Source organism: Oryctolagus cuniculus, chromosome 3 (assembly GCF_051225735.1).
Source record: "Oryctolagus cuniculus isolate XC-2025 breed Fujian yellow rabbit chromosome 3, ASM5122573v1, whole genome shotgun sequence".
Taxonomy (NCBI): domain Eukaryota; kingdom Metazoa; phylum Chordata; class Mammalia; order Lagomorpha; family Leporidae; genus Oryctolagus; species Oryctolagus cuniculus.
The window spans coordinates 120,633,313-120,702,014 of NC_142869.1; the positions used below are offsets into that span (position 1 = coordinate 120,633,313).

At 55.0% G+C, this 68,702-nt stretch overlaps 3 protein-coding genes and 1 non-coding gene across 8 annotated transcripts; 2 read left to right on the plus strand and 2 right to left on the minus strand.

Moving 5' to 3' along the window:
- Positions 1 to 4,159: 4,159 nt before the first annotated feature.
- PTPN18 (protein tyrosine phosphatase non-receptor type 18) lies at positions 4,160 to 18,376 on the minus strand. Of its 4 annotated transcripts, none has more exons than XM_089329357.1 (15): positions 18,180 to 18,355; positions 16,781 to 16,889; positions 16,535 to 16,611; positions 16,356 to 16,451; positions 16,237 to 16,275; positions 8,729 to 8,794; positions 8,242 to 8,304; positions 7,556 to 7,698; positions 6,796 to 6,862; positions 6,641 to 6,718; positions 6,472 to 6,561; positions 6,265 to 6,356; positions 5,393 to 5,595; positions 4,933 to 5,007; positions 4,160 to 4,752 (listed from the first exon to the last, which is right to left on the minus strand). In XM_089329357.1, the coding sequence occupies exons 1-15, from the start codon at positions 18,270 to 18,272 to the stop codon at positions 4,685 to 4,687; spliced, it is 1,359 nt and encodes a 452-aa protein (XP_089185483.1). In that variant the 5' UTR covers positions 18,273 to 18,355; the 3' UTR covers positions 4,160 to 4,684. The 4 variants fall into 4 exon arrangements, 3 of the variants coding, with proteins under 3 accessions (XP_089185483.1, XP_002712329.1, XP_089185484.1); XM_002712283.6 differs by having other exon boundaries at positions 8,729 to 8,797; XM_089329358.1 differs by having other exon boundaries at positions 8,729 to 8,797; positions 16,535 to 16,576; positions 18,180 to 18,331.
- Positions 18,377 to 28,175: 9,799 nt separating this feature from the next.
- Positions 28,176 to 33,205, minus strand: IMP4 (IMP U3 small nucleolar ribonucleoprotein 4). The gene is given in 9 exon segments (XM_089329359.1): positions 28,176 to 29,422; positions 29,508 to 29,581; positions 29,665 to 29,813; positions 29,816 to 29,997; positions 30,086 to 30,218; positions 30,318 to 30,427; positions 30,978 to 31,061; positions 32,607 to 32,715; positions 32,824 to 33,205. Coding segments are annotated over 9 exon segments (957 nt in total). The 5' UTR covers positions 32,827 to 33,205; the 3' UTR covers positions 28,176 to 29,309.
- Positions 33,206 to 33,562: 357 nt separating this feature from the next.
- On the plus strand, positions 33,563 to 36,804 carry VMA22 (vacuolar ATPase assembly factor VMA22). Of its 2 annotated transcripts, none has more exons than XR_016231671.1 (5): positions 33,563 to 33,703; positions 33,780 to 33,883; positions 33,962 to 34,044; positions 34,507 to 34,663; positions 35,937 to 36,804. XR_016231671.1 is itself a non-coding variant. In XM_002712274.5 (5 exons), exons 1-5 carry the CDS (start codon positions 33,593 to 33,595, stop codon positions 36,047 to 36,049), a joined length of 543 nt encoding a protein of 180 aa, XP_002712320.1. In that variant the 5' UTR covers positions 33,563 to 33,592; the 3' UTR covers positions 36,050 to 36,804. The 2 variants fall into 2 exon arrangements, 1 of the variants encoding a protein (XP_002712320.1); XM_002712274.5 differs by having other exon boundaries at positions 34,532 to 34,663.
- Positions 36,805 to 37,418: 614 nt separating this feature from the next.
- TRNAE-UUC (transfer RNA glutamic acid (anticodon UUC)) lies at positions 37,419 to 37,490 on the plus strand. The gene has a single exon. It is a non-coding gene; the product is annotated as a tRNA-Glu (tRNA).
- Positions 37,491 to 68,702: the final 31,212 nt, after the last annotated feature.

The window sequence follows — 68,702 nt, forward strand, 5'->3', positions numbered from 1 at the left end:
AAGCAGCTTGGTGTAACGTGGCTTAGCCACATCTCCCCTTCTCCCACCAGAAGCCACGCAAGCACCCCTGTAGGTAAACACACTGGGTTTGTTCCTCCCTGCAGAGAGGGAGACTCCATCCCATGGGGAGCCAGGAGCTCTTGCTGCGTGAGGCTGTGTGGGAACAAGCCCGTGCTGGGATGAGGGTTTGCAGTGGGTTGGGGGACCTGGGGAGCATCTGAGGGTCTCAGTGTGACCCTGGATTGAATGCTGGTGGGGAGCAGGGGCGCACCTGTGGGGGGGGCATGGTGTAGGTGGTGGGAGGAGGTGAGGCAGCTGTCACCCCCCCAGAGCAGTCCACACGGGCACGTTGGGTCCACTTGCTCTGTCCATGCTCAGATGCGAGCACCAAATCTTGTCTTGGTCTGTCAGGTCGGAGCAGGGCTGTGACACACGCGATACCACGGCACTGCACCTGCACATCACAGACTGTTCTCATTCTTGTTGACTTTTGCCCCAGACAGCTTCCTTTTGCAGACCAATCGTATTAGATACCCGCACAAATGAAAATGGGTCAGCGCACTTCAAAACAGGCATGGAAAAAAATTAAATGAAGATACGTTTATTATGATGCAAAAAAACTTCAAGATCCATGCATTGGTTTTCAATAATACATATTTTCTGTGAATTGTTTGAACCTCACCTATGCATGGATTGCAACATTTTTTGCACTGTGATACACTTACTTTTTTTTTTTTTTTTGACAGGCAGAGTAGACAGTGAGAGAGAGAGACAGAGAGAAAGGTCTTCCTTCCGTTGGTTCACCCCCGAAATGACTACTATGGCAGGTGCGCTGCTCCAAAGGCAGGAGTCAGGTGCCTCTCCTGGTCTCCCGTGTGGGTGCAAGGCCCAAACACTTGGGCCATCCTCCACTGCACTCCCGGGCCACAGCAGAGAGCTGGACAGGAAGAGGAGTGACCAGGACAGAATCCGGTGCCTCAACCAGGACTAGAACCCGGGGAGCCGGCGCCACAGGCGGAGGATTAGCCTAGTGAGCTGCAGTGCTGGCTTGAAATCTTTTTTTTAAAGATTCATTTATTTTACTTGAAAGTCAGAGTTACAGAGAGAGAGGAGAGGTGGGGGGGGGGGAGAGATTTTCCATCCGCTGGTTCACTCTCCAAATGGCCACATAGGCTAGGGCTGAGCCAGGCCAAAGCCAGAGCCTATAGCTTCTTCTGGGTCCACCATGTGGGTGGCAGGAGCCCAAGCACTTGGGCCACCTTCTGCTGCTTGTCCCAGGTGCATTAGCAGGGAGCTGAATTGGAAGTGGAACATCCAGAACTCAAACTGGCGCCCATATGGGATGCCAGCACTGCAGGCAGCGGCTTTACTGGCTATACCACAGCGGTGGCTTTACTGGGTACACCACAGCATTGGCTCCTATTTATTAGTTTGAAAGGCAGAGTTACAGAGACAGGGAGAGACAGAGAGATCTTCCAACCACTGGCTCACTTCCCAGATAGCCGCAATGGCCAGGGCTGAGCCAGGCTGGAGCCAGGAGCTTCTTCCGGGTCTCCTATGTGGCTGGCAGTGTCCATGCACTTGGGCCGTCTTCCGTTGCTTTGCCAGGGGAATTAGCAGGGAACTGGAACAGAAGTGGAGCAGCCAGACTCCAACTGCACCCATATGTGGGTGTTGTAGGCGACAGCTAAACCTGCTCCGCCATGAGGCCAGCCCCTCTACGCACTGTTTGAAGTACCCTTGCAAGTACATCTCTGCATTATTATTAATAGAGAAAATGCCCCCCCAAGTGCAGGTGCAAGGAGGAAGTTCTGTAAGCAGGGCAGAGTGGGGACAAGGCCAAGGAGCACCGGAACACGCGTGACTGCCAGCACATGGTGCACCATACAACTCTGGTGCCGATGTCTCTGAAGACTCCTGGCTCTCTTGGAGTCCTTTCAGGGATCATACCAGAGACGTGAGGTGTGGGACCATAAATGTGGCATACTAGCAACAGCACAAAAGAAATCATTTATTCATTCAACACACACTTCTTGAGGACTGTCTTCCTAGGGAAGGACCCTGTTCCATCTCTTCTGTCTGTGATTCATGGCCATGTTGAAGGGAAAGGATACAGCATGTCCCAGGGGGAGCCTGGCAAAGCCCCTGGACTAGGCTCTGGGAGATCTCTCCACCAGGGCTGATCAGGTCTAGAAATTCAATTTTTTTTCTTTACTCCCAGATACCCAAAACTGATGGTGTTTCTCAGGACCAAACAATAGCACAATGCATAACTCATAACACAATTCATAACTTGCCAACATGCCTTGTGCACAGTTCTAACCCTGCTGTGTCATGTGCCAGCTGGGACAAACCTCTCAGGTGGGAAGACACCACGGTGAGCCTCAGCAGCTTTTGGGTACCAGAGAGACCTGGTTTGGCCTCAGAAGGGATCTGGCTGACCCTAGAGCTGGAGCTAGGTGCAAATGCGCCATCTTGGGGGAGTCACCCAGGTCCCCAGAGGGATCAAAACCCCTCTGCAAAAGGATGCACTTTGGGGATGGTCCCAACAGGCCTTTGCTTTTGATGTATACTGTGTAAAAAAGACTATTCTAGAGCTTAGAAGCGGGGTCATGTCTATGGACTTTCGTCTCTTCTGGGCTATGCTGAGAAGCTCATGCCAAGAATCTGGCCCTCGTGCTGAATGCAAACAAAATCCCTCTTCACTCCAGTACGTGCTGACCAGGTGACCCAGCCCCTTGCAGCTGCGCCAGCCACGGTCGGTGTCTGAGGCACCGTGCAGTGAATCAGTGCAAGCTGTCGGAGCCTGCTCCCAGCACACCCTGCGCAGCAGCCCCTCCTGCTGCTCACAGGCACCCAGAACCCTGTAGGAGACGCACAGATCCAAACTCTCTTCCAATGTGCACGGCTGCTCTCCTCCCTATCAGATAGGGCAGCCAAGGACTGCAAACAGTTCAGCCCCAGCCTTAAACCCTAGACGGTAGCTCTGCGGGTCCTGATCTCAGGCGACAGAGGAAACTGGCATGGGTTTGGGAGTGTTGCCTCCTATTTCTGCTTTAGCGTCTCCCCTCCTGGATTGCAGAGGCAATTCTGTGTAAGCAGCTAGGGATTGGTCTGATTGGGGATCCTTCCATCTGGCTGGGGTTTGCACGGCCAGAAGTCTGTCTGTCCACCTGGCTTGGTACCTAACTGGCCACTCAGCTAGACAGTGGTCCCCCTGACTCTGGTTGAGGGTGGTTATGCCACTGGCTGGCTGGGAGCCACCTGTCCAATAAGGGTCCACCTATCCAAAAGGATGCCTACCTCCCTGAAGGGCTGGGGACTTGTCTTTCTGCTTGTGTCTGTCTGTCTGACCGTGTGAAGGATCCGCTGATCTATTTCATCTGTTCAGCTAGGAGAGCGTAAGATCTGCCCAACTGGAGATGCTGATGGGAGGGTCTGTCCATCTATCTGCCCAGCAGCATCGGCATCAACGTATCTGCCCCATTGTGGGTTCTGTGTAGTTGCAGGGGTGTGTCTGCCTCCTGAGGGATGCACCTGTCTCGCTGGTGGGGAATCTGGAAGGCTGGCTGGTTGTGCAGTCAGGGTTCTATCAGTGTGGCTGGTGTCTGTCCGTCTGGGAGTGGCAGCCTGGTTACGCGGAAGGTACTGCAGGCCTCAGGTGGAGGGTTAGGGCCTGTGCAGCTGTGATGTCTATGTGACCAGCTGGGAATGTTTACATTTGTCTGAGAGTTGCTCAGCTAGGTGCCCCACCTGACAGTGGGGTCTGTCTTCTGGGGGCTCTGTCTGTCCAGTGGTCTCTCTGGCTGATCTGTGTGGGACTGGTGTGTGTGGCTGCTTGCTAGTCTGTCTCTCTGGCTGAGCAGCCATCTGCCCAGCCATGGACTGGCCCTCTGATGGTCTGTGTGGGGTTCTGTGTGGCTGCTTCTCTGTGGTCTGTTTATCTGGGGCCGATCTGCCTGGCTGTGGCTCTCCTGACTGGGATGTCAGTGGCTAAGGGTCCCTGAGGGTCCATCCCTTTCTCTATGGGGTTCCTTGGGTGCTCGGGAGGCTCAGATACTGAGGAACAGCCCATTATGTGAGGCAGGAACAGTCTTGGGAGGTCCACCTGTCCATCCTTCCCTTCACAACCCAGGGACTGTGCCCACTCCCCACATTCTTTCTTTTTAAAAATACTTTATTTTTATTTATTTGAAAGGCAGTGTTACAGAGGAGTAGGGGGAGAGACAGAGGTCTTCCATCCACTGCATCCCTCCCCAAATGGCTGCAACGGCCAGGGCTGGGCCAGATGGAAGCCAAGAGCCAAGAGCTTCATCTGGATCACCCACAGAGGTGGCAGGAGCCCAAGCACCTGGGCCATCTTCCGTTCCTATATCCAGGTCATCAGCAGGGAGCTGGACCGGGAGTGGAGTGGTGGGGACCCGAACCTGCGCCCAAATGGGATGCCGATGTCCAACGAGGGAGCCCCATCACATTCTTTCTTGAATCGGCTGAGAGCAGCCCCACCTGCCCTTAGCCTCAAGCTTTGAATGCTATCATCATGGGGGCTTAGCCCCCACATTTCCCACCCTGAGAAGTTCTTATTGTGATCCAGACCCAGCGTCCCCATTCCCAACCTGTGCCACTTCAGAGGCACCAGTAGAATCCAAGGCACACATGGGACAACAGGCCGGTGGGGGCGCGCTCACACCTGGGTCCAGTGGGCAGGCGGGTCTCGCGGCCCTTTTGGCTTTCCAATGCGCTGGTTGAAGCCTGGGGGAAGAAGGGTAGGGTGCAGAGGAGCTGTGGACGGCTTGCATGCCACTGCACCCCAAGCCTCGAGGGGCTCCCGGTTCATTACAGCCACATCCACAGGCCTCTAAGGGCCTGGGCCCCCCCAGCCCTGAACCCCAAACTCCTGTCCTGGGGTCGGTGTCTCAGGCTCTGACTTACCTAGCCTACTGGTCTGCGCCCCATCGGCAACATCCTCATAAGCATCAGGTCCCTCAGGGCTTTGGTTAGCAGGAGCTGTGGGCAGGAGACCCCCACTCGCAGGTCAGCTCAGTTGGCCCCCACCCCCGGCAGGGACCGGGCCTCAGAGACCCAGGGAGGCAGACTGGGGGTGGCGCCCGGCGGGAGTGGGAGTGACCAAGTCTGGAACATCCGCCCATGGCGCACAAACCAAACAAGCTGACACTGCTGGGAACCGAGCTTGGGCTGGCCTGGGGACGTGTTTCACGGGCAGGGAGGTGCTCAGGGGGCGTGGCTAGGGGGAACCCCAAGCTCAGCCTCGGGGAGGGGGTGGGAATGGGCAGGAGCCCAGCAAGTTGGGAGACCCAAGAAGGAGCAGGTGGGTGGCGGCCCGCCCCAGCCCCATCCCCGCGCCCAGCGCCCCGGACGGGACTCGACTCACCCTGCGCAGGCATTGGCCGCCTCGCGTCCTCGGAGTGCGCCCCCGACCGCAGGGCGCGCGGTGTCACCTGACTGTAGAGCTTCTCCCCCTCGGGGTCTCCGGTCCGCGCCCCGGGGCCCGCGCCCGCCGGGGCCCCGCGCTTCTGCACCACCGCGTACGTGTGGGCCATGGCAAGGGTCGGCGCCCCGGGCACCGAGATGCTTCTGCGGGTGGGGAGCGCGCAGAGGAAGTGAAACGGCGGCTCCCGTGGCCCGCGGGGGCGGGGAGCGTGAGCCGAGCAAACCGCAGGCTTCCTGCTCGCCCAGACAGCGCGCAGGGAAGGAGGGCGACGGCGGCAAGGTTCGGAGGGCAGAGGGTGGGGTCTCCTGAGCACGTTCTCAGCGACCCGCCAGTTAAGTGGGTGACAGAGCGGGCGGGGCCGGCGTGGCAGGTGGACGGGGCAGGGCCCTGGAAAGCAGTGTGGTCCTGTCTGTGAACGTGTATATGAAACAAAAGATTGAGGAAGTGGCGCCTAAGGGGGGTTAGAGGCTAGCCCCAGGATGGAGGGCTCGCCCCAGGGCCGATGGGGGCTGAGAGAGGGTGAAATCTGCGTTGAAGGAGGGTCAGCCCCATACTTGCACCACCCAACATGAGGCCTGGCAAGTAGCGGAAGTCGTGACTGGCTGGAAGAGCGAAAGAAGGGCTAGCCTCGGAACATGGGCCAGCCTTAGCGGCAGGGAGGCCGTGGGGGCGCCAGCATCGAAGAGCCACCCTGGGGGCAGTTTGCAGAGCTCAGACTGTGAGGGGAGCAGCATGGGAGGGCTGGCCCGGCAAGGGCCAGAAGAGGCAGCAGCGCCTGAGCGAGGAGGGAGAGGCAGGGGTGCGGCCGGTACCTGAGGACCTCGCCTGCCGGCCGGGGTGCTGTACCCAAAAGGGCTGGGGACTTCCGGAGGGAGTCGACCTCGGCGTAGACGGGGGAGCAATTCTAGGGAAGACAAGAGGGGAGGGTGCTGAGCTTGGCGGGGTGGGCTCCCCGGGGACTCGGAGGCCAGAGGAGGAGGGCCTCGAGGGCAGACGGGAATGGGAGGGGGCGGCAGTACCTCCTTGAGGTCCTGGTGGCGGGGGCTGGCCCTCTGCAGCGCGGAGCGGAACATCTGCGCCACCGTGTGGTACAGGAACCGATACTGCTCCTGTTGGGGTGACGGCCCGTCAGGAGGGGAAGCCGGGAAGGGCTGGGCTGCTAACCCCGCCTGGGTCCCCGGGGCGCACCTCCGTCTGCACCGCGGAGGGCCGCTGTTTCCGCAGCTCCAGCACCACGTTCGAGAGGCTGAAGTTCGGTGGGATCATCTGGGCCAGAGAGACGTGTGAGCAGACCCCGCGGAGGTGCGGGGCACCCACCGGGCGCGCCGAGGCCCGCGGGGTACCTTGGTCAGCAGCAACTGCCTCACGTAATCCACCGTGCACAGGACACCGGTTCGCCCGCAGCCCGCACTGGCGAGGGAGAATCAGGGTGCGGTTGGTCAGGGGGTCTGCCCGCAATCACTTTTAAGTGGTCCATTTGGGGGGCAGTGTCTTGGCGTGACAGATTAAGCCACCGCCTGTAAGGCTGACATCCCATATAAGCATGATTGGAGTCCCAGCTGCCCCACTTCTGATCCAGCCCCTGCTAAGGCGCCTGGGAAAGCAGGGGAGGATGGCTCAAGTCCTTGGGGTCCTGCACACATGTGGGAGACCTGGAAGAAGCTCCTGGCTCCTGGCTTCAGCCTGGCCCAGCCCCCAGCCATAGCAGCCATCCAGAAAGTGAACCAGCAGATGGAAGATCTTTCTCTCTGTCTCTCTCTCTGTAACTCTGTAAATCTATTTTTTTAAAAATAGTGCATTTGGGGCTGGGAATGAAGTCCCTAATTTGAGGACCTCCATAAGACCTCTTGATTCTCAGAATCCTCCAATTACAATTTCTAAGGAAAAACTTCATAATTGCTTGCCTATTTGGGGTATTAACTGTGTGCTGCAGATAGCCTGTGCTCAACAAAAGCTAACTCCAATCCATGCAGCAAACAAGTGTCTGGTGTCTCAAAACCCACACACAGAAGGGCAAGGCTGGCCCTAAACCTTGCATCCCCTCCCACCTCCCTCCCCTCCCGCATCTCCTCACCAGACCCCCATAAAGTCCAGTCCCCGAACCTGCAGTGGATGCAGAGGGGTCCAGGGCCTGGTCCATGGAGGCGCCGGGCTTCTTCCACCATGGTGAGCACATTGTCAGAACTGCTGGGGACCCCGCGGTCTGGCCAGGAAGTATACTGCAACTGGTGCACGGAACGGGATTCCTGAAACAGAAAAAAAGGGAGCAAAGAAGAGAGAGAGAGAGAGAGAGAGAGAGAGAGAGAGGATGTTTCTCAAGCACCTACTAAATGCCAGGCCTGGCTTTAAGCACCTTCCATTTAAATCTCCTTGATAACAGTTGAGGACAGGGACTGGCATTGGTCTTGTGGCACAGTGGGTTAAGCTGCCACTTGTGATGCCTACGTCCCATCTCAGAGTGCTGGTTCGAGTCCTGTTTTAATTCAGCACCTTGTTAATGAGCTTGGGAAGGCAGCAGAGATGGACTAAGTAGTTGGGGCCCTGCCATTCACATGGGAGACCACAATGGATTTCCTGTCTCCTGGCTTCAGCCTGGCCCAGCCCAGCTGTTTTGGGCATTTGGGGAATGAACCAATGGATGAAGAAGATCTGTGTGTGTCCTCCTTTCTGATGCTCTGTGTTTCAAATTAATTTGAAAAAAAAAAAAATGGTTTGAGGAGGTGGTGCTGTTGTGAACGCCCATTTTACAGAGAAGGAAACAGAGAACAACTCTCCCCCTCTGTTGGTACCTTCTTGAATGTGACCTGGAGGGTCCTGTGCACAATGTCCGAGTTCAGCCGTGCCTCCTTGGCCTGAGAATATGGGGTAAGAGGAAAGACACAGGAGAACCAAAATGGAGGGTGCCAAAGACACACATTTGTAGAAAGCAAAGCAAAAGCCTGTTTAGAAACTTCATGTAGCCCAAACATTCCCCAGATCTAACATGTTTCCCTGAGTTCTTTCAGAATGCTAAGAGAGAGAAAGATTTCAAGAACCCAACCTGGCACGTTTACATGACAGATGGAACTGTGATCATAGCCACAGTAAAAACACAGTCAACCCATATATCAAGTCAAGGGTATTTGCACATCGGCATCAGAGAGCTCCATGAATCTCCCATAGTTGTGAGGTTTTGGGGGGAAAGGAGCCATCCACCCTGGATATCATCCTTGAAGTGTCCCCATCATCCATCGTCCAAGGCTGCACACCCCTGCTCCCACCTCAGTCCCAGCTCACCAGGGTAATGCAGAAAGGCCCAATCTGCAGTGGCTCTTGCTCTTGGGCCCAGTAACGCTCACACTTCTTCTGTGAAAAGTAAAGAGAAAGCACAGAATGAGGAGGGTGGAGTCACTTTCAGAGCTGCAACTCAACAGTCCATGCCCTCACAGGACAGCCCGGGCTTCTGGTGGGACCACAGGCAGCTGCAGCTGTGATGGAGGCTGGTGGCAGAGTGGTCAGATCACACATATGCACACCCAAGGCAGGTGAGCTGCTGGCCTGGCGGGAGGAAGACGGTCCAGGGAACCCCACACTGTTAGCAGCCAAATCACCAGACATGAAACCTGAACCCTACTCTCTGGCACGAGAAAATAGGCATTTAGGGAGGTGGTGCCTGAGCAGACTGCCCCAGCTCACAGCTTGGAGTGAATCCCCAGGCTGGAGGATGTGAGCAATCTAGTGACCTCACTGAGCTGACAGCTGGGGCAGCCAGAAGTGGCAGGACAGAGTCCCAGCGAGAACAGACAAAAGCAAAACACAGCACAACACAAAACAAAAACCCACTACCACCTGAAAACCTTCCAAAAATCTGCACAGGGGTCCCTGTTCCTCGAGTCTGGCTGAATAATAATCTGAGAATATACCAGGAGCCTTCATGGAAAGTATGTATTACGATAAACAAGGCATGGGTTTTTGTTGCACTAAATTAAACTTCTCTTTTAATTCTACTTCCTATGAATTTGTTTTGATGAACAGTGATATTGTCTTCTTTAAAAAAGATTTGTTTATTTATTTGAAAGAATTACAGAGAGAGAAAGAGAGAGAATCTTCCATCTGCTGATTAACTCCCCCAGATGACCACAACAAGCCAGGAGCCAGGAGATTCTACTGGGTCTCCCACTTGGGTGGCAGGGGCCTGAGTACTTGCTGCCAAATATCCTTGGCTGCCTCTCTAAGCCATTAGCAGGGAGCTGGAATGGAAGGGAAGCAGCCAGAACACTAACTGTCTCCCACAAGGGATGCCAGTGTCACAAGTGGTGGCTTCACCTGCTATGCCACAATAGTGACCCATCCATGATTTATTTTATTTATTCAAAGTCAGAGAGGGAGAGAGAGAGAGGAGGGGAGATCGTCCATCCCCAGGTTCATTCTCCAGATGGCTGCAATGACTGGGACTGGGCCAGGCTGCAGCCAAGGAGCCAGGAACTTCATCCTGGTCTCCCATGTGGATGGCAGGGGCCCAAGGACTTGTGCCACCCTCCATTGCTTTCCTAGGTGCATTAACAGGGAACAGAAGGGAAAGTAGAGCAGCCAGGACTTGAACTGTGCTTTGATGTGGAATGCTGGAGTCACAACTGGTGGCTTAGCCTGCTGCACCAAAATGCCAGCCTCTTTCCCTGAACTTTTTGAAGGATAGGGTGAAATCCCATGAGGCCAGGCAAGAATAACATTCCGTGAGAGCATGAGAACTAGGGATCCACAGGATGAATGTCCCTTTGAGTTCAAAGAGGGCAGAGATGCGATACCTTCGCTCCAGCCAGAGAGGAAAGGCCTCACTGATGGTGAGGAGCAGTCAGTAGAGGGAGCCCGAGGGACCTCTCATTGCAAGTAGAGCTAAGTTGGCTCTGGAATAAAGACCACTGCGGACCCGCCCTGAAAGAGCTGGAAAACAGACTTCAAAACGATCCGGTACCCACAAGTAACTGAACTGTCTTCCTCAAAGAGTGAAACACCCTTCAAAGGGAGACAACAGAACCTAACACTTAACCTGTATAAAAACCCAAAATGTTGACCACCCAATAAAAATTTACTAGACATATCAAGAAACAGGAAAATTCAACCCACAAACAGGAGAAAAGTCAGTTGGCAGAAAAAGGCTGCCAATGTTTTGGCCTACAAATCAGGAACAAGGCAAGAAAGTTCACACTTCCATGTGTACTGGAAATTCTAGCCAGTGCAAATAGGGGGAAAAAAGACACAGAGATAGATAGACAAACCGACAGATTGAGGGAGATGGATAGATAGAGAAAAGGGAGATGGATAGATAGAGAAAAAGGAGGTGAGAAGAAAGGGAGAATGTGAGGATGACAGGATGGGCACCCAGACTGGAAAGGAAGAGACAAAACTGTCATGATTTACAGATGACATGATCTTATGTGTAGAAAACCCTAAAGAATACACACACACAAACACACACACACACACACACACTCACATTATTAAAGCTAATGAATGAGTTCAGCAAGATTATGAGCTATGAGATCAGTAGGGGAAAAGCAACTGTGTTTCTACAATTGTATTCAGTTTACAATAACCCAATGAAGAAGACAAGTCATTGACAACAACCTCAAAAAGCACTGTTCACTTCCTAGGAAGAAATTTAATAAAGGTGCAAAATTTGTGAACGAAACACCAACAAAGCACTGGTGAAAGAAATCTAAGAGGATCCAGACAGACGGACAGATACCTGTGGTGACAGCCTGGCAAACAATAGCCAAAGCTCCCCCATTCGACCTCCCCGGTCAAAGCGGCCCCTGTGAAATCCCAGCTGGAGTGTTGATGACACTGACAAGCTGAGCTTAAGACTCCTATGGAAATGCAAGTGTGTCATGTGCACGGGAGGTCACGCCCAGGTTCAGTGACTCACTGTGTGACACACACAGCACTCAGCATAGAGTCATACGCACAGACATGACTTGTTACACTGACAGGGCACAGAATAAAGCCAGCAAGGGGCAAGAGTGTGAAGAAAAGAAGGCAGCAGTTCCCTAAGGTCCTCTCCCATGGAGCCACACAGCAACAAGCAGTGGCAACACACGTGGAAGGTTGGCCACTGGGAGCTCATTAGGGCTCAGTGCCCAGAATTTTTACCAGGGGGCATATTCTGCACAGCGTGTAGGCACCTCCTGCTCAGCAGGTACCCTAATATCAGGTTTCCAGAAGGAAAGAAGGTCTTTGGCATCAACCACCATAGAAACAGTTGGGGCACCAAGAGCCACTCTAACTAGCAGTGCAAGTTGTCAGAGCCAGCCAAGAGCCAAACTTACAGGAAAGCCTTTTTAAGCATAAGCAGTTATGCCTGCAGCATCAGCTCTTTTCTACACAGCAAGGGATCCACCCAGAAGAGCCAAAACAATGAAAATTTAAAAAAACAAAAACAAAAACAAAAAAAAAACGGAGGACTCACACTTTCTGATTTCAAAACTTACTGCAAAGGTGCCAGAATCGAAAGTGTGTTTTACTGGCACAAGGATGAACATATTGGTCAAGAGAATAAAACAAAGTTCAGAAATAAGCTCTCCTATTCATGATCAACTAATTTTCAAGAGTGCCAAGTCCATTGCATGGAAGAAAGTATTGTTTCATTTTACAACCAATAGTGCTGGAATAATTGGATAGTCACATGCAAAAGAATGAATTTCGATTTCCTATAACATAGTCTATACAAAAATTCAGATGAATCAGAGACTTACAACTACAAAACAATGGGGCTGCCAGCATCCCATATGGATGCAGGTTTGAGTCTCAGCTGCTCTACTTCTAATCTAGCTCCCTGCTATATGGCCTGGGAAAGCAGTGGAATTGGCCCAAGTGCTTGGGCCCCTGCACTCGCCTGGGAGACCCGAAAGAAGCTCCTGGCTCCTGGCTCCTGGCTTTGGATTGGCCCAGCTCCGGCCATTGCAGCCATGTGGGGAGTGAACAAGCAGATGGAAGATCTCTCTCTTTCTGCCTCTGCCTCTGCCTCTGCCTTTGCCTCTCTCTCTCTCTAACTCTGACTTTCAAATGAATAAATAAATCTTTTTCAAAAATCAATCTTAAAAAACCAACAACTCCAAAACACTTGGAAGAAAACACAGGAGTAAATATTTATGACCTTTAATGAGCTGGTAACTTCTTAAATGCCAAATCAAAAACATAAGGAAAAAAATCCAATCCGTTAAATGTATCAAAATTTAAAATTTTTTGTAACTTAATTTTTTGAGGTAATATATTTGTTAATTATGTTATAGTCAAAAGCTCAATGGCCCTACTAAATAAACAGTTCAACAAATAAAAAGCAAAAAGACCTATGTCAGCAGGAAAATAAGCAATAAACAATAATCAGGTGAAAAAACTTTTCAACTTCACTCATATAAAGGAAATTTAAAACAGCAGCAAAATCCTTAAAACTGTGATGCTACATAATTCCTATCAATCTGTTTGGCAATGACCTAAGACAAAGTTTGAGCAAAAATACTGTACAAAATGTTTAATGTTTATGCTTCAATGGACACTGACAGGAAAGCTAAATGAAAACTCACAGAACACACAGGAGAGATTTGTAAATGAAGACTTGCTCCATCATAAAAAGACAAATAACCCCAAATAGCCCAATTTAAAAATGGGCAAACGATGTGAACAGATAGGTATCCAGAGGAGAAAGAAAAACAAGGAAATAAGCACAGAAAAATAAAACCTCAATGGAGACCACTTCCCACTCCTTAGGATGCCACCTGCCCACACCCCCCCCCACACACACACACAGCTGTTGGTGAGTATGTGGAGAAATTGGAAGCCCTGGTGGGAATGTAGAATAGTGCAGCCACTGTGGAAAAGAAATTAAAAGAGAGAGAGAGAGAGAGAGAGAGAGAGAGAGAGAGAGAGAGAAGGAAACAAGAAAGAAAGATGGAATTGTCAGATACTCAGCAATTCCACCCCAGGTGCCTACACAGTGAATTGAAAAGAGACTCGGATTCTTGACACCACTGCTCATGGCAACACTATTCACAATAGCCAACAGATAGAAACAACCCCAACATCCATCCACAAAGAAGGGGTAAACAAAATGGGACATGCACATACAAAGACAAAGGATTTCAATACAATGGAATAAGATATGGCACAACCTGGATGAGCCTTAAAAACATGCTCAGTGAAATCACACAGAGACAGCAGGGTAAGTGCTGTACAATTCCGTTTATGTGCAGTACCTACAATAGGTAGATATGCAGAGACAGAGGGTAGAACAGAGGGGAAGGGGACTGGGGAGGTGATGTTTAATGAGTCAAGTTTTCCATTTGGGATGATGAACAAGTTGTAGAAATGGATGGTGGCCATAATGAGTGTCCTTCCTTCATGCCACTTGAAATGAATAAAATGCGGAATTTTATGGGATGTGTGTATTGCCACAACCAAAAAAGAAAAAAATACAACCAAAAAAAAAAAGGACACCCTCTATAAAAAAGACAACCAAAAAAAAAAAAAACAGCAAAAAAGTACTGGTGAGTATGTGACGAAATGGAAGTCCTCATAGATTGTTAGCGTGAATGCAATATGGTGCATTGACACCCTGTGAAGAATGGTTTACCAGTTCCTCAAAATGTGAACATAGCATTTCCATATGAACCAATCAGTCATGGCTAGGTGGAGAGAAATGAAAACACGCCTCTACACAAAGACTTGGACGTGAATGTTCACAGCAAGGTTATTCATAACCATCAAAAAATGGAAGTCCCTCCAATTCTATAAACTGAATGCGTAGTTGTGGCAGGTGCTTTGTGGAAGGTGATGTGTTGATCCATGCTGCAGTATGCATGAAACTCAAAAACATGCTAACTGAAAGAGGCCCTTCACCAAGATTGCATATTGTGATTCCATTTACATGAAATGTTCAGAACAGGCAAAGCAGTAGAGAACCAGAGTGGGTTAGGGGTTGCCCAAGGCTGTAGAGGTTGGTGGGAAATGGGGAGAAACCATTCGAGGGTATAGGATTTCTTTTTTTTTTTTAAGATTTATTTATTTTATTTATTTGAAAGGCAGAGGCAGAGAGAGAGAGAGAGGAGAGAGGAGAGAGAGAGAGAGAGAGAGAGAGAGAGAGAGAGAACCATTCACTGGTTCACTCCCCAAATAGCCACAATGGCTGGAGCTGTGCCAATCCAAAGCCAGGAACCAGGAGCCTCTTCCAGGTCTCCCACTCAGGTGCAGAGGCCCAAGCACTTGGGCCATCTCCCGTTGCTTTTCCAGGCCATTAACAGGGAACTGGATTGGAAGCAGAGCAGCCAGGACTTGAACCGGCACCCATATGGCATGCCAGCATGGCAGGCGGTAGCTTTACACACTATACCACAGAGCCAGCCCCCAAAATTTCCTTACGGGGTGATGCTAACCTCCAGGCATATGCTAAAAGCAGCTGGGTTGTACATGTTAAGTGGGTGATGGCATCTCAGTGATCCAGAGAAGAAATAATAGCATATGGTGGCTGACGCCATGGCACACTGGGTTCTAATCCCAGTCAGGGCGCCAGATTCTGTCCCAGTTGCTCCTCTTCCTGTCCAGCTCTCTGCTGTGGCCAGGGAGTGCAGTGGAGGATGGCTCAGGTCCTTGGGCCCTGCACCTGCATGGGAGACCAGGAGAAGCACCTGGCTCCTGGCTTTGGATCAGCGCGGTGTGCCAGCCGCAGCACACTGGCCACAGCGGCCATTGGAGGGTGAACCAATGGAAAAGGCAGACCTTTCTCTCTGTCTCTTTCTCTCAGTGCCCACTCTGCCTGTCCAAAAAAAAAAAAAAAATAGCATATGGTGAAGTATATTTTATGTATTTAGGACTATGTACTCTGTTAGAAGTACTATGTACTATGTACTGTATTAGAAGTATTGGTGGGGCCAGAGCTGTGGCATTGTAGGCTAAGCCTCTGCCTCGCCCTGGCATCCCATATGGGCACCAGTTTGGGTCCCAGCTGCTCCTCTTCTGATCCAGCTCTCTGCTGATGGCCTGGGAAAGCAGTAGAAGATGGCCCAAGTGCTTGGGCTCCTGCACCTGCGTGGGAGACCCGCAAGAAGCTCCTGGCTCCTGGCTTTGGATCAGTCTATCTCTGAGCATTGTGGCCTTTTGGGGAGTGAACCAGCAGATGGAAGATCTCTCTCTGTCTCTCCCTCTCTGTGCTGTAACTCTGCCTTTAAAATAAATAAATAAATAAATAAATAAATAAATAAATAAAATCTAGAAGAAGAAGAAGAGGAGGAGGAGGAGGAGGAGGAGGAGGAAGGAGAAGAAGAAATTGGTAAGAACAAAAAGTAGGACAAGGGAAAGATCCAGGAGTTGTGGGAGGATCCAGGATGGTCTCCTTGAGGTCTGAGCATCTGCACCAACACCTGGAAGAGGTTTACAGAGCCAGCCAGGGTAGGGGAAGGGCTTAGGAAGAGGGGACAGCCACGCTCAGGTCTAGAGGCAGGAATAGCAGAGCCCAGAGAGTTCCAGCTGAATGAGAGAGAGAGAGAGAGAGAGAGAGAGAGAGAGAGGTGTAGAGAAATCCGGGCAGTACAGGGGCACTGGTCAGTACAGGGGGCTGTCCTATGGTATGGAGTGGCCCAGCAGGTGAGCCCCATGAGGAAAAGCAAAAAGACTAATCCACAAAACTACAGAGAGGCGTAGTGAGCCTCCCGCGGAGCAGTGAGGACAGTCTAGAAACCCGTCCTGGGCCACGGACGGGGCTTCCTCCTCCCTCCCCCCGGCACAGGGACAGCACGCTGGGGCCTGAGGACACCTACCCGCCCGTTCTCCGTCTCCCGACACGCCATCAGGATCACCTAGACGCGGAGGGACACGCAGCTGATGCGGGCCAGGGAGCCGGGGAACCAGAACGCCGCCCGCCCTCCCGGGCGCTGACCTTCACCCTGAACTCCCACACCAGGCGCCAGAAGTCCTGCAGCGTGTGAGGCAGCGGTCCTTGCGTGGCGATGTAGGCCCGGCTCCCATCTGCGCCCTGCGGGAGGCGCGGTCAGCGTGGGGACGCCCCGGTCCGCCCCGCCGCCCCCAGGGCGCCCTCGCCCCGATCCCGGGCCTGACCCTGATAAAGTTGCCGTTGATGTAGTCGCCGTGTCCCTCCTCCTGCAGCAGGGAGAGGATCACTCGCGTGCGATCATCTGCCAGCCGGCGAGGCGAGAAACGAGGGGTTTGGCGGTGCTGGGGCGTCCGCGCACCTGCCGGGCTCCCCTCCCGTTCCAGGCACCCGCGGGAGCGCAACGGGTGACACCTGCACGGCTGCGGGGCGGGGCGCGCGCACCTGGCTCCCCGCCAGAGCCCCCCACTCACAGGGCAGCACGTCTTTGTAGCGGTTCTTCTTCGCATTCCCCGGCAGGCTGCCGGCCTCGGCGGTGCACACTCTGTCCCTCTTCCAGGCAGCAGAGCGGGCCTGGATATCCTGGTGGCGGCAGTGGCGGGGGACAGGGCAGCGCAGTCATGAGGTCCCGGGTGAGAGGGGGGGTGCAAGGAAGCCCCCAGCGGCGCAGGCCTGGCTGCTCGTAGCGACAGTGAAGCCATGAATGGCAGCATTGACCCGTGCAGGTGAGCGAGCTGACGCACAGGTGGGCGAGTGACTTTGCCAAAGGTGCCTGTGCGGTGAGGGCGAAACCCAGACGCTTCGGCACGCACCCCCGCCCCGCACCCTCTGTCGGCTGTTGTGTGGCTGAAGGCAGCAGATGTGAAGAAGCTTGCGTTCCCGGACCCCAAGAAGGATAAGAAACAAGCGATGGGATGCAAGATGCGCTGTAGGTGACGTCATACACCAAATGTGTACACGCGGGTCACCTGCATTTCCATTCTATCTGAATTGTATTTTACGTTTAGCAGGCACATCTTCATTTTCTCTACAACACTTTTACATGCGCGTAGACAAATGTATATTAATCTGGGAGGAAGTCTTCCAAAAGTTCGCAAGAGAGAAAATCGCATGACCTCCGAGTTTTTCCGCATCCAAAATACCCTTATGTTCTAATAAGGGTTTTCCAGGAGCCCTTTGATTGCATAACGTCGGTTGTGAGTTGCAACCGTCACAGGCTGTGCCTGTCGTATGGTTTTTATGGAGTTATATTCATGGTACACATTGCCATTGAAAAGCAAGGCTTTTTTAAATATTTAGAACATGACGCCTATTTCTGCCTAGATTGCGTCTGCCTCTGTGTTTGCACGTGCGTGTTCGCGCTTGAAGCCTCGCGTTTGCCAGCCCTGCTGCAATACCCAGCGTCCCACTCCGGAAAGTGAGCGTCCAGCGCGAGTGCCTTGGCCATCGGCATCCCGGGTCCGCGGAGGGAGATGCTGAGGTCACCGGGCCCAGTGGGTCGCCCGGCAAAAGGCCGGGGGCGTGTACACGCCCGCCTCGGCACCCCGCTGCCCTGGCACGTCTCTTAACACCCCGAGCTCCCGTGCAGGTGTGCAGCGCGCTCGCCGGGAGCGCTGGAGGACACCCGGACCTGAGCGCGTGTGCGGCCCCTCCCAGCTTCGCGCGGACTTTGTCCGCTGGGGCCCTGCTGGCTGCGGGTGAAAGAGCCACAGAGGAGCGGGGTAAAGAAAACAAGGGATTGAGGGAGAAAGCGAAAGCGAGAGCGAGAGAAAGAGGGAGAGAGAGAGGCAGAGGCAGCGGGGCGCGCCAGGAAGGCGGCCGTCAGGCCGGTGGGGCCAGGGGCCGCAAGGCTGTCCACACTCGCTCACTCACGCTGAACTCGCCGGCCAGGACCGCCCCTTCCCAGCCGCCCCTCTCCTCCAGCTGCTCCAGGAAGTTCCGCGCCGCGTCCAGGCTGCGGCTCATGGCGCTGTCCGCCTACGAGGTGTAGTCCAGTCGCTTCGCCGGGCGCTCGCCGCGAGTGTAGACACCGCGGGAAGCGCTGGCCCAGCTAAGGGGGCCCCGCCCCGCCCCCGCCAGCCAATGGAAGCGCGCAGCGGCTGGCGGGGTGCGCCCCACGGCCAATGGCGTTCGGCGCTCGCCTCGCCCACGGCCCCAGAGCAGGGGCCAAGCTGGAGCCCCGCATTCTCGCTGGCTGGGCCTGGGAAGTGAGTCGCACGCGGGCGCTACCCTTTCTTTGTGGCTGCAGCGCCCGCAGATTGATCCCCACAGTCCCATGCAGACTTCCTCCCTTTTGGACACACCCGTACCTCAGGGAACTCGACCTCCCGGGGCGGGCTCTGGGTGGGTGGATGGCGTTGTGCTCCGCTCTCCTAAGAGCCATGACCCCGGTTCACAAGGAGTGGATGCAGTCAGCGAGATCAGGCTGTGGGGAAGAGGTCCCCGGCCACTAGTGCAGTGGGGAGGGCCCAGGGAGGCGGGAGGATCTGTCCCCTGAGGTTCCTTCTGCTCCCTGGTCTGCTAGGAGGGCTGCGGGCCCCACGATCCAGCCTGATTGTCGGATCTCAACCCGCCTGTACCAGTAGGGAAACAGAGGACTGCACCGGAGTTGGGCTGAGGGACACAGGTGTCCTCAGCGCTTCCAATGAGCTTCTCTGGCTTCAGTCCCCACATCCCCAGCTTCAGGAGGTGTGCAGGGGACGGGAGAGCTCCGAGGATCACCCAGGCTCTCCTGCGGGAACTTCCAGGGGTGTCACTGCAGGCTGCGTCAGTGGAGACAATTGAGGTGGCCGAGGACTGGCAGTGTGCTAAGTCACTGAAGGGTCCTCAGGGCCAGGGGCAACAGGAGATTCATTAGGGACGATCACCGGGCAGACTCTGAGGGCCAGACAGGACAAGCTTTGGCTTTGGGACACCTGTGTCACAGGTGGCAGTAAGCAGTGACTGGTCACTCAACCTGGCTACCCAAGGATCCTCTGTCCAGCGAGGGACTGAGGATCTATCTGTCCCATGGGAGGTGCGGGGGTGGGGTCCCTGCCCAGCAAGTGGAACCCTGCCTCAGGCCTGTCCAAATCTAGGCTGGGATGGATGGTATGTCTGTCCAGTAGACAGTCTTGCTGGCTGGTGAACTGGGAGGGCGGGGTGTTCCTCCACTGGGGTAACATCTCTTTGCCTTTTTGAGGCAGCTCTGTCTCCTGCTTGGTTGGGGCCCACCTTCCCACTGACTGGGGGAAGAGGGTCCAGGTAGCCACAAGTCTACCAAGATGTCTAGCTGGGGGTCTCCCCATCTGTCCATGACTCTGTCCGTTTGGCTAGCTGTCCATCCAGCAGGGAGCCTTCTTGTTTCCCTGAGATTCTGTCTTCCTTATGGAAGTGTGTCTGTCTGGCAGGCTTTGGGGGAGTCAGGGAGGGTGGGGTGGGGAGCTGTCACAATCTTTCTGACTGCTAGGGGTGAGGAACTGGCCAGATGCTTCCCTGTGGCCTATGAAGCTTAAATGGCTCAGGCTGTGGCCTGCCATCATGCTTGTAGCTGGGTTGGGTATCTGGCTGGCTGGCTGTATGTCCACTCTCACTCCATGACCCCTCTCATGGTTTCACCTGCCCACTTTCCTGACACCTGACTATCCCTCCAGGGCGGCTGCAAATGTCTAAACTCTCCTGGCCAGCCCCTGCTCAGCTCAGGCTGGGTGTGGAGGTGGAAAAGGCCCACCCACCCTGCTCTCCCTTGTCCCAGATGGACTGCAAGCTGTGTTGCTGCACAGGGACTGCTCCCTGCTGCTCTTGTGTACCAGGTCCCACACAGCTAGTACGGCCTGCAGAGCACACAGGAGCCCACGTGCCAGCCTGCTGCCTGCCCGGCCCTTCAGGATGCTTGCACCCTAGGGTGCTTGTCAGAGCTGGGGCCTGGGTGCAAGAAGAGGCCCGGGGATGCTTGTGCAATGCTGCTGGCTGCTGCAAAGGGGAAGAGGAGCAACCGCACCTTGACCAAGGAAGTTTGTGAGGCTGACATCCCTAGGGGGACAGTTCTTTGCTGTCTTCCTTTTTGACTAGGTCAAGAAGCAGCAAAAGAAATTTGAAATTTTTTTCTCCTCTGCTTCACTCTGTTAAAAACCTTCAGGCTGGGAGAGCGGTCCCCTTGTCCCAGCTGTAAGTCTGTCCCTTGTTTCCAGCTGCAGGCCGGAGCTCACTGCCGCAGGGAGAGCATTGGCTGCAGTGTTCTCTGCTCCCCTCAGGGGCCAGGTTTCAGGGTCCCAGATCAAGGATCCCTCCAGGGAGGAAGCTAGAGGGACACGGTCCAAGGCAAAAGCCACCTCTCCTTTCAGTACCCTGCCAACCCAGGACTGGCAGCTGTCAGTGGACGCTGGCTGACGCCCTCAGGAACTACCTTGTGATTCTGCCTTGGGAAGCCCCCAGGGAACCCTGGGAATAGAAAAATGATGTCCTTAAAATGCTCAGACATGACGACAATGCTGCAGTGTAGGGGGTTGGGCCATCGCCTGCATTGCCAGAATCCAGTCTAAGAGCTGGATGGAGTCCCAGCTGCCCCACTTCCAGTCCAGCTCCCTGCTAGTAGCCTGGGAAGACAGTGGAAGATGCTTGGACCCCTGCATCCATACGGGAGATCCAGATAACTCCTGACTGTAACATTTGGGACGTGAACCAACAGATGGAAGATCTCTCTTTCTGTAACTCTGCCTTTCAAAAAAATTTTTTAAAAATCCATATATATATATATATATGTGTGTGTGTGTGTGTGTATATATATGAATGACAACTCACGGGGGCCAGTGCTGTGGTGTAGTGGGTAAAGCCTGTGAAGCCGACATCCCATATGGATGCCGGCTGGAGTCACAGCTGCTCCTCTTCCATTCCAGTTCCCTGCTAATGCCCCTGGGAAGGCAGCAGAGGATGGCCCAAGTGCTTGGGCCCCTGCACCCACGTGAGAAACTTGGAGGAAGTTCTTGGCTCCTGGCTTTTGACCAGTCTGGCTCTAGATGTTTTCCATTTGGATAGTGAACCAGTGGATGGAAGATTCTCTGTCTCTCCTTCTCTCTCTGTGACTCTGCCTTTCAAATAAATATATGGAAAAAAAAAAAAAACCTACTCAGGCCAACTTTTCTCCCAGGCTATCCACCTCTCCAGGGCAGAGCCTGGACACCTGCATTGCTCAACACCTGCCCTTGGAGGAAATAAACTCAGGCAGACGGGTACTCTGACAGCGAGGGTGGCAGCACACGGGGTGTGGTTGGGTGGGTGGGGTGAATGATGGAACTGGTCAGGCTGCCTGTGTCCTTGGCCTGCGGCTTCCACACCCGCCTTTAGCCCAGCCTCAGCGCACTTCCTATCTGCGTACGGTGCTTTATTTAGACAAAGAGCAAGCAGCTGCATATTTTCAGCTGAGGCTGGCTGGGGGCCTTGACCGCTGTGGGCCATCGGTGGGCCCTGAATGCAGAGCCTGTGGCGTCACATCTGAGTGCAAGCTTCAGGAGACAGCCTGAGGGAGGTACGCACTGGTCGGGACCAGCTTCTGCCCCTCAACCCTAACACAGGGGAGAATCAGGCGTGTACCTGTCTGGGTGAGCGTAAACACCTCTGGATGTTGCTGGCTTCTGTCAGAAACACAGGCAGGCATGTGACATAATAACATTCTAAAAAACTTAAAGAAAAGCCATACGGACCCCCTCTTTTCAAGCACAATGAGCACGAGACCATAATGCAGAGGAGATTTCATGTGACTTTCTCGAGAAACAGGCACCGAGTTGGAAACCCCTGGTGAATTAACGGAGCTGCTCTACGATATCTGCAAATCTCACACAAACAGCCCAAGCATCATGAGCTTTCTGAGTGTACACAACTCTCCCGTTAACTATGCCAATCACAGATAAATCAAATGAGCCTGCACCTGGGTGAGCCTGAACCTAGGTTGAGTCTCTAGCCATAAATATGAATTCAGAGAAAATCCTACAGAACAGGTTAGGGTTAAATGCCGCCACAGTGAAACCAGCAGCAACATCCAGACTGTGCAAACTGCACGAGTAAACCAGGTTCCCGAAGGAAACAGAGACGACAATCTTACAGGTTTAAAGAGGCTTGGTGGCTCATGGCCGCATTATTTAACAGCCCCACACTTGGAAACAACTCACTGATGGGTCGAGAACCTGTGATATATACAAAGCACAGAAGCAACGGCACAAAATGCAGCATGGGAAAGCTCTGGAAACATGGCGGTAAGTGAACAAAGCCAACTGGAAAAGACGATATGGTGCGTGAGTCCGTTTTTATGCACTGGCCAGCAGAGGCAAGTCTGTGCACACCACAAGTAGACGAATGGTGGTCAGGGGCTGGGGTATGTTTGGAGACGGCTGGGGAAAAATAGCTGATGGGTAGTTTCTTTTAGGGGACAAAAGTGGTCAAAAATTAGATTGTGGTGAAGGCTGCACAGCAATATGAATGATAAAAACCCACACTGAATCCTACACTTCGAATGGGTGAGCTGTGCAAGATGTGTCTCTATTTAAAATAAGTTAAAGAGACTGCCTGGGGCTGGTGCAGTGGTGTAGTAGGTTAAGCCTCCACCTGCAGCACCAGCATCTGTTTTGGGTGCCAACTCAAGTCCTGGCTTCTCCACATTTGATCCAGCTCCTTGCTGATGCACCTGGGATAGTACTGGAAGATGGCCCAAGTGCTTGGACCTGCACCCACGTGGGAGACCCAGAAGAAGCTCCTGGCTCCTGGCTTCAGCCTGGTTCAGCCCCAGCCATTGAGGCCATTTGGAGTGAACCAGTGGATGGAAGACCTGTCTATCCCTCTTTTCCTCTGTAACTCTTGCCTGTCAAATAAGTAAAATAAATATTTTTGAAAAAAAAGGGGGGGGGTTGAGGCTGTGGTACAGTGGGTTAACGCCCTGGCCTGAAGCACCGGCATCCCATATGGGTGCAGGTTCTAGTCCTGGCTGCTCCTCTTCCAATCCAGCTCTCTGCTATGGCCTGGCAAAGCAGTAGAAGATGGCCCAAGTCCTTGGGCCCCTGCACCCACATGGGAGACCCAGAAGAAGCTCCTGGCTCCTGGCTTTGAATCAGCTCAGCTCTGGCCGTTGTGGCCATCTGGGGAGTGAACCATGGGACCGAAGACCTCCTTCTCTCTTTCTCTGCCTCTCCTCTCTCTCTGTAACTCTGACTTTCAAATAAATAAACAAATAAATCTTAACAAAAGAGAGAGAGAGAGAGAGAGAGAGAGAGAGAGAGAGACTGACTTGCCAACCAGTGGCAACGACTGGAACTAATTTGGATCCTCATTCAAACAAGCTGTAATCAAGGACTAGATATGTGATGATGTAAAGGAAAGACTTGCTAACTTGAAGTGTGATAATGGTAGGCCTGTTTTGAGTCCTTATCTCTTACAGATAAATGTTTATCTCCCTCAGGAAATACTTATGCTTGAAATGACATGCTGTATGGGATTGCCTTCAAAATAAAAATTGATGAAGCGGATATAGGAAGTGGGCAGGACTGGGCAAGGAAGCAAGGCTGGCCAACGCTGAGACCAGCTCCTGGACTCCCTGGACCGTCCTCTTGGCTTCGTTAAGTCTGAAATTTTCCACAGCTAAAAACCATGTAAAACCTTCCGTCGGTACAGAGGCAATGATCGTTTCTACAGAAGCGAGCAGATGGTCGCAGAAAGCATACACACAAATGGCCACTAAGTACTTGCAAAAATGCATGGCCTGCACCATCATTAAAGAAATACACTCGGGGCCGGAGCTGTGGCATGGTGGGTAAAACCACCACCTGCAGTGCTGGCATCCTATATGAGCACCAGTTCGAGTCCTGGCTGCTCCACTTCCGATCCAGCTCTCTGCTGTGGCCTGGGAAAGCAGTGGAAGATGGCCCAAGTCTTTGGGCCCCTGCACCTGAGTGGGAGACCTGGCAGAAGCTCCTGGCTTCTGATCAGCACAACTCTGGCAGTTGCAGCCATCTGGGGAGTGAACCAGCGGATGAAGACCTTTCTTCTCTGCCTTTGCCTCTCTGTAATTCTTTCAAGTAAACAAATAAAATCTTTTTAAAAAAATTTATTTATTTATCGAAAGAGTTGGAGAGGGAGACACAGCAAAAGAGAAGTCTTCCATCTGCTGGTTCATTCCCATAATGGCTGCAACTGCCAGGACTTATCCAGGCCAAAGCCAGGAGCCAAGAGCTTCATCTGGCTTTCCCCACATGGGTGGCAGGGGCCCAAGCATTAGCAGGGAGCTGAATCCAAAGTGCAGTATCAGGGACTTGAACCAGTGCCCATATGGGATGTCAGTGTTGCAGGCAGTGGCTTTACCCACTATGCCACAATACTAGCCTCCACTCATCTCTTACTGTGCCTAATTTATAAACTCAATTTTTTTTTCATTTTCAATTATCTTTATATACAGAAGATCAATTTAGCATATATTAAGTAAAGCTTTCAACAGTTTGCACCCACACAGAAACACAAAGTGAAAAATATTGTTTGAGTACTAGTTATAGCATTAAATCATGATGTACAGCACATTAGGGACAGAGATCCTACATGAGGAGTAAGTGCAGTGACTTCTGTTGTTAACAAATTGACACTCTTGTTTATGGCGTCAGTAATCACCCTAGGCTCTTATTATGAGTTGCAAAGGCTATGGAGGCCTTTTGAGTTCGCTGACTCTGATCATATTTAGACAAGGTCATAATCAAAGTGGAAGTTCTCTCCTCTCTTCAGAGAAAGGTGCCTCCTTCTTTGATGACCTGTTCTTTTCACTGGGATCTCACTCACAGAGATCTTTCATTTAGGTTTTGTTTTGTTTTGTTTTGTTTTGCCACAGTGTCTTGGCTTTCCATGCCTGAAATACTCTCACGGGCTTTTCAGCCAGATCTGAATCCTTAAGGGCTGATTCTGAGGCCAGAGTGCTGTTTAGGACATCTGCCATTCTATGAGTCTGCTGTGTATCCCGCTTCCCATGTTGAATCATTCTCTCCCTTTTTTATTCTATCAGTTAGTATTTGCAGACACTAGTTTTATTTATGTGATCCCTTTGACTCAGTCCTTTCATTATGATCAATTGTGAACAGAAATTGATCACTTGGACTAGTGAGATGGCATTGGTACATGCCACCTTGATGGGATTGAATTCGAATCCCCTGGCACATTTCTAACTCTGCCATTTGGGGCAAGTCCGACTGAGCATGTCCCAAATTGTACATCTCTTCCCTTTCTTATTCCCACTCTTATATTTAACAGGGATCACTTTTCAGTTAAGTTTCAACACTTAAGAATAATTGTGTATTAATTACAGAGTTCAACCAATAGTATTAAGTAGAACAAAAATAATACTAAAAGGAATAAAGTATTAAGTTGTTTATCAACAGTCTGGGCAAGGGCTGATCAAGTCACCATTTCTCATGTGCCCATTTCACTTCAACATGTATAAACTCAATTTCATCACAGTTAGGTATGTATAGGAAATAAACAGCATATATGGGACTCTGTACTATCCATGGTCCCAAGGCATCCACCAGAAGTCTTGAACAGGGACCCCTGTATAGTGTGAGGAGATAACTAGCCAGTTTCAGAGTTGACAGTGGGGAGCAGTTGAGACCAGCAGTTACGATACCTGCATATCACATCAAAGTACCTACCTTCAATTCCAGCTTCCTCCCAGTGTAGACCCTGGCGGGCAGCAGTCAAGGTACAAGTAACTAAGTTCCTGTCAGCCGTGTGTAAGTTCCAGATTGTGCTGGCCTAGCCCAGCCCCAGCCATCATGGACATTTGAGGAATAAACCAGCAGGTGGGAGAGCTCTTTCGCTCTCATTCTCTGCCTCTCAAATAAATAAAACTATAAGAAAAAAAATGTTGATAGTTCCGACCTCTGGAGAGTGAGGCTCAACTGCTGTAGCCGAGGAAGACAGGTGGTTTGTTTGTTTGACAGGCAGAGTGGGCAGTGAGAGAGAGACAGAGATAAAGGTCTTCCTTTACCGTTCATTCACCCTCCAATGGCCGCTGCAGCCGGCGCACTGCGCTGATCCGAAGCCAGGAGCCAGGTGCTTCTCCAGGTCTCCCATGCGGGTGCAGGGCCCAAGTACTTGGGCCATCCTCCACTGCACTCCGGGGCCACAGCAGAGAGCTGGACTGGAAGAGGGGCAACCGGGACAGAATCTGGCGCCCCAACCAGGACTAGAACCTGGTGTGCCGGCACTGCAAGGCAGAGGACTAGCCTATTGAGCCGTGGCGCCAGCCTTTTTTTTGTCTTACCACCCACACCTCCGTATGTTTTTCACAGCATTACTTTCACACTATTGGACAAAAGCAGGCAGAGACCTCCACAGGCACGCTTCCTGTGGTCAGTACGCCCAGAAAATGTTTACCACAGCAGCGTCCCAGTAATCCCCCTCTGTCTCCCTCCTCCCCGATTTCCTGGCCAGCTGTCCTCTCCTCCTGGTTCAGACACAGGCACAGGGCCTTCTCACATGGTCTGCGCATTGGGAATGTATCACACGTGTGTCGCTTTTTACCACCTAACTGGAGGATTTTCCCAGAGGCTGCCTCTACAGAGTGGGAGAAAATATTTTTAAACCATGTTATCTGATAAAGGGTTCCCCTCCGTCTCAGTCCCTTCGGGCAGCTGTAACAAGACCACAGACTAGAGAATTTGTCAACAGACATTTACTGCTCACAGTCTGGTAGCTAGGAAGCCCAAGATCAAGGCACCAGCAGAGTCAGGTCCCAGGTCGCAGGTCGCAGCTGCAGTGGCCCTCCACGGTGGAGGGCAAACACGCTCCCTCGGGTACAGGGCACAGCATTGGTGACCTCCCCAAGGCCCTGCCTCCCAATCCCACTGGGGGTTAATGACCTTTGGGGTTAGGGTTCTGTGTATAAATCTTGGGGGGACACATATATCATAGCACTACTGAAAATACATGAGGAATTCGAACAACTCAACTGCAGAAAACCCCAAATAAACTGATTTTTAAGAAATGGGCAGGGGGCCAGCACCATGGCTCACTTGGTTAATCCTCTGCCTGTGGCATTGGCATCCTATATGGGCACCAGTTCTTCTTCCTCTTCCAGTCCAGCTCTCTGCTGTGGCCCGGGAGGGCAGTGGAGGATGGCCCAAGTGCTTGGGCCCTGCACCCACATGGAAGACCAGGAGGAGGTGGCCACTGTCTCTCACTGTCTGTAACTCTACCTGTCAAATAAGTAAAAAAAAAAAAAAAAAAAAAAAAAGGCAGGGCCAGCATGGTGGCATAGCAGGTAAAGCCACTGCCTGCAGTGCCAGCATCCTGGATGGGCGCCAGTTCAAGTGCCAGCTGCTCCACTTCCGATCCAGCTCTCTGCTGTGGCCTGGGAAAGCAGTGGAAGATGGCCCACGTCCTTGGGCCCCTGCACCTGCATGGGAGACCCAGAAGCTCCAAGCTTCTGGCTTTGCATCAGTGCAGCTCTAGCCATTGCATCCAATTGAAGAGTGAACTGGCAGATGAAAGACCTCTCTTTCTGCCTCTGCCTCTCAAATAAATAAATAAATCTTTTATAAAAGGAAAATGAAATGGGCACAGGGTCAGCATTGATGCAGCAGGTGGAACACCAGTATCCCATATGGACAAAGGTTCAAGTCGTGGCTGTGCCACTTTTGACCCAGCTCCCTCCTAATATACTTGGGAAGGCAGCAAAAGATGGCCTAAATGCCACCCCCTCAGGAGGCTCAGATGTAATTCCTGGCTCCTGGCTTCAGCTTAGCCCAGCCCTGGCCATGACAGCTATCTAGGGAGTGAACCAGCAGATGGAAGATATTTCTCTTTGTCTCTCCCTCTCTAACACTGTCTTTCAAATAAATAGATAAATCTTAAAAAGAAAAAAAGTACAACAATAAAGCAAAGATTTATTCAAAGACAAATAGGCAGAGGATCTGACTAGACACTTCTCCAAAGACAACAGATAAATGACCAAAAGGTGTATTCATCATCACTAGTCATTGTGGAAATGCAAATCAAAGCCACAGGGAGCTATCATCTCACACCTGCTAGGACACTCACTCTAAAAACAGTCAGTATTGACAGGGAGGTGGGAAAAGGGAACAGGCACAGGTTCGGTAGCAATGGGAATGGGAACAGTCTTCATGGAAAACATACGTGGGTTCCTCAAAAGGTTAAAAATATAACGGCCACGTGATCCAGCGATCCTACTTCCGGGCACACACCCAGAGGAAACGAAAGCCAGCATTTCCTGGAGGTGTCTGTTATCCCAGGCTCAGCGCCGCACGACTGCGGATGGCCAGGATACAGAACAGCCCCATTGTCCGCGGGCAGTGAATGGGCACAGGCAGCGTGGTGCGTACGCACGTTCTTCCTGTCATTTGTAACAGCGCCAGTGAGCCTGGGGACACAGAACTCAGCGATACAGGGACGACCACTCCATGATGGCACGGAGCTGAGCCATCTGAACAGTCACTCGCAGAAGCACAACAGAAGGGTGGCCGCAGGCGCTGCAGGGAGGGAGCCGGGGACGTGCAGGTCCAGGAGAGCAAATTTCCATCATGCCCATGAAGTGGAGTACACACACGCCTCATGGGGCAGCAAGGCTGGGGCAGGGGGTGGGCGCTCTGCAGGGCCCTAACAAAGACCCTTCTCCCACCGGGCACCTCCTAGTGTTTCTGAAACCTGTATGAGCACTGTGCATGTTGGGCCCATGGGTACGTACCGGGAACATGGGCGCAAAGAGGGGAGCAGTGTGGAGAGGCCTGGGGGAGATCCCAGCCTCCAAGTGTCCCCAGGGAGTAGAGGGTCCCACAGAGCACTAACCTGAGGCTGCCGCCCTCCACAGAGATGGCTGGAGCCAGTACACTGCCGTGAACGGACCGGCCCTACCTCCCCACTCAGAGGCTGGCAGGCTGCGTGACAGAGAGTCTCTATGGGGATCCCTGCATCCCGCACAGTCCCACACTGGAGCTCCGGGGCTCCCCGGGTTCCACGCCCATGTGCTGACTTGCAGGCGGCTCACTCGGCACTCAGGAAGACCCTCTTGCGTGCGGTGTTGGTGTAGGGGTGCCAGCGCCACTCCACATCGGCCGTGGCCTCCTGCTCCAGCGTGCCCAAGCGGATCATGTACACTGGGGGAAGGGGGACAGGGACGTCACCACCAGCACAGCAAACCTCCTCCCCTCTCCAGGATCCGGAAGAAAGCCCCACACTCACGCTTCAGCTCAAAGCGTGGCCCGACCTCGGTGAGCTCCACGTTGCGGTGGTCTGTCTTCTTGTAGACATGGTGCCTGCGGGGACAGAGCCAGGGTAGGGGGTGGGTCGACCGCAGCCATGCAGGGACACGGCAGTCAGGCCCAACCTGCAGACTTACCGGAATGAGATGTAGTCGTCCTGGTTTGCAAAGGTGATGACCCGGTGGCTGTCGTCTTTGGGCACAGGGAATAGATAACGCAGTATGTCGGAGACCTGGGGCACAGGGAAGGGGAGTGTCCACGCCTGGCCTGGCCTGGCCCGGCCCCCAGCTGCATCCCGAGGGCCCCCAGACTCACGCGCTTGCCCAGGCGGGAGGTGAAGCCGTGTGTGATGAGGTGGGGCTTGGCCTCCGACATGGTGCCCAGGTCAGGGATGTCGTGCCGCATGACCACATTGCAGAGCGTGAAGTAGGCCGTGGGGCCGAAGGGCAGGTGGCTGACAATGAGCCCCACTGCAGGGGGCAGCCGGGCAGTCAGAGTCCCCGCCTACCCCCAGCCTGCCCTTCCCCTACCCCACCCTCCCGCCGGCCTCAACCTCACCAGGTGTGCCTCGGTGCTCGTGGACCACCAGCAGGTCAGTGACCCCATTGGCTTTGCAGGCTCGCACCAGGGCCCCCACCTCATGGCGGCCTCGGTTCATGCGCTGCGCACCCGGGAACACCAGCTTCAGCTCCTGCACAGGGACCACAGCGTTCGGTCAGGACGGCGGCGGGGGGGGGGGGGCGTCCTGGGTGTCGTCCCCCCACCCCACTCACTCCCAGCCCACCGGTACCTTCGCAAACATCTTAAGGCGGGAACTGGGGTCCCGGGAGGTGGTGATCATGATTTTGGGGTCCTCAACCCCCGCCCACCGATATTCATCATCCATGTGGCTGGTCACACCTGTCAGGAGCATGAGGAACAAGAATACAACGCTGCTCTGGGGTGAAGGGCTACCGTGGGGCGGCCGGCTCTGTCGGAGAACGAACACACGGACACACACACACACGCGTGAGCGCGCAGTCGACGAAGGAAGTCTCCTGTGGGCGCTTGTGGCTGCCATGTCAGTGCAAATCCCAGCTCTGCTAAGGTCTACACCAAGTATCTGTAAGGTTTCAGATTCCTTTCCTCCCCGTTGAATTACACAATGAATGAAAGGTCAGACTGCCAGCGACGTGCTGGGGACACTGTCCAGCCCCGGCAGACACTCCAGGGGCAGAGATGACCAACAAGAAGCAGCGGGTATGCGGGGGTGCCACCGTGTGTGCAATCGGGAGCACCATGCAGACACAGGGGCGCTGGGGGACGGTTCCGGGGGTGACTGCTGTGCCTGTTTCCTCAGCCAGGAAGAGCCCAGCGTGTCCAAGAAAGACACAGACAGAGAGGCCAGCGGTGCTGTACTGGGGACAGGACTCAGATCCCAGGGGCAGGGAGGGCCACATGGCATAGTCACCTTCACCGCCGGCATCATCAAACTCCAGGGATCCCTGCAGGGCCAGCGCCTCCCGGCGGAGCTCGGTGGGGATCAGGCGGTTCTCTGCAGAGGAAAGACAGAGGGGCTGAGCGACACACAGCACGGACCCTCGGCTTCCACCCACATCCCAGCGCACAGCCCCCCGGAACCTGACGGAAAGATCCCTGCTCCTTTTGGAGCACAGGGGATGCAGGGTGACTAGGAGAGGAAGATGGCAAAGCAACACATTCTGGCGACGTGTTAACCTGGGAATGCTGGGTCCTGAAACTTCACTTTCTGGGCTTCCTGGCGCTCACGAACTGAAGGCTTTCTAGCTTACCGCAAGCACATGCATTATTTTTAAAGCCAAATGGATGGGTCAGCATTCTGGTGCAGCAGGTAAAGCTACCACCTGCAGCGCCAGCATCCCATATGGGTGCCAGTTCGTGTCCTGGCTGCTGCACTTGCAGTCCAGCTCCTGGCTAATGCTCCTGGGAAAGCAGAGGAAGAGAGCCCAAGTGTCTGAGCCCCTGAACTCATGTGGGACACCTAGAAGCAGCTCCAGGCTCTTGGCTTGGGCCTGGCCCAGCCCCAGCCATTGTGGCCATTTGAGGAGTGAACCAGCAGATGGAAGATCTCTCTCTTTGTCTCTCCTCCTATCTCTATAACTGCCTTTCAAGTAAATAAAAAGCAAATCTTAAAAATAAAGCCAGATAGCACAACTTTTTTAAAAATATGGATTTCTTAAGGCCTCAGCAAGGAGAGCACTGAGCGAGATGCACCGAACGCCTGCAGGTGCATGGCCTCAGCTGCTTTGGGTCAGAGGTTCCTCAGGACCACGGCTGGGTGGGCTGAGGTGCTATGCTGGGGGTGCCCTCCCTGGGGTCCAGAACTCCACCTGGGCACACCCTGGGAACCCCACTGCTCCCCAGACAAAATGGGTGTGATGTAAGAACAAACAACAGGAAAAGAACAGTTTATTCTTAAGTCACACTCCTAAGTTAGGGAAAATATTCCCAAATCCCAGTGTAATGATCGCTTGTCACTTCTTAAAGGTAGAGGGATGTGTCACCAGTACGTAACACCATGTGTACACTTCACAGGCCTAAAACCAGGGGACCACAGAGTGAATGCAGGTTCTTCCGAGGAACTAGGGGAATGCACTACCATACAGAAAACAAAGTTCCATTGGCAGAAGCACCAACAAAACAGAGATAAACCCGGCATTTCCAATCTGGCATGTGTGCCACAGACTCCACGCTGCAAGTGGCAATGAAAGATTACTGGGGCCAGCGTTGTGGCACAGTAGGTTAAGCCTCAGCCTGAATCGCCGGCATCCCATATGGAAGCCGGTTCGAGACCCGGATGCTCCTCTTCCAATCTAGCTCTCTGCTATGGCCCGGCAAAGCAATAGAAGATGGCCCAAGTCCTTGGACCCCTGCACTGCCAAGAGCAGCAGGAAGAAAAACCACGGCGGGGAAAGGCCCTCCAAGACTCCGCTAAAACATCCACGCTGGGGACGAGCCACGCGGAGGCTACAGCGCACAGGGCGGCTCCGCGACGCGACACAGCACGGGCAGGGGTAGACCCACCGGGAGCCGACCCCGCCCGCTCGACCCCACACCCTACCTTCGAGCGCGCGCCGGACCTTGTCCTTCCTCTCCTGGGCCGACCGCTGCGCCTCCTCGCGGGCCTTGCGGTACAGGTACTCGCGGCGCAGGCGGGCCTCGCGGCGCAGCTATCGAACAACAACTCCGGTCACCACCCGCCCCAGGCCCGCAGCCCCAGCGCCAGCCCTCGACGAACCGCCGCCCCCCGAAAAGAAGAGCTCCAACCTCACTCCTACCATGATGGGTGCCCCTTCCACGTGCGAGGCAGGAGAGAATGTGGAGACCGCTTGAGCGGTGCTGCCCTCACTTCCGCCCTCACTCAGGAAGGGCGCTCCGAGGCTTCGCAGCAATCGCCTACTATTGACAGCGCCCGAAGTTAAGGTGGCGAACAGAAGAAGGGCGCCTCCAGGCGATTGGCCAGTCCGGCGCGCGTGCTCGCTGGAGTAACCAATAGGCTGGAGGCAGAACGCTGTCACGTGACGTGGGAGGGCCGTTAACAAATACGTCGGCCGCCGAGGGCTTCCGGAGCGGCTACCCACGGGCGATAAACTGCTACAGCAGTCATGATTGACGACTCGAGAAAACCTATCGGCTGTAACAGTAACACAGAGAATAATTGGGAAGGTACCTGAAGGCGCCTTCTGTAATTAAAGCCACTCTTTCCTTAAAATGGTTGCCAAACGGCTTCGCCTTTTTCCATTGCTATAGTGGTAGGATGATTTTTAAAATGCCACTTCCTCCACATTTAGCCCTCGTAGACTGTGCAGCTGGTTGATCTACTTGGGGCATTAATTGAGGAACTCGGCTCCTATACTTCCCGCCGGGAGCCTGCCCTTAAACTGCGTGATGCGATGAGAGTCTAGATACCGTTGGCGTGTCCGGGTCCTTTGGATGGGAACGCCCCCTTGGGGCGTGTCCCGCATGCCGATTGGCTGATTGGGCGACCTGAAGGAGGCGGCTCCAGACCCGGTCCTCAGCCGACCCGAGACCGAGTGTGGCGGCCCCATGGCGGCCCGGGACGTGCGGACGGAACTGGATTCGCTGATCCTGCAGCTGCTCGCGGACTTGGAGGAGCTGGAGGCGAAACGGGCGGCGCTGAACGGCCGTGTGGAGGAGGTGAGCGCCGGGGGTGAGCAGGGGGTGGCACTCGCGCGGAGGTAGACCGAGTCTCCAGGCTCTCGCTTCTCCACAGGGCTGGCTGTCGCTCGCCCAGGCGCGCTACGCCATGGGTGTCAAGTCGGTAGGCCCCCTGCAGTACGCCTCCCGCATGGAGCCCCAGGTGTGCGTGTGCGCCAGGTGAGGAGCCTTGGGTTCCGGAGCGGGTGGGCAGGGTGCAGGGCCAGGCCGCCGACACTGTCCCTTTTCGTCCTCCAGCGAGGCCCCGGACGGACTCCAGAACTTGCGAGTGGTGAGAGCCGGCGCCCAGATTCCGGAGGAGGTGGGGCCCCGCGAGGCAGGTGAGCCCCCTCCCCCTCTTGTCGGGGCCCCGTCCCGATGTCACGGGCAAAGTGCACACGCAGTCCAGGAGACGGTTCCGTTCAGGTCTGGAGATCATCGTGTCTAAGTAAGCGGAGGGTTACAGAAGTGTTGTAAGCGGTTTGCTGTCCAGGGAACCGGAAGTGCCCATCTTGTGTCCGAGCGACCACCTGCCGCTCCCAGTTAAGCATCCCTGAGACCGAATGGGCAGCTGGCGGGTCCGTGGCCCGTCAGCACGTTCAGGCAGGTGGGTAAGGTCGCTGTGTGGCCTCGTCCCGGGCAAACAGGGGCCTGTGAGGGAGCGAGCTCAGAGAGTGTCATCCCAACCCTGGGAGGCAGGCTGGCTGTTTCCAGGAACGCGAAAGGCCGGGGTTTTCCAGCCAGCAGTGTTTTCCAAGAATCACGAGCTCACCATTAAGCTCAACACCGTTTCCCAACCCCAGCCTCCTCCAACGTCTCCTTCCCCAGCTCTGCGCCGGCGCAAGGGCCCCACCAAGACGCCGGAGCCTGAGTCTACCACAGCGCCCCAGGACCCCCTGAACTGGTTTGGAATCCTGGTTCCTCACAGTCTGCGGCAGGCGCAAGCCAGTTTCCGGGATGGTGAGTGGTCGCCGTCATTCTGGAAGCCCAATCAGGAGTAAAAGGGACAGACCCCTTCCCTAGACGTCTGTTTTGTGGAGGGGAGAAAGACAGGGTGCAAAGAAGTAGGCCCTTAATGTAAAACTTGTGGGGAAAAAAAAAAAAAAACACAGACTGCGGGGTGGGGGGTGGGGGGGTGTAGAGAGGATCTCATGTTACAGGAAGGATGGAGGCGGTTGGTACAGTGGCAAGGCCAGGAGCTGAGGGCAGGGGATCCAGGCCTCTGGGCCCAGGTGATGCAGGCCCCAGAGAAGAGGACCCTGGGAGTCCGAGGGTAGCTGTGAGCAAGAGATGGCACAGTCAGACTCCCAGAATAACAGGCATTGTTTGGGTCCGGCACTTGCTGGGGACAGACTGGAGAGCAGGGGGAGGGAGCTGGTGCCAGGAGCAGCCAGGTGTGCGATGCAGGTGGAGGCAGTGGAGGGGCACGTGTGCCTGGAGGGACCTGCGTGCGTTTTGAGAGTAGAAGCCCCGGTATGTGCTGACCAATTGGATGTGGGGGTCAAGGGGAGTCAAGGAGAGTCCACAGTCTCTACCAGATGGATATCGGTGGCAGCAGGGTGTGGGTGCAGGTGTGTTCTGAGTGAGGTGTGGTGTCCACCATGCCCAGGGAGAAGCTGAGTGGGTAAGTGGGCACACGTGCCTGGAGCTTAGGAGAGGCCCGTGCTGGAGACACATTCAGGAGCCCACTCCATAGTGCGGTGTCTGAATGACCATGTGGCTGACACAGATGCAGGGTTAAAGCAGACACAGGTTGAAATCAGCACGGGCCTGGGGGTGCAGAGAGGAGACTGAGGAGCGGCACCCAGAAAGCGGGGGTGCTGGAAGCCCAGAGGAGAACGTTTTCTGGTGGGAGCGATGGAATGTGTGGTCAGCACTGCTACTAAGCGGGCCACCAACAGAGCAGCATGGACAGCAGCTGTTTCTGTGGACACTGGGCAGAAAGCGGATCCGGGGTGTGGACTCTTCTGGTGGAGGGAGAGTGGGTGAGAGCAGTGAGGGCCTGTGACCGGCGGAGGGAGGAGCTAGGATCTGTGACTTGCTAGTGAGTCCAGGGGGCCAGGGAAACCTGAGGAGGAGGTGCCATTGTAGCATCCCCCTAAAGGAGGTGAGGGTGATGAGGGTGTGGGCTCAGCATGGTTGTAGAGCAGCCAGGGCAGGCCCCCTGCCTGGAGCTTGTCATGAGCTGTATGGAGGACAGAGGCCACAGTGACCCTCTCTGCTTCTTCTCCAGGCCTGCAGCTGGCTGGGGACATTGCCACCCTCCAGATCCGCATCAGCTGGGGTCAGAGCCAGCTCCGGAAGCTCCAGGAGAAACTCAGGCAGCTTGAACCTGGGGCTGCCTGACCTGCGAACCCAGGGGCCAGGGCCCAGAGCACAGCTGTCCAGGGATGTGGCTATCTCGCCTGCCGTCTGCCTCCTTCATGAAGAGCCCCTGCCCCTGGCCGCAGCCCAGCTAATGTCCCCTCCTTCCAATGTCCCTGGTTTCCACGTTTGAAACTCGGTTAGGTGTGAAGTTTGAAGAGGAGTAATGTTGAAAACCACTGCTTTGAGACCACCTCCAGGCCCATGTTGCCTGGGGCGGGTACACAGGCTGCTCACTGCAACAGTCATTTAGATGGGTCAGCTGAGGCTCCACTGTGGGGGAGGGGAGGTGGCTGCCACGGCAGGGAAGACCCAGAAGTAGTGCTTCCGGCACACTGGCTCCTCAAAGGGGCCGAGTGGAGGGCGGGAGCTCCAGGCTGTGGCTGCACCGACCTCGGTTGTCAAGGGTCCCGGTTGTCAAGGGTCCCGTGAGGAGAGACCCTCGGGGCTTTTCAAAACCTGCCTTTACCTTACCCGGAGCGAGGCCAGGCCTCTGGTCACGTGTTGAGGGGCCATTTGTGTTTCCCTGTGCGGGAACTCTGCCCTCGATTCCTTTTTCCACTGAGTTGGTCTTTTCGGCCATCTCTAGGAGCTCTTTCTGTTTGGGGGGAATTCGTCCTCTGTTCATAATACCAGCTGTAAAATGTTTCTTTCCAGTGTGTCTTTTAACTTGGCTTATGGGGTTGCTCTTTACAATTCTGTATTATGAAATAAAACCTCGATCAAATTGCACAAAACAACGGAATGGCTTAGGAAGTCGGGCGTGTCAGCGGTCGGGGCCGCGGCTGAGCAGGGCTGAGCGACAACCCGTGGCCGGGGCAGGGAGTGGGGCTGCGTCTCGCTCGCCCCTCCAACGCCGGCCTTCCTGACCACCTGGGGCTGCAGCCCGGACCGGGGCCGGACTCGGAGGTGGGCTGGGGGAGTCGGTTTCCCGCGGCGCCTGAGTGGGAGCCTCCAGGCGGGACGGCCCACCGCAGCGTGGGGCTCATGCCGGCATCCCGCAGTCCACGCTGGGCCAGCTAGGGAAACAGGCCAGAGTACGGACGCGGCCGCAAGCTCGGGCCACGTTGGGACCACAAAGTCTGCCTGGGCACACCAGTCACGGCCTCGCGGGCACGCTCCGCAAATGGGCGGAGGGGGACAGCAGATTCCCGGCAAAGCGCGCTCCACCCGCCGTCTTGGCTTCGGGTCACAGTGCGGATGGGGCCGGGGCTGGCGCAGCCGCAGTGAGGACCAGCTGCCGGCGGGCGGGGCGGGGCGCGCGCTGTGGTGCGCAGGCGTGTTGGGGAGGTGCGCGCGGCCACGCTGATGTAACAGCCGTATGCAGACACAGGAACCACCCATCATCAGTTCCCATATGGTCTAGCGGTTAGGATTCCTGGTTTTCACCCAGGCGGCCCGGGTTCGACTCCCGGTATGGGAACGAAGAGTTCGTTTTTCCTTTTTCTCGTTTTGTTTTTTGCTTTCCTCCTTTCTCCTTCTACCCTTGGGAAAACTTGCTCCTTGCCTTTGGTTGCTACCTGTGGCTTGGAAATATCCACGTGGGTTTTGTTTTTAGGCATTACAACAATTTGTCATTGGAAGCTAAGTAGTTTTCCCCCGTTTGAAAGTGGAGAAGCCGAGCCCCAGCGACTTCAGGGGCGCGTGCTGTCGCGCAGTGATCCAAGTGACAGTTTTCATCACAGGGTTAGCTACTGTTCCGTCCATCAGTAGCTCACTGATGACGACTCTGTTGGGTGCCACGTGCACTACAGATGTGAACAATATTATAAAACTGAAAAATAATGCTGTCTGATCAGAATGTGCTGTCGAAGTCCGCTGTGTGTGTGTGGGGGGGGAGGCGCCCCTCCAGCTCCTCCCACACAAGGCAGCCCACCCCTCCAAGCCCCCATCAAGAAGGAAAGCTGGGGAGGGAGAGGGGAGGAAGGGGAGAGGAAGGAGAGGAAATAGAGGAGGGAGAAGAGGGAGGAAGGAGAAGGGGGAGAGGGGAAGGGGTAGGAGGGAAGGGGAGGGGAAAGGAGGGAGGAGGGGAGGAAGTAAAGCAGGAAGGGGAGAGAAGGGAGGGAGGAGGAGGGAGGGAAGAGGAAGGAAGAGGAGGAAGGAGAAGAGGGAGGAGGGTGGGGGAGGAAGGGAGGTGAGAGAGAGGACAAGGAGGAAGAGGAGCAGGCCTGGCAGCAGGGGGTGGGGGGGCTGGGTCCCATGGGTGAAGCCCCATCCTCTGGAGATCACTAACAAAGGACCTGGCAGGGGTCTCCAGTCTGGTTTGCTGCCTTGGGGCCAGTGGCCAGGGTTCCGGTGTCCTCGGCCAAGAGGCGGCTTCACGGCCCCAGCACAGAAAGAACTTGAACTTCCAGATGCCTGGCGCCTTGCCAGCACACGCACAGATGGACCAGACCTACCGACACACGGGGCAGGGCCTTCCTCAGCTGCCCACCCCTTCCCCCCAGGGCGGTTCTGTGCAGGTCCGGGGGCCCTGCCTCCCTCCCTTCCTTCCTACCTTTTTTGTTTTACCGTCTGATTTCTGTACTTAGAGATTTTAAGCTTCTCCATTACAACAGAACACAGCCTGCGGCACTCAGACAGCTTGGTGGTCATTCCTCCAGTGTTCACAACAAATGCTAAACAGGCTCAAAATCACTGCCTCTCCTTAGGTCCACTGGACAAGGGAGTACAGTGCGCTGACTGTGGTGCCGTGGGTTAAGCCACTCTTTCTATCCCATAGGGGAGTGCTGGGTTCGAGTCCTGACTTCCCATCCAGCTCCCTGCTAATGCACCTGGGACGGCAGCAGGTGATGGCCCAAATACTTGGGTCCCTGCCACCCAAGGGAGTTCCTAGCTCCTGACTTTCCTAGCTGTTGCAGCCACTTAGGGAGTGAACAAGCAAGAGATCTCCCTCTCTCTCTCCTGTTTCTCCCTCTCTCTTGCTCACTCTGCCATTCAAATAAGTAAGTTTTTAAAAAGAAGAAATGAGGTGTAGGACAAACTACTTTCCTGAAGACTGGAGAGAAAGGTGAATATAAGTTCTCCTGGCTGCTGGCAGGCACCGCCGAGGGCTGAGAGGCACTCCTGACGGTGAAAGCAAAGCCCCCAACCGTCGCCTCCAATGCCTGCCCCATATGACACAATTTTTTAAAGATTTATTCATTTGAAAGGCAGAGTTACAGAGAGCCAGAGAGAGAGAGGTCTTCTGTCTGCTGGTTCACCCCCCTAAATGACTGCAACGGCCAGAGCTGAGATGATCCGAAGCCAGGAGCTAGGAGCTTCTTCCAGGTCTCCCACGTGGGTGCAGGGGCCCAAGCACTTGGGGCATCTTCTACTGCTTTCCCAGCCCATAGCAGAGAATTGGATCGGAAGTGGAGCGGTCGAGATTCGAACCAACGTCCATATGGGCTGCCAGCACTGCAGGCGGCAGCTTTACCCGCTACGCCACAGCGCCAGCCCCAAGTCTGTATTTCTTATATATATTTATGCAGTGATGTATATCTGGTTACATAAATATATATATTTGTGTACGTGCTTGTAGGTAAATATTTATCTAAGCAGGCTATTGTGGCCAAGGAGGTCACAGCAGCGACCTCAGAGACATCTGGAAGCTCTCAGGCCGTGTGTCCCTGGGCCCCTGGACTTGGATGCTTCCTGGGCCTTTGCCTCACACATGCGCTGTTCACACCCCCAGCCCAACTCACCCCTTGAGCCCGGGCCTGAGTGACATACGCTCATTGTCCTTTCACTGCAGGAGGTGGGGGTACAGACCCGGCAGCCAGCCTCCAGCCTATGAGAACGGATTGTGCGAATTGTCCGAATCCGAATCCGAATCCAGTTGCTTGTGTGGACGCTGGCCAAAAGCGAGTGGCAGTGAAGGGAGGCAGCTTAGGTCACGAGGGGGGCAGTGCAGGGCCACAGCTCCCCACAGAGGCCGCCACAGCCTTACACAGAAAATGATTCCGCAGGGACATCTGCCCAGCGGTGTCCAACCTCAGACTGAGGTCACCCCGGCTAGTAACCGTTGTGACCCGAGTATTGTTTTCGAATATCTCAGGAATCCCTCTCATTTTCGACTCCTCTTCCCTGGACTCTTTGTTTGTTTTTTGACAGGCAGAGTGGACAGTGAGAGACAGAGAAAAAGGTCTTCCTTTGCCGTTGGTTCACCCTCCAATGGCCACCGCGGCCCGCGCGCTGTGGCTGGCGCACCGCCCTGATCCGATGGCAGGAGCCAGGTGCTTCTCCTGTCTCCCATGGGGTGCAGGGCCCAAGGACTTGGGCCATCCTCCACTGAACCCCCCGGGTCACAGCAGAGAGCTGGTCTGGAAGAGGGGCAACCGGGACAGAATCCGTGCCCCGACCGGTCCCGGGTGTGCCGGCGCCGCAAGGCGGAGGATTAGCCTAGTGAGCCGCGGCGCAGGCCTTCCCCGGACTCTTTGGATGTGCTATTCTTCGCTATTTGGAGAATTTCTCTCGCGCGCGCGCTCTCGCTCTCGCTCTCGCTCTCGCTCTTTCTGTCTCTCTCTCTCTTTATCTCTCCCGACTCTCGTTACTTTTGGGCTGACACGTAGTAACACAGGTTTGCGACGGGATTTGTTGACCAGAGGGGCTGTAGAACCAGTCCCCTGTCTTGGGGTCCCCATCCATAAGGGTGTGAAACCTTAGCGACTCTGTAGCGCCATCTAGGGGCGAGGGAGCGGCTGTCTCAGGAAGGTGCAACCATCCGCCTCTGGGACTCGCTCTTCCACCCGGGGGACCTCGTTCCTGCCCGGCTGTCCCTCCAGCCCAGAGCCATCTCACCTCATGGCTTCCATCATTATTTCCCCTGGTACTATCCCATCACCGTCACTGAGAGGTTAAGGGCAGGGCCACGGTGCCCTCATCAGTAGCCCTGGGTGCAACCCGCAGCTGACTGCACCGCTGTGCACTTTGCCATGACTTCCACTTGCCGTCAGGGACCCAGCTGTGTCCACCAACCTGGGGTCATATCTCTGCTTTGACCTTGACCCTGAAGAAGGCAGAGTGCCCTGGAGGCAAGGAGCTCCAGCTGCAGACTCACACAGACCTGGGTTCGAATCCCAGCTCGGGCAGTTAGTACTGGAACAGTGACTGGAACAAACCACTCACTCCTCGTGGGCTTGTGACGATGCTTACATGAGATATTAAATAAAGCTCCTTGCGCCCAGATGATGGGCAGCTGCCACTGACAGGCCTGGGATCCAAGATGCATTCCCCTGGCTCCCTCCCTTCAAACACCCCCAGAGAGCCTCACTAGGGATCAAAGGCCAAGATAGCAGGGTTAAAATCATAGGTGATGCCAGCCCTGGGGTGGCAGGGCACAGCAACCAAACCAGCCCGACGCAGGTGGGCATTTCCCACCCTCCAGGATGGGTCTGAACAACTATTTGTGCATCCACAAAACCACGGTTCCTTGTTTGAAAATCAGAAGGGCAGAGGGAGAGAAAGAGAGAGAATCTTCTTTTTGCTTGTTTACTCCCCCAAACGGCCATGGCTGGGCCAGGCTGAAGCCTGAAGCCTGAAGCCAGGAGCCAGGAGCTTCTTCCGGGTCTCCCGTGTAGGTGCAGGGGCCCAAGCACTTGGGCAGCTTCTGGTGCTTTCTCAGGCATATTAGCAGGGAGCTGGATCGGAAATGGAGCAGCTGGGACTTGAACCATCAGGCATATGGGATGCCAGCGCTGCAGGCAGCAGCTTTATCCACAATGCCAGCTCCTACCACCACTGTTTTTTCCCAGGCACATTAGCATTTCCCAGGCTTAGGGAGCTGAATGGGAAAGGGAGCTATGGAGGCTCAAACTGGCACTCCGGTCTGGGGCGCTGGAAGTTTGCTCACCATGCCACAATGCTGCCCTCAAGCCAAGTTCTTCAAATTGGTTTCTTTCCCCCCCAGAATCTTCCCACATGAAACCACACCCCATCCCTACATGCAGGCGTCCCTCTCTGCCTTTGGGAGCGGGTGTCACACCTCGGTCAGGTCACTTCGCCACGCCGAGGACGGTGACGGTGGGGGCTGGGGCCCCTCGCACCTGCGTCTCCCGCGCGCTGATCGCCCCACGTGGGGCTCGGCACCGAGAGGTCTGGTTTGGGCCATGACCCAGTGCTGAGACAGCAGCAGCCGGCGCCGGCTCATAGCTCATGCTGCCCGCCTCCGCCCTCGCGGAGGGATTTAGAGCCGCTACCCATCATCTGCCTGAAGTGTCAAGGATTTCCTCGCCTGGAGGAAATCAACTTGCGTCTTATACTTCGCTCCTAGAGAGATTTAATCATCCGCCTTGGCATGGCAGAGGGATGGTGGCGCCTCACTCCTTCCGATAAAATACGGCCTTCCCTGTACATCCACGAGAGGTGGGATGGGGGGGTAGGGGGGCTGACTTCAACATCCATCCAAATGTGCCTGTAACTGCGCGCTGGGGGCCGTCCTGGGCCTGGGAACTGGCGATGGCGGGTGCTGTGACAGCAAAGAGTGGCACGTGTGGGCTGCCGGGCCCTGGGGCAACGTTGGGTCCCCCCTAGCTGTCCCTACCTCTGCACTCCCATATACCAGAGGGATTCCAGGCTATGCAACCTGCACCCCAATCATCCTGCTGCACCAGCTGGGTGACTGGCTAAGTTGCTTGGTTGTTCAGTGCTTTGACATGGCAACACAAGTCTGTTGTGTATTACATGAGTTAATCCATTGCACACAGTAAGGGCTCAATAATTGTTAGCATTATTACTTGCTAATTAGTTTGAGAGGCATAGAGACAATTGCAGAGATGGAGAGAGCGAGCGAGAGAGAGAGAGAGAGAGAGCACTCCCATCCACGGATTCACTTCCCAAATGCCCACAGCAATTTTGGGTCAGGGTCAGGGTCAGGGTCAGAGCTAGAAACCAGGAGCTCAGTCCAGGTCTCACAGCAGTGCTGCCTCCCAAGGTCTGCATTCGCAGGAGCCAGAGCCAAGGATGGAACCCAGGAACTCTGACACACAGAACCCCGATGTCCTAATGCTCGCACCTTGACCGCTAGGCCAAATGCCTGCCCTAACATTAGTGTCAACATGATTACTTTATTATCACCAGGACCTCACACCTCTCCCCGACAGAAGCTCCAGGCTGGCCCCTGCGTCCAGCCTCCTCGACAAAAGCTCCAGGCTGGCCCCTGCATCCAGCCTCCTCTCGCCCCCTCCACACACTCCTCACCCAGCAAACACAGGACTGATTCTAAGACGCTCTCTGATGCCTTCCCTGGAGGAGCCGGGCTGGGCTCACACCACGGACCTGGGCATGGGGACCCACCGAGGCTGCGGCTCCAAGCCTCACTGCAGAACCAAGCATGAAGGCCCCAAGCACTCAGGAGGTGGACCCAGGGCTCGCAGACCTTCCCAGGTGCTGCCCCAGCTCAGCAGGGAGGGAGACAGACCCCGGGAGCCCCGCCTCCCAGGTATCAACAGACGCCCTCTGCCCCGCCCCCCGGAGCTGCCCAGCCCCGCCCCTCGCCCCTCCCCCTTCTCCGGGAGTGACTTTTCCTTACCTGTCTCCCTGCCCACCCTCGTGGCCCAGGTGAGGGGAAAGGGAGAGAAAGTGGGGAGGGAGTGGGTTTGATTGATCACTTCTTAGGCTGAACGGAGAATAGCCACCTGGCTGGATGCAGGGGTGTCCCAGGTCCCTCCCCTGGGACAAGATGATGAGAGCAGTGCCTGCGTCAAAGGCCGTTTGGTGCAACTGACGTTGGTTCAGTAAGGGTTAGCTGCTGGCAGCCATGCACGCCTATGTGGTGACATTGACTTGTCAGCTGAACTACTTTTAACATAAATTTCTCTTGTTTATATATTCATTCAACAAACATGCGTTGTAAAGCTACCGTGCCGGGGCTATTTTCGGGGTCGGTCTGGGGTCATAGCCGTGAACAAGACGGACACAATCCCTGGGGAGTGGGCACAACCCTGCAGGTTTGCAGGTCCCCGGAGTCTGGTCATCTCGCCCTCCTCCCCCAGCTCGCTAGACCGGCTGCGGGCCCCGCCGCCACCTCTGACTGAAATGCGGAGAGATGCACACTAGGTGGCGCTATGTGGCCGCATTCCCACTTAGAGCCTCTGGTTCGTCTCCATTTGGAAATCCCTCCTTCAAATACTTTCAGGACCCCCAAGACTATCTGAGACCCCAGACAGTCCCAGCTCTCATATACCCCAGATCCTAGAATCTCTTTCTTCAGACTCTCACATCCCATAAACCTTCTGGCTGCCCAGTGTTAGGTTCCTAAACCCTCAAACCAGCCAGAGTTCCCAGACCCTTAGACTGATCTCAGACATCCCAGAACCCCAAATCTCCAAGCCCTGAACCCTCAGACCCAGAGCCAGCTTCCCAAAACCCAGTCTGCAGCCACTGCTGACTTCCTTAAGTTCCCCAGCCCATCAGACCCCCAGGACCCCCACACTGAGGCCGCAGCTATGAGGGTGAGACCTCATCTTGCACAGGTGACCCAGTCATGGCCCCCAGTGCAGCAGGATCAGGAGTCTGGGCTGGTGATGCCCGCATACAGTAGGCGCTCAACAAATGCTGCCATTGGCACGTAGCCTTTGCTGACCCCGGAGCTAAGCAGCCGCACGCTGGCTCCCGTCCAGGCTGACCTCTCTGAGACCCACTGTGGGACTGTCCTATCTTCCCGGGACAGAACAAGTAGAAGTGTCCCAATTTAGCAGCATCTGCAAATTTAATTAACAAGCTGTTTCTCTTCCTGGCCCAGCGATTAATAAAGGTGTCGGATGGGACAGGGACCTACACAGCTCCCCGCAGTGCCCGGAAGGCGCCCCTCCTTCTGCTCAAGCGTATGGGCCATTTATCAGAGGGACAGGGAGGGATGTGTGTGCATGGCGTGGGCACGGGGCAGGGGAGAGAGGGAGGAGGAGTGAGCAGGCACAGCACACGGAGCTGCAAGGGCAGGATGGCAGGTGCCGTGTGCAAGCTGAAGCCGTCTCTTCCACTTTGGGAATTAATCAGACAAACCGCTCACCTCTCAGGACCGGTCCTGCCCGCCATCCCCAGAGGCCGAGCTTTCCGTCAGATCCCGTGTGTGCCTGGGCTGGAGGTGAACTTGGCCATCGGGAGTCCATGTCATTGCTCTTACCCTGCACTTCATGGCCATGGTCCCTGTAAACCTCCAGGATTCTGGCTTTTCCTGAAAGCTGCGCTGTGGCCGGCAACGATGTCCACAGTCAAGGCTAGGACAACATCCTACCATTTTGGTCCCTATAGCTTCAGACCCAGTGTCCCAGGCAAGCAAAGGTAGAGACAGACCCACCTGGCCTCAACACACACCTGGTACAGCTAGAGAAACTGAGGTACCAATCAACAGGTGCATTGTGACTTGCCTAAGCCTCAGATCTGGGCTTCCATGGCAGCCCGGTTCTCTCTCCCAAATAAACTACCCCTGAGCCCAAAATGGGGGTGACCCCAAGCCACGGCTGCTCAGGAGCCCCAGCAGTGCCTAAGTGAGCATAACACCCACAGCCATGGACTCAGCTGTGTGGCGGGAGCAAAGTCAGAGTTCTGGGAGACACCCCCATCTTCCCTCCTCAACCCCCAACACCTGCCATCTCCAAAACTCACAGGCTAATGCTCTGCTTCTGAGACTGAGAAAACAACAATCAGAGGAAACCAACCTCCTCTGTCCCCAGAGCTATCAACCAACGGGCAGTATTCTCCTCTCCGCTTCCCAGGCTGCTGCAATGGGCAGCCTCCACCTGGGCTCGCTCGCTCCCCCCCTCTCCCTTTCCCTCTCCCTCTCTCTACTGCTCACATGATCCACTGCTCTCCAGATGTCCCTCCCGCTCCTGGGCAGTGCCATGTCGGTGGCCTTGGCCGGCTCCCTCTCATCATTCACCCTTCAGAGGTTCGCAGAGTTTGGTTCAGATACCTCTTCTCCCCTCTATGTTCTCTGGCCCATGGCTGGTCCGGCAGCCCCTGTGCCGATGGCTCCCAAGTCGTGTTTCTGGGCCTGGACTAGACTCATCTCTTGCCTCCCTCCTGGATGTTCTCATCAGCACACACTTTAATCGGGTCCTGTACTCCTGATCTCTCTCTCCCACCCCTGCTTAATCACTGCCCGTTGTAGTGGCCACGTCCAGGTGGCTGTAACCAGCTCCACACACAGCAGCAGTGGGACGGCGCTTACACCACGGGGTGAAGGGTGCTGGCCAGAACTGCTCAACAGCCACATCCAAGCCTGCAGGAAGCAGGAGGTGGGGAATTCATACCTCCGGGCCACCCCCACCCGTGAGCCTGGGGCAGGAGCAGCAGAGGCATCAGGTTGCCTCTGATGGGCACGCTTTGCTCTTGCGCCACCTGCTGGCGAGTACGGGTTCTGCACCAAGCAAGGTCTCTCGCCGCGCTGGCCTTGCCCAACTGGCACAGGTGAACGCTGCGTCCTTAAGGAGGGACTCCTCGACTTAAAGCTCCTCCTCTGCCCCCCATGCTTGACTTGTAGCAGGTATTCTGAAGACCCCTGCGCTGGGGCCATGCCTGTCACTGGTACAGGGAGCACCTGCGTCTCCCGATGTTCAACTCGACTCAGTGTGCATTTAGTAAGCGCTAGCTTGGTGCTGGCAGCATTGGGGGAGAAACAGCTTGGTGCCGTGGAGCCCACAGTCCTGGCAGATGACAAAGCTACAAACACATGTGAGCCTTGTCACACCCAGACAGACGCTGGATATAGGAACCAGGGAGGCACCAAAGGAAGATGTCTGAGGGCTCCCGGGAGGAGGTGACACTCATGCTGAGCTCTGAAGGATGTGCAGGAGCTGGCTGGGGCAGGGATGGGTGGGGCATCTAAGCAGGGCCACTAGGATGCTCCATGGTTCAGAGGCCCAGAGGGGGAATAGCGTGTGTGTGTGTGTGTGTGTGTGTGTGAGAGAGAGAGAGAGAGAGAGAGAGAGAGAGATGTCTGCTGTCTTGGCTGCCTGAAGAGGGTGCCACCAAGCTCCTCTAAGTTCAGCATCCGCCACCATCCTTCTCAGTTAGGATGGTGGCCAGTGGCTGGGAGAAGTAAGATTTAGCTTCCCAAACCGGCAGCATGGAGGTCAGGGACAAGAAGTGCTTCCAACAGCTCATTTGCATTTCAAACAGCCCGTTTGTTTTATCTCCTTATTAGCATACTCACAGCTGGGGAAAAAAGAGTCCATTAAAGGAAACTGTGCTCCCAGGCCTGGCTCCTCTAAATATTTTTAAAGTGCATGATGAACACACTTGCCCGGTGCTGCCTGGGCTGTGCTGGGGTAGAGGAGGGGGCAGGTCAGTGAGAGAAAATGGCTGCACTCCTGAATTAATCACGGCCTCTTTTCTATAAATCACACCCGGCAGATGGCAGGAGCTGGCTGCGGTCCCTTGTGGGGAATGGGGTGCTGCTGGCGGCTGGCGGCTGGGGCAGGGGGCAGGGGAGCCCCGGAAGGCCCCGTTTGCATCATCTGGTCCTCCTCAGGGCCTGCCCCCGCTCCCGGTATTCTGTGGCAACTCCCAAGTTCAAGGACGAGGCTGCTGTGACTGCCCGGAGTCCCAGGAACCTTCTTGTTCCCGTAGGGATTTTCAGGACATCAATTTTAGGGAGAGCCGATTTGGGGGAGTTAGGTTTGGAGCCAGATGTGTGCACATTCTCCTGGAATCCTCGCTCCACCCCCACCCTCAGCCCCAACAGTTCCACCAGAGAGGCAGGTGAGGCTGCGGAAGGTCAAGATCGCACCCTAGGCACAGGCAGACACAGGTGGTGCTCTCTGCGGGTTCCACCTGAGCCAGCCGCCTGCTCCCATCCTTTCTGCCCATGCAAGCCACCGGGCAGAAATGAAGGCCCCAGGGGTTTGCACAGCTGCCCCTACCCCCCTCCCACCCCCCCCCATCCCCTGCCCACAAGGCCCTTGGCTTCCCTGCCAGCCTCGCCCCATGCTTTGGGAGCCCATTGAGGATCCCCTTGTCTTGGTCCCCCATGGTATCTCTCCCAGGGTGTATTAGAGAGTGTTGCAGTATCTCTATCCACTGCTTCACTCCCCAGATGGCCACAACCACCAGGTCCCTGCCAGGCCACAGTCAGGGGCAAAGAACGCCCATCTGTTTCCCCAGGTGGGTGGCAGGGGCCCAAGCGCTTGGGCTAGCAACTGCGGCTTTCCCAGGCGCATTAGCAGGGAGCTGGGATCGCAAGTGGAGCAGCCGGGAGCTCCCACAAAGGATGCTGGCGTCACAAGCCACCACAACGTTGGCCCCTATTTGTCCCTCCTCGAAACAGATTACCAAAGACCGGAACAGTGGCCACAGTTCGCAAGGAGCCCCGGGCCCATGTCATGTACAGCTCTGGAGGGGTTTTTGGAGACCCGGCCCCCCACCCCTAGCTAAGACAGCCATCTTCTCCCCACACCTGCCCAGAAGGCTCCATGCCCCGCACACAGGGCCCACAGCCTCCCTCAGGCTCGCCAGTATCCATGGTAGAGTGCGTGTCGGCGTCCATGCGTGCTTGTGCGTGCGTGCGCGCACGCCCTAAGCTTGCCCCTTCTCTGACAACAGCAGATGGCACTGGATCTGGGTACTGATTCCACAATGAGGATGCGGAGCTGGGGTGGAGAAAGAGGTGTGCGTGTGACCAGCCCCGGTGAGAACGCTGGGCGTTGAGCCTCCCAGGGTCTTTGTAGTGTGTTGTTAGCCTTGGGCTGGGGGCTTCCGCGTGTGTCCTGGGTGGGGGAGGTTCCAGGAAGCCTGCGCCTGGTCCCCCTGGACTCTGCTCCAGGCACCTTCTTCCTTGGCCACATGTGCTTACACTTTTTGCTGCGAAAAAGCAAGCAAACAAAAAAAATCACCCCAGTCTTAGCCGGGGGTACCACTGGGTGCTGACTCATCCGCCAGGCAGTGAGCTTGGGAACCCAAGCACCAACAGCTTCACTACTACGTGAGTAAAATGAAGACAGACAGCAATGGACACTCAGCCTGGCAGTCATCAGCTGAGCCCCCCTCCCCCACACCCCACGCTGGAGTACCTGGGCTCCGGCCCGCCGCCAACTCCTCACTGCAGTTCTGCCAGTGTGGCCTCTAGGAGGCAGCCGTCAGCTCAAGGAGCTGCCCCTGCCACGCACAGCACGAGTTCCCAGCTCCTGCTTAGGCCGGATCAAGCCCCAGTCATTGCAGGCATTTGCAGAGTGAAGTGGTAGATGCAAGTTCTCTGTCTCTCTCTCATAAATAAATGATAACTAAACCTGAATCCTGGGACTGGCTGCCTTTGCAAAGCTCTGAAAATAAGTTTATTATTTTTCAGATTCCTTTTTTTTTTTTTTTAAGTCCCTGCCCCTCACTCCACCCCAGATCTGTCTCTGTGCTTTCCTGTTCAGATGTGGATGCTTCCTGCTCGGCCAGGCACAGGTCAGCTACCCTCCTCCAGGAAGCCTGCCCTGAATGCTCCAGCCCTCCCTGTCTTGTGCCAGGGTTCTAGTCCATCGCGGGCACTTAAGCCTGAACCCCAGAATTCTTGATGTCCGACATACAAGCCGCCTGTGCCTTTGGCACTCCATAGCTGTACGGCTGGAGTGAGCCCCTGCTTGGAGCCCGCTCTCTCAGGCTGGGGTGAGGGTCTGGCTTTCCAAGGCTGGGCCTGCCCTGGAAATATCCTCTGTGACCTGGGACAAGCCACTTTCTCATCTGTGAATTGGGGAGGATGGGGGCCGGGGCTGTGGCTTGGCGGGTAAAGCTGCAGTGTCAGCATCTCACGTGCACACCGGTTTGAGTCCCGGCTGCTCCACTTCCAATCCAGCTCTCTGCTATGGCCTGGGAAAGCAGTGGAGGATGGCCCAAGTTCTTGGGCCCCTGCACCTGTGTGTGAGGCCTGGAAGAAGCTCCTGGCTCCTGGCTTCAGATTGGCCCAGCTCCGGCCATTGTGGCTATTTGGGAAGTGAACTCGAAGATGGAAGACCTTTCTCACTGTCTCTCCCTCTCAAATAAATAAAATCTTAAAAAAAAAAAAAAAAAAAAAGAGGATGGATGATCACCTGGAGGGTTTTTGACATCTGTAGAATGGAGATCTAAGCTGGGGTGGGGAAGCCTGGCGGGCGGGTGGGGATGGGTGGGTGGCAGGGCCCTCCTGCCCCTGTGATGGGGGGTGGGGTTAGGGGTGGGGAGTGGCTGGCCCAGAGCTGCAGTAGCACAGTGCTGTCACCAGGAGGCACTGTGGTCTCTTATACCCTGTTCCCCACCTTTCCTATTTCTTTTTAGGGGATTAAAAAAAAAATCTTCCTTGGGGTCAGATTCTGGTAGTGGTTAAGATGCTGCTCAGGATGTGCCTAGGTTCAGCTCCGGCTTCCTGCTGATGCAGACCCTGGGAGGCAGCAGGAGTTGGCTCAGAGAGCTGGGTCTGGGTCACCCACATGGGAGACCAGATGGAGCTCCTGACTCCTGGCTTTGACCAGGCCCAGCCCTGGCTGTTGCAGCCTACTGGGCAGTGAACCAGCAGATGGAGGATCTCTCTCTCTCTCTCTCTCTCTCTGTCTCTCTCTCTGTCTCCCTATTTCTCTCTCTCTCTCTCTCCCTGCCTTTCAAATGAAATGAAACTAAAAACCATCCACTTAGGATCCATTTTCAAACAGACTTTGGGACAGCCACTCCCATGGAGCTTGACTTTTGGATTTCAGGACTACCTTGAGAATCTGGGCCATTCTGTCCACCTCACTCAGTACCCAGCGAGGTCCTGGGGTGAGGCCAGGCTCCCTGGGCCTGCAGCCTGAGTGTATCCCTTTGTCTTCACCAAGCAGGGACACGGTGCTACGGTGGCTTCATGATGTCTGCCTTCCACCCTGCTCCAAGGGCTGGCCTTGCACCAGAGCTGAAGAGCCCTTTAGGTAAAAGTTTTCTCCAGCTTTGGGGACTGGAGGTCGCTGGAGGAACTGCAGCCGGGTCTCCTGTGGGGGTGCAGGGCCCCAAGCCCCTGGGCCATTTTCTGTTACTTTCCCAGGCACATTAGCAGGGAGCTGGATCAGAAGTGGAGCAGCCGGGAGACTCGAATTGGGGCCCTGATGTGGGCTGTCGGCATCCGCAGGCGGCGGCTTAACTCGCTGTCCCACATCACCAGCCCCCACGTTTCATTCCTTAGCCCTGGAGGGAGTGCTTGCCAACATTTCCAGTCTGGCTCCCAGCACAGCCTTGGCTGGCACAGGCTTAGAAGTCTACTGTTTTCAATCCGTGAGGTTTTGTGAATTTCCCCTCATTTATGGGAATGGCCCGGCCTTGCTTGCCTGCCCTTTGCGGCTCACATATGATGGAATATTCACATGGGCACGGGGCCAGGTGGACTGGAACCTGCCCTACAGACAGGGACCCATGGAAGGGGCACCCGGGCGGACCCTGGGTTCCCAGCAAGGGAGGGTGTGCCCTGCCCCTCCACCTGTGTCCCAGCTGCCTGTGGGCTCACACGGAGGCCCTCAACAGAGGAACATAGCCCTGGAGACAGGCGGCTACCTGAGCGTCACCACTGACCTCTGTGGGACCCGCAGGCACCGGTTGCTACAGCTCCGTGGACCTTAATTTTCCTCCTCTGCAAAATAAAGATAATAGCAATAAGGCCGTGAGATCATGGCAGGTGCTAAGTGAGACTGTGTGGTACCTGCCGCTGTCCTGTGCCGCTGCACTCCACGGGCCATCTTCAGAACCCTGAGCTGGTGCTTTGCACCTACAGACTCAGGAGCTGCTGGGAGGGGCAGCGGTGCCAGGCGGAACCAAGTCCTGCCTGGGAGAAGGAGGGTGGCAATGCCCCAAACTCTCCAAGCCCCGCTGGGCTGGGCTCAGGAAGGGGAGGGTGAAGCCGCAGGTTCTGCCCACTGCAAAGCTCGGCACTTTCCCTGGGTAGCAGCAGTGCACAGCCTGCCGCGGATGTGACACCAGAACCTTCTGCAGGGAGGGGGATGGGAGAGGGCAGCAGAGGCTGCTTGCAGGGGGAAGGGAGGGGGGGATGGGAGAGTGGAGGGTGGAGGGAGGGAGGGAGTTGCCTGGCAGCGCAAGGAAGCAGGAGGCAGTGCTACATAGAGATGGGGTGGGGGCCAGCACGGGGGTGCCCCCAGTGGAGACAGATAGGCACCCATAACAAGGACTAGGGGAAACATTTGATTGTGGGAAGAGAAGGGACTGGCCAATATATGGACAAGTTTTAAACCTGGAGGTGATTAAAGCCAGCGCTGCAGCTCACTAGGCTAATCCTGCGCCTGCGGTGCCGGCACACCGGGTTCTAGTCCCAGTTGGGGCACCGGATTCTGTCCTGGTTGCCCCTCTTCCAGTCCAGCTCTCTGCTGTGGCCCGGGAGTGCAGTGGAGGATGGCTCAGGTCCTTGGGCCGTGCAACCGTATGGGAGACCAGGAGAAGCACCTGGCTCTGGCTTTGGATCAGCACAGTGCGCCGGCCGCAGCGGCCATTGGAGGGTGAATCAACAGTAAAGGAAGACCTTTCTCTCTGTCTCTCTCTCTCACTGTCCACTCTGCCTGTCCAAAAAAAAAAAAATCTGGAGGTGATTTAAAAAAATAGGGAGCCATGGTAGGCTTTTGAGTGAGGGTGTCACCCAGTGCAGTGCTGGGCGAGGTGCCAGGGCCAGGCTGAGAGAAAGGGGAGCAGTGACAGAGGTTGCTGTGGCTACCGGCCACAGCCCACACAGCCTCCGGTTCCTCCTCCGGTTCCACTTTGTTTACTAATTAACCTTCCGTGCAACCATCACAAAATGACACTTTCAAAGGCCGTTGAGGAAATGCCCACCGGAGACGGAGACACTGCTGAGCGTGTTCATTACAACCCGGGTTTTGTAGGAAGCACATGCACGGGTCTGGAGGGGGGGGGGGCGCGCAAGTAGACCGCCCAGCCCTGGCTACTACAGAGTGGCCGCGTCTCCGCGTCGTGTTCTTCTGCCGTCTTCTCTGCCTGGCTCTGTCTAGATCTTGTGGCCTCCTGGTTTCTTAGGAGGGGACGGCGGGAGCAGGGGTCGTGTGACCCGGAGGGGCAGTGACAAGAGGAGTGGGCGGGGCGTGGGCTGGGAAGGGTCTGGGGCATGGTGGGCTGCCCCACACATGCCCACGCACACGAGGGATGCCCACGCTCTGCAGAGCCTCCTGCTCTCCCCAGAGGGTCACTTCTGCGGACACACCAGGCGGCACCGCTGTCCACACACACACACACACACACACACACACCCCTTGGCACTATGTGGCATCCAGGGGCAGGGAGGAGCCAGAGCCAGGAGCAGCATTTTGGCTGAGCGGTTACAACGCCAGCTACCACGCCCACGTCCCACATCAGAGCGTCTGGGTACCATCCCTGGATCTGCCTCCTGAGTCCAGCCTCCCTCCCTGCTGCAGCCCCTGGGAGAGGCTCCAGGGGTGGGGTTCCTGCCATCTGGAAGACCTGGGTGGAGATCCTGGCTCTCTGCTGGGGGCTGTAGAAGGTGTTTGGGGAGTGAACCTGTGGAGGGGATTGTGCTCGCTCTCTTTTTCTACCTCTCAAATTAAAAAAGAAAAATATTAGATAGTAAAATCCATGGTTATATTTCAAATCAGGTAGTGTTCAGTGGTTGGGGAGTGGGATAATTTGCCCTCAGCAGGCCACCTGCTGTGCCCCGCAGCTGGCCCCATGAGTGAGAAAGAGAAGGAAGCAGAGCCTGGAGGGGTCTCTCCCCAACCCCCGACCTCTCCCCCCACCCACTCTCTCTGCAGCTGGGGGCAAAGGATTTGTTTTCCTAACTTTCTGCAATGAGCAGATGTGAATTTGAAAACTAGAAGTGGGGGCAGGCGGTGGGGGGGACGGGGACTAGCTCAGCAGAGGCGAAGCTTGGAGGGCCAGGTCGGGGCAGCCTGCGGGAGGGCAGGGGTCCAGACCTGGGGGGGCCCCGTGTGCCACTGGCACCCTCCTCCCCCTCCTGACCAGCTGCCACCTCTTGCCTCCTGCCACTCACTCCTGGAGGCCAGATGGTGCCAATTAGCGGTGCCCTGGGTACCAGCCAGCTCAGGGGCCCCAGGGACTGTGCAGTGCCCAGCAGCCCTCTCCAGACCCCTTTGTCATTGTTTAGAATGCAGAGTTTCTACCAAAGAGACGGAGAATGAGGGGCCCTTCTTAAGTCTCCTTTCCTCTCCCTTGCCCTGTGCTCCTCCTCTTTGGAGTCTCCTGCCCATGCCAGCCATATTCTCTCAGCCTCCAATCACAGGAGCCATTCCTGGCTGCCGGCGAAGTCATCAGGCCCTTAGAATCCCAACTCAGAGGCTGGCGCTGTGGCGCAGTGGGTTACACGGCCGCATGCAATGCCAGCATTCTACAGGTTCGAGTCCCCGCTACTCTGATTCTGATTCAGCTCCTTGACCTCCCTCTTCAAGGTGACCTTGATGATCTTTCCCTTCCCTCCCTCCAGCGCTTGTAGGATAAAATCTAAGTTTCCTCCCCCGAGCCTGAAGCCTGCTATGATTAGACCTGGCACAGGGGAAGCTTGAAGCCATTGGCTAGTTTTCCCATAATACGCATTTTCATAAACCTCTGAAGACCTCTTGTATGCATGGATTTTTGCATCAAAATAGAGCTTATCTTTCCGGTGGGTTTTAGCATCCTGGTTAAGATGCCTACATCACACTTCACAGTGCTGGACTCCAGGCTCTGTTCCTGATCTGTCTTCCTGCTTATATATACCCCGGTGGCAGCAAACTATGGCTCAAGACCCATGTGGGACACCTGGGTTGAGGTCCCAGCTCCTGGCTTCAGCTTGGGCCACAGCATGAGGCTGAGGGTGGTCTGGGGGACCCCCAGAAGGCTCCAGCCCACAGAGAATGCCTTATGCAGCCCCACAGAGATCAGAAGGACCTGGTTCTGGGGCCAGCACTGTGGTATAGCAGATAAAGCCGCCGTGTCAGCATCCCATATGGGCACCGGTTCAAGATCTGGCTGCTCCATTTCCAATCCAGCTCTCTGCTATGGCCGGGGAAAGCAGTAGAAGATGACCCAAATCCTTGGGCCCCTGTACCCATGTGGGAGACTGGTAAGAAGCTCCTGGCTCCTGGCTTCAGATTGGCACAGCTCTGGCACTTGAGACCAACTGGGGAGTGAACCAGTGGATGGAAGACCCCTCTCTCTCTGTCTCTCCTTCTCTCTGTTTAACTCAGACTTTCAAATACATAAATAAATCTTAAAAAAAAAAAAAAAGAAGAAGAAGAAGAAGAAGAAGAAGAAGAAGAAGAAGGACCTGGCTCTGCTCCCGGCCAGGTGCTCAGTGGGCGCTCAGTCTCACAGCACCATGCGTCTGCCCAGGAGCCCGGGCTGCCTGCCTGACTTTCTTGCCAGTGCCACCTGCAGAGCCCCGGCACCTCCCTCCCAGCCCAGGTGCTGCCTCCTCTTGGAAACCTCTCCAATTCTCCCCTGCTGCCCGCCCCATAACCACGCGCTCTCTCCCCACCTCCCAAGTTCAACTCCAGTAGGGGATCCCCACGAGCGCAGGTGTGCAGAAGTGAGCCCTTGAAGCAGGGAGCGCACAGCCGAGCCCCCATTCAACACACAAGGACCCAAATCAGGAGCACTGGGGGGACCCGATCCAGGCTGCTGGCCCCTAGTCAGCATTCCCTCCACCAGGGCTGGGGACCCTTTTCTCGGCCATGTGCATATTTGCAACATCATTCGATTCATGGGCCACACCAAATGATCAACTTAAAAATGAACCTGCTGTAGATGCATGGAATTTCAAGTTCTGCCTGCCATGGCCTTGATGGGGCCAGACCCAGGATTTCATGGGCCTTACACAGCCCTGGTCTGCACGTTCCCCACCCCTGGTAGAAGTCTCATCCCCACGTTCAGCCAAAGTGGCCAATCCCCTCTTCCCTGAGTGGCTTCCCACCCATTCCATACAAAGGGGCAAAGGGTCCAAGCTCCCTGGCTGAGCATGGGAGTCACGAATGTGAAATTTCTTGGATATTTTATGCTTTTCTTAAAATACACTCAAAATACAGGGTGGGCATTTGGCCATGTATCAGTGTGCCTGGGTTGGAGTCTCGGCTCCACTTGTGATTCCAGCTCCCTACTGACGTGCACCCTGCATGGCAACAGGTGTCGGCTCAAGGACTTGGGTCCCTGCCACTCCAGTGGGAGACCTGATTGAGCAGCTGCCTTCTGCCTGGCCCAGTCCCAGCTGTTGCTGGCATCTGGGAAGTAGATTAGCAGATGGAAGATTCTCTCTCTCTCTCTCTCTCTTTCAAGTAAAAAAAATACTCAAAATATTCACCTTGCCCTATGATTAGGCTTCCTTCTGACATCTCAAGCAGGTTGTAATGTCCCCATCCTCACAGGTGCTCAGGAAGCTGAAGCCTGCCTCACTTGGGCACCTGCTACACCTGGCTGGCTGGGGGCACAGCCCAGCGTGGTCACTCGCTGGTGCCACCCAGGCCCAGCCAGGAGAGTGGACTTGAGAAGTGCTCCTTGCCTGTCTGTGGTGAATAGACTTAGAGCAAGCCCTGGGGATGGTTTTGCTTCTGTCGCCACTTCAGGACTTTGTCCTGCCTCGTTGGGGTAAATCACAGAGATCCTGAGATCGCGTAATGGGCAGTACGTGCGCCAGCCCCTGATGCCACCTGACCTGTGCCCGGGCTGTTGTTGGGTGGCTGACTCGACAAGCCTGCCTGACCCTCGCTCTCTTCTTTGGCTCAGCTCCTCAGCCTCTGTTGCTTGTGACCTGTCTTTGCATAGCTGGTCCTGCCCAGCCTGCATTGGAAGTGTTTCCAGACTCAGATCAACCCTACCCACCAAACACCTGAGTATCCGGGGCATGCCATGGACTTCGCTGGGCCTTGGGGCTATTAAGATGATGAAGATATGCTGTCCTTGCCCTCTGGGTGCCGGCATTTAACCCGAGAGCTTGGCATTTGACAAGTACATGGTACCAGAGTATGCCAAGAGCAACAGTACTCATCGGCACCCAGGCAGGACGGAGAGGATGGGTGTTAGTGTGTGCGTGCTCTCAGGGAAGGCTTCCTGTAGGAGGAGGCAGTAGCACACACAGAGCTTTTCCCTAGTCTGGGCAGAGTAGTGCTCTGTTTGAGGTCCAGGGCTCTCCCTATGGAGAAGAGAGAATGTAATGCAGATCTTATAGAGGATGTTGGGTCCCACCTGCCTTCCAGGTAAGACACCTCAAGAGAGTCCCAGAGGCCAAGGCCATGTTCCTCCAGCGCGGTACAGGGTAGCAGCCCCGCGAGTGGCACCGCCCACCCTGCTCAATATCAGGGTGGCAATTCCGAGCGGCCTCCCCACATCACAGCCCTGCTAATCCTAACAAATTGTAGCCTCTCAGCCCCCAGAGCCCAGAGGCGGCTGGGCGCCTTGGCAGGAGCCTCAGCTAGCGGCAAGAAGCTGCCTGCAAAGAACAGCACAGCCGAGGCACCCTCCGCACCAACCCGCGGCTCCACGGCTCCCTTCCCGTCCCCGCCCACGCCAGCCTCATCCAAGCGTTTCCCCCTAACTACGCCGCAGCGGAGGCGGCGGGCGCGCGTCCTTATGGTCAGGGCAGCCGGGCGCCCTAATCAAAAGCCATAATAAGAATTAACAGTTGCTACAGGGCTCTGTTCCCTCCCTGCCACCTCCCCCAGTGGCTCCTGCTCCATCCAAACTGGCTGGGAACCAAGGCCGCGGGGCCCCCGTGGTGCCGCCCAAGCATTTATCCGGAGCACGCGGCCCTGGCAAATTGTGCCACCCCCCCCCCTGCCTGCTAATGAACATCTGCTGGTGCTTCCCGGGAGCTCAAGGGCATTGGGAGACGCGGCCCAGAGCTGGTGCGGTCGCAGACATAAAGGTACTAGGGAACTTTAAAGAGCTCCTGGAAGCTGGAATGAAGATAAGTTCGTGTGGATGCCAAAAAAAAAAAAAAAAAAAAAAAAAAAAAAAAGTTTAGCTATATATGTTCCTTCCAACAGTTCATGTTCACATGTACTAAGAAAAACTGGGTGGGTTTCAAAATGTGCCCAAGTAAACGTTTTGTTTGTAAGATTTTAATTTATTTAAGAGGCAGAGTTACAAAGGCAGAGAGACAGAGAGACAAAGATCTTCCATCCGCTGATTCACTCCCCAAATAGCTGCAACACCTGTTGCTGGGCTAATCTGAAGCCAGGAGCCAGGAGCTTCTTCCGGGTCTCCTACACAGGTGCAGGGGCCCAAGGACTTGGACCATCTTCTACAGCTTTCCCAGGCCATAGCAGAGAACTGGATTGGATGTGGAGTAGCCAGGACTCGAACCAGAGCCCTTATGGGATGCCAGTGCCACAGGTGGAGGAGGCTTAGCCTACCATGCCACAGCACAGGCCCCAAGATAAACTTTCATAATTACAGATTTTTCTCTGAACTTTTTGAAGTATGTGGGATGCCTACAGAAGGAATCCCAGAAATTCACAGAATTTTAACCTCTTCTCCTTATCTTCCCTTTGGATAAAATTCCTAGACTCAGCAGCCACAAGGCTAGATGGTAAAGACTCGGTGGAGCTGGCCTTTACCCAGCCAAAGACTCGGCACCACCATGACCATGGCTACAGCCCAAGTTCAGCGCCACGGCCGGAGGTTGAGGATCCTGCAGCCTTCCAAGCCCGGAACGATGGTGGCAGAGTGACAGAACCTTCTGCGGCATTGCTCAGGCTGTGTGGTCTTCCAAGAGCACCTGAGGACCTGTCTGGGGGTGGAAGGTGCTGGTGGGGCAGGGCCGGGTGGGGGGAGCAGGGTCCCAACTCTGCCCAGCAACAGAGGGGAAAGGGTGGGAATCTTCCCTTTTCCTGTCCAAATGGAGGGAGGTGAGAGACGGCTGAGGGTGTGCTCTGCTGGGTGCAGGCAGCCAGGAGCTTGAAGATGATAAAGTCCTCAAAAGCCCAGCCAGGGCCAGGGGCCAGGGGCCAGGTTAGCCCTGGGAACACAGCTCCCTTTCCCTTGGAATGCCAGGTACTCCAGGTCTCTCCCCCATGGGGTCCTGGCTCCAGGGACAGAGGCTTGTTCTGGCTGTCTCATTTCTAGCCCAGTCTCTCTCTCTCTCTGTCTCACACACACACACACAGCAAGAACTTGAGAACCAAAAACATTTAATTTATTCAGTTTATTAGAAAGAGAGAGAGAGAGAGATCCTCCAGCTACCAGCTCATTCCCCAAATGCCTGCAACAGCTGGGGCCAGGCCAGGGCCAAAGCCAGGAGCTAAGGACTCAGTCTAGAACTCCCACCTGGCAGGGACCCAACCTCTTGGGCCATGTATGTTTTCAGCAGGGAGCTGGAATTGGGAATGGAGGGGGCGGGGACTTGAACACAAGCCCCCAGGCATCCCGATGTGAGATACACACATCTGATGCAGCATCTTAATGGCTACACCAAACGCCTGCCCTTAAAACATTTTTAAACTCTCATGATTCTTCCAGGGCACAGCGCCTGCCTTCCAAGGAGACAGCAGGATGTACATTCAAGGGTCCTGCAGGCATTTCTGAGCCTTTACCCAGGCCAGGTGTTGAGCTAGGGGCTGGTGTTCCAGCGCGTAAAATGGAAGCAGTGGTGCTGCCAACACTGGGTCAGGGTGGGGATAGTGGTGGGGCAGCCAGGCCATGAAAGTTCCAGAAAATGTGGTGTTGGGATTCCCACCCCCCCCCCCCACCCCTGGGGAGGGGGATGCCCGAGGATTTTCTGGGCAGCGGGGCAGGGCCTGTGGTCAGCTCACAGGTGCTGCAGTCGGAGGTGGGAAGGAAGCATGAGGTATCAGTGGGTCCAGGGGCTCCAGACTCCCTGGCCCTTACACCTGTCCCCCTCCCCCCCATACCATCCCCGCTTCCCTCTGATCTGAAGGAGGGGAGAGTGAGAGAGATGAACAGCCCGGTCCAGCGCTGGAAACAGAACATATATATGAGAAGCAGCCCTTTGTTAGCTAACACGTGAACAATATTCAAAACAAGGAAGGTGGGCCAGCACCATGGCGCAGTAGGTTAATCCTCTGCCTGCAGTGCTGGCATCCCATATGGGCGCTGGTTCTAATCCTGGCTGCTCCTCTTCTGATTCAGATCTCTGCTATGGCCTGGGAAAGCAGTACAAGATGGCCCAAGTCTTTGGGCCCCTGCACCTGCATGGGATACTGGGAAGAAGCACCTGGCTCCTGGCTTCAGATAGGCTCAGTTCCAGCCGTTGCAGCCATCTGGGGAGTGAACCAACAGAAGGAAGACCTTTCTTTCTGTCTCTCCCTCTCACTGTCTGTAACTCTACCTCTCAAAAAACAAATAAACAAAACAAAACAACAAGGAAGGGACCCGACACAAACATAAACCAGGAACTTGAATGGGGAATAAACACAGCCAGATGTTACTGCCATGAAGCCTTGGGCAATCCCTGCCCTTGCGAACTCCATATGTCACCAGGCCCCCTGCAGCCAGCTGGCTGCAGCCTGGGCTTCCAGGGCGCCTCAGGTGCAGCCCCACACAGGCCCCAGCACCTGCAAGCTTGTTCGAGAGGTGAGCTCTGAACCACAGCCTGGGTGCTCGGGAACCAGCTAGCTGTGGGGTTGTTGTGGCTTTGTCTTACTTTGCTTTTCAAGAAAAATTGAGATGACATTCACATTACATAAAATGAACCATTTAAAGTGTGTCATTCAGAGACCAGCATTGTAGCATAGCAGGTTAACCCATATTGGAGGGCTGGTTTGAGTCCCAGCTGTTCTGCTTCCAATCCAGCTCCTTGCTAATGCACCTAGGAAAAGCAGCAGAGGACGGCCCGGGTTCTTGGGCCCCTGTACCCACATGGGAGATACAGATGGAGCTCCTGGCTCCTGGCTTCTGCCTGTCCCAGCCTTGGCTATTGTGGCCATTTTTTGAGTGAACCAGTGGGTGGGAAATCTCTCTCTCTCTCTCTCTCTCCCCTCCTGTCTGTCACTGTGCTAAAAAAAAACAAGAAAGTGTACAGTTCAGTGACATGTGGTGAGCTCACAGCCACTCTCTGTAGTTGCAGAAGTTTCTCCAGCTCACAAAAAGACCTGCACCTGTGACACCCACTCCGTGCAACCCCTGGCAACCTCTACCCTGCTTTCCATCCCTGGGTTTGCCCCCTTGGGTACATTTCCTGGAAACGGGGTCGTGCGTTGTGGCTTCTCCTGTCCACTTCTTGCCCTGAGCGTCCACTTGTCCCATGCATCAGCTTTGTGTGGCTGAATGCTCTTCTGTTGCCTAGATATACTGCAGGGGTCTCCTAACCAGACCCCCAGGGGATTCTGCTATACACTCAGGTCTGAGAGCCACCACTACCAACAGCGAGGACTGGAGTGCCCCATGCTCACCCCACGCGCTGCCCTCTCCATCCGTCCACAAGCCTCAGACACCTGCAGAGCCCACACCTGGGGGTCCACTTGGTGCATCTGCAAATCCACATGTAGGACAGCATCCTGGATGGTTCTGCTGAGAAGCACTTGAGACGGCCGTGACTTGAACTTAAAGACCTCATCCCATATGGCCGCTGGTTCGAGTCCCGGCTGCTCTACTTCCAATCCAGCTCTCTGCTATGGCCTGGGAAAGCGGTACAAGATGGCACAAGTCCTTGGGCCCTGGACCCTCGTGGGAGACCAAGAAGAAGCTCCTGGCTCCTGGCTTCAGCTCCGGCCATTGCAGCCAGTTGGGGAGTGAACCAGCAGATGGGAGACCTCTCTCTCTGCCTCTCCTTCTCTGTCTATGTAACTCTGCCTTTCAAATAAAATAAACAATTCTTTAAAAAAAAGAAAAAGAAAGAAAATGTCCTCCGTGGCCAGAGTTTTTAGTTCAGAGTGGACGCTCTGTCTTTTCCCCCCAAAGTCCCATTAGCCAAAGGCAGCAGCAGGGGGCACAGGGACCAATACCCTTTGGAGCCACTGCTCTGGGTATAAAGGCTGTGTCTCCACCTAGCTCTGTGTGACCCTAGCGGGTCCCCTACCCTCACAGAGGTCGGTTCTGGCACCTAGAATGGGCTATGGCGATGAGCAGATAAAGAGCACCAGGAACCCGGCACAAGAAAGAGAAACCACTTTTTGGTGGAACCACATGAAACTGTCATTTTGGCGGCTTAGAGACAATTTCATATACAGATGCTCCTGCATTCACAACATGGTAACATCTCGAAAAGCCCTCTGTGAGTCGAAAATGCAATGAACACATCTAACCAGCTGAACACCTGCGTGCAGCCTAGCCCACCTTAAACGTGCTCAGAGGGGCCAAGGTTACGGTGCAGCAAGGTAAGCCATGGAGTTGCAGTGCAGGCATCCCAGATCAGAGTGCTGGTTCAAGTCCCAGCTGTTCCACTTCCAATCTAGCTTCCTGCTAATGCACCTGGGAGAGCAGCAGAAGATGGCTCAAGTGCTTGGGCCCCTGCACCCACATGGGAGACCTGGAAGGAGATCCAGGCTCCCAGCTTCTACCTGGCTCAGAGCTGGCTGCTGCGGGTCATTTGGGGAGTGAACCAGCGAATGGAAGATCTGTGTCACTCTGCCTTTCAAACAAACATAAATATATTTTTTAAAGAAAGATGCTCAGAACACACATGTCAGCTTACAGTTGGGAAATTCACTTATTACAAAGCCTACTTGGTAATAAGACATTGATTAGCTCATGCAATTTATTGAAAACCATGCACTGTAGGTGTGGGCTGCTTCTCCTCATGGCCTTGCCTGGGGGCTGCCCAGCATCAGGAGGAGACAGGTTCAGCTGCATTGCACTAACCCTGCAAAGTGCCCAAGTTCAAATATGTAAGTATCATTTTCACACCATCACCAAGTCAATACATCCTAAGCAGAGTCGTTGTCATTGAGATATCTGTGCACTGAGACAAATGTGTGTGGGCTGAGGCTGGCCCAGTGGCAAAGTGGGTAAAGCCACTGCCTGCAGTGCTGGCATCCCATATGGGTGCTGGTTCAAGTCCTGGCTGCTCCACTTCTGATCCAGCTCTCTGCTATGGCCTGGGAAAGCAGTAGAAGATGCCCCCCAGGTCCTTGGACCCCTGCACCCATGTGGGAGACCTGGAAGAAGCTCCTGGCTCCTGGCTCCTGGCTTCAGATTGGACCGGCTCCTGCTGTTGTGGCCATTTGGAGAGTAAACCAGAGGATGGAAGACCTCTCTCTCTCTCTCTTCCTCTCTGTAGCTCTGCCTTTCAAATAAATAAATAAATCTTAAAGCAAAACAAAACAAATGTGTGTGGGCTAGGGAGCTAGCCTTCATTCTATTTTTTTTTTAAGATTTATTTTTTTTTATCTGAGAGGTAGAGTTACAGACAGAGAGTGGGAGAGACGTAGAGAAAGGTCTTCCATCCGCTAGTTCACTCCCCAAATGGCCCCAATAGCTGGGGCTGGGCTGATCCAAAGCCAGAAGCCAGGAGCTTCTTCCAGGTCTCCCACGTGGGTGCAGGGGTCCAAGAACTTGGGCCATCTTCTACTGCTTTCCCAGGCACATCAGCAGGAAGCTAGATAGGAAGTGGAGTAGCCAGGACTCGAACCAGTGCCCACATGAGATGCCAGCATCGCAGCTGGTGGCTTTACCTGCCTATGCCACAGCCGCCAGCCCCCTGGCCTTCATTCTGAAACCCACAGAAGCCACTGCAGAGCTCTCAGCTTCAGGAACATACGGACCAGAGCCAGTTTACTTTGTCCCAAGATCCCTCTGGGGGCTAGTGTTGTGCTGCCACTTGGGACACAAACATCCTATATCTGAATGCCAGTATAAGTCCCAAGCAGTCTGCTTCCAATCCAGCTCTCTGCTAATGGCCTGGGAAAACAGCAGAAGATGGCCCAGGTGCTTGGGTCCCTGCCACCCGCAGGCAGAATCTGGATGGAGTTCCAGGCTTCTGGTTTCAGCCTGGGCCAAACCTGGCTATTTCAGCCATTTGGGGAGTGAGCCAGCAGATGGAAGATATTCCCTTTCTCTCTCTCTCTGCCTATCAAATAAATAAATCCCTTTTTTTTTTAATTTATTAAGTTCTTTGAAAGGCAGAGCTACAGAGAGGCAGAGGCAAAGAGAGAGAGAGAGAGAGAGAGAGAGAGAGAGAGAGAGAGAGAGAGAGAGATGGCCGGCGCCGCAGCTCACTAGGCTAATCCTCCGCCTTGTGGCGCCGGCACACCGGGTTCTAGTCCTGGTCGGGGCGCCGGATTCTGTACCGGTTGCCCCTCTTCCAGGCCAGCTCTCTGCTGTGGCCAGGGAGTGCAGTGGAGGATGGCCCAAGTGCTTGGGCCCTGCACCCCATGGGAGACCAGGAGAAGTACCTGGCTCCTGCCATCGGATCAGCACGGTGCGGCCATTGGAGGGTGAACCAACGGCAAAGGAAGACCTTTCTCTCTGTCTCTCTCTCTCACTGTCCACTCTGCCTGTCAAAAAGAGAGAGAGAGAGAGAGAGGTCTTCTATCCACTGGTTCACTCCCCAAAGGGCCGCAACAGCCAGAGTTGCGCCCATCAGAAGCCAGGAGCCCAGAGCTTCTTCCGGGTCTCCCACATGGGTGCAGGGGCCCAAGGATTTGGGCCATCTTCTACTGCTTTCCCAGGCCATAGCAGAGAGGTGGATTGGAAATGGAGCAACCGGGTCTCGAACCGGTGCCCGTATGGGATGCTGGCACTGCAGGTGGCAGCTTAACTCACTACTCCACAGCACCAGCTCCTAAATAAATCTTTTTAAAGGTCCTGCTGGTATCTGTGGGGATAACAAATTGGGTGTCAGTTCATCCTACATTCCCAGAGGGCCACACAGCCTCCAGGCACTCAGACCTCCAGAGGGGTGTCTGCGTGTGGGCAAGACCCCATGGGATCTCCTGTTGCTGATGACTGTGAGGGGAGGGCTGCTCTTATCCCCTCGTTACCAACAAGGAGCTTGCCAGGCCAAGCCACAGTGTCCAGTGCAGGCCCCCTGCTACCGCACTGTGTACTTTCTTCTGTGGCACAGTGCCCAGGCTGCTGGATTGGAAGATGGCACCAGGCATGTCTCACCCGAGTCTCCCATTGTGGGACCACTACAGGGCTGGCAGCACCTGGTCAGAGCCTGAGGAGGAGCTGGGAGCTGGGGGTCCCTCAGGCACTTGGACAGCAGCCTGTGAACTGCTTCTGGGTGTGCAGCTCGTTTTGGACACACACAGGCTGTGTGACCTTGAACAAGCCACTTAACCTTTCTGAGCCTACACTATCTTGCCTTTGCAAAAAAAGAAAAAAAAAATTACAGCAGCCTACCCCTCAGCACCATGGGGAGAACTGGAGCAGGGTGCTTTTGTTCCAACAGGCTGGCCCACATAGGGATGCCCTGCCCCGCCTCCCTCCCTCCCTCCCTCCCACTCACCACTGCTGGCCACTTCAGACTGTCCAGGCCGGTATGTCACTGCTCACCCAGCCTGGGTTCCGTCTGCATGAGGAAAGATCTGGGCTGGAGGAGCTGGATGGACAGCGTCTCTCCCAGCTGGCAGGCAGCCCCGCTCAGCTCCAGGAGCCCACGTGAAGGGCAGGCAGGGGTGTGAAGGGGAACTCGCCCTGCCCAGTGTCCTCAGAACCTGGAAGAAGCTGGTAACACAGTAGAGTGTGGACATTAATGCAATCGCCGGGTAATTCAATCACTTTAGAGAAGTTGATCTGTCCTTTTTATTACAATTACCGTCGGCTGGGGTGTTGCGTTCCATCATTGAAAATAAACATCATTTATCATACTTGTAAAGATTAGCCCCCGACAGCTCCAGCTCTTGCTTTGCATAAATGTGTATTAATGTCGGCCCTGCCCGCGGCGTGGGGAGAGGTCTATATTTCACAAGACTGATTAGGACTTGTCACCGCTGCTTTAAGTAACGTCTTATCATGACGGATATTCCGGACTGCAGAGCAGCAGCGGGGGCGGGGGGGGGGGGGTGCAGTGGGGAGGGGACGCGCGCTCCCGGAAATTTATGATGGCACCAGAATGAAAAACAGATCCGGGAAGGTGGGTATCCGTTTCCTCCCGGCCCCTGCCCCACCAGCGAGGGTTTCTCACCAAGGGGGTGTCAGAGCCGCTGCTGAGCGCCCATGGGCACCTCATGGGGACCAGCCCCAGGATGTCCTCCTCTGATACCCCACTGAGGTTCTGGGTCTCTTTTTCTCGGCTTTGGGACACACTCGGCCACCAGGCCCCTATCTGTCAGGAGCCCCTATTGCATCGGTCCCTGTTCCCAGCCCATGTCTCCCTCCTGGGTTCAGCCTGACACCCAGGGTCATCCTGCTTGCAGCCCGTGTCGTGGCTGCTGTGCCCCCTGCACACTCTAAAACTCCATGTCACCTACAGCTCAGAGACCAAGTGTGATCAGGCTGCCCTGTCCCGCAGCACACAGCTGCTGCCCCCTACCCCGCCCCATCCTCCCTGCCTCTGCCAGCACAGCCCCCGCCATGCTGAGCTCAACTGCTCCCCTGTCCCCCAGCCCACCTGCGGCTTCACAGGTGCACGCTTCCAGGCCCGATCAGCACCTTCTCGGCAACCATGGTGGAGCCAGTGCAGCTCCCCACGCAGGCTGTGGCTCCCCAGGGCCTTCTGCTCCGGCCCCTCCCTCCGACTGCTTGGGACAGCAGAATCTGCCCATGTGAGTATTCTCACTCGGGTACTTTGACAGAAATCCTTCCTTAGGTAGTAATTTAAAAAAAAAATCTATTATTTATTTGAAAGGCAGAGTGACATACACCCAGAGAGAGAGAGAGAGAGAAAGAGAGATCTTCCATCTGCTGGTTCATTCCCCAGATGGCCATAATAAGCCAGCTGATATCCTACACTATCCTGGGACTCTGCCATCAAGAATGTCCTTGGAGCCAGCACTGTGTCAAAGCAAGTAAAGCCACTGCCTGCAGTGCCGGCATCCCACATGGGTGCCAGTTCGAGTCCCAGCTGCTCCACTTCTGATCCAGCTCTCTGCTATGGCCTGGGAAAGCAGTAGAAGATGGCCCAAGTCCTTGGGCCCCTGCACCCACGTGGGAGAATTGGAAGAAGCTCCTGGCTCCTGGCTTTGGATTGGTGCAGCTCCGGCCTTTGCAGTAAATTGGGGAGTGAACCAGCAATGGAAGACCTCTCTCTCTCTCTGCCTCTCCTTCTCTATCTGTGTAACTCTGACTTCCAAATAAATAACTAAATCTTTAAAGAAGAAGAAAAAAAAAAGGGAATTCCTTCCCAGCTGTGAGCCCTTGAGACCTCTTTTCTTTATAAAGTTACCAAGCTTCAGGAGTTTTGTTACAGCAACATAAAACAGATAACACAGGTGCTGTTTGAACCTCTGGGGTGCCCAGGGGAGGAAAAGGCACTTCTTACCTGGGTTACTCACCATAAACAGCTCCCTCAATACCTGCCCCATCCTCCCCCCCACCCCCACATCACAGTGTCCATTAAGAGTCCTCCCTTGAGTCAGGCTTTATGGCACAGCAGGTTAAGCCGATGCCTGGGACAACAGCATCCCTTATCCAAGCACTGGTTCGAGTCCCAGCTGCTCTGCTTCTGATCCAGCTCCCTGCTAATGTGCCTGGGAGGCAGCAGTGGAGCTTTGGATGGGCGCAGCTCTGGCCGTTGCGGACAATTTGGGAGTGAACCAGCGGATGGAAGACCTCTCTTTCTCTCTCTGCCTCTCCCCTCTCTGTGTAATTCTGACTTTCAAATAAATAAATAAATCTTCAAATAAATAAATAAATAAAAATAAAAAAAAAGAAAGTCAAGGTCAAATTTGACTCCTCTCTGCTAAGCAGGAGATACATCCCCAATTGTCCTTTATTATTATTATTATTGTTGTGTCTTTTTTTGCAGAGGAGCCCAGTGGTGGGGGAAGCTCTGGATCAGCCCAATGGGGCTGCGTCAGGCACAGGGAGGACAGCCCCGTGCTTCTCCCTCACCTGTGGCAGGGCTCACACGCCCCCTGCATCTTCGAGTGCTAGGAGCAGGTGTCATAGAGTCGCCTTAACCTCCTGAGCCTCCAGGCTCCTGCTGAGCCTCCTTCCAGCTGGTCTCCTGCCCCAGGTCTTCCTTCGCTCCTCCTACAGTCCATGCCCCATCTGGCCAAGGTGGCAGCAACAGGCAGAGCTGCTTGCTAACAGAACCCTGGCTAACAAGTCCACTTTTGCAGATTTCCCTACAGCAATTCTGAGGTCAGTGGATTCCTGAGAATCTTGTGCTTACCTGAGACAGCCACTCTTGTGTGTTGCCTCTTCCTTCACCTCTCCTCCTCCTTCTCTCTGCATGCCTGGAATGCAGACAGGGAGACGGGAAGGGTGGCAGCCGTTTTATGACCAAGAGAGAACCTGAGTACAAAAGCCACACTACAGAGAGGGTGGAGCAAGAAAGCAGATGCACCTGCTTTATGTATCACATAGGTGAAGCTCACAGGCCAGAGCTGAACTTTCCAGATTCTGTGTTCTGTGAAAAGCAAAAACAAGAGCAATCCTATTTATTTGAGAGGCAGAGTTACAGACTGAGAGAGGGAAAGATAGAGAGAGAGGTCTTCCATCCACTGGTTCACTCCCCAAATGGTCACAACGGCTGGAGCTGTGCCCATTCAAAGCCAGGAGCCAGGAGCTTCTTCCAGATCTCCCACATGGGTGCAGGGGCCCAAGGACTTGGGCCATCTTCTCCTACTTTTCCCAGGCAATTAGCAGGGAGCTGGATCAGAAAAGGAGCAGCCGGGACGCATACCGGCGCCCATCTGGGAAAGTTGCA

Coding starts and splice junctions, on each gene's coding strand:
- PTPN18 (XM_002712283.6), bottom strand. CDS start 18,272: ATGAGCCGCAGCCTGGACGCGGCGCGGAACTTCCTGGAGCAGCTGGAG. Junction 16,452..16,534: donor TCAACGGCAACTTTATCAGG/GTCAGGCCCGGG, acceptor CGCCTCCCGCAG/GGCGCAGATGGGAGCCGGGC. Junction 4,753..4,932: donor GGCGCAGACCAGTAGGCTAG/GTAAGTCAGAGC, acceptor TTCTTCCCCCAG/GCTTCAACCAGCGCATTGGA.
- VMA22 (XM_002712274.5), top strand. CDS start 33,593: ATGGCGGCCCGGGACGTGCGGACGGAACTGGATTCGCTGATCCTGCAG. Junction 33,884..33,961: donor CAGGTGTGCGTGTGCGCCAG/GTGAGGAGCCTT, acceptor TTCGTCCTCCAG/CGAGGCCCCGGACGGACTCC. Junction 34,045..34,531: donor GGTGGGGCCCCGCGAGGCAG/GTGAGCCCCCTC, acceptor CTCCTTCCCCAG/CTCTGCGCCGGCGCAAGGGC.